The sequence below is a fragment of the Coffea arabica genome, chromosome 4e (genome assembly GCF_036785885.1).
Source record: "Coffea arabica cultivar ET-39 chromosome 4e, Coffea Arabica ET-39 HiFi, whole genome shotgun sequence".
Lineage (NCBI taxonomy): Eukaryota > Viridiplantae > Streptophyta > Magnoliopsida > Gentianales > Rubiaceae > Coffea > Coffea arabica.
Window position 1 is genome coordinate 3,651,420 of NC_092317.1, and position 64,627 is coordinate 3,716,046.

General features: G+C 37.5%; 10 protein-coding genes, 3 non-coding genes and 1 pseudogene across 21 annotated transcripts; 10 read left to right on the forward strand and 4 right to left on the reverse strand.

Moving 5' to 3' along the window:
- Window positions 1-3,642: 3,642 nt before the first annotated feature.
- Window positions 3,643-4,988, reverse strand: LOC113742896 (ethylene-responsive transcription factor ERF003-like). Its single transcript, XM_027270911.2, has 2 exons — window positions 4,465-4,988; window positions 3,643-4,342 (listed from the first exon to the last, which is right to left on the reverse strand). Exons 1-2 carry the CDS (start codon window positions 4,545-4,547, stop codon window positions 3,877-3,879), a joined length of 549 nt encoding a protein of 182 aa, XP_027126712.1. The 5' UTR covers window positions 4,548-4,988; the 3' UTR covers window positions 3,643-3,876.
- Window positions 4,989-9,478: 4,490 nt separating this feature from the next.
- Window positions 9,479-16,711, forward strand: LOC113742890 (nuclear pore complex protein NUP96-like; annotated as a pseudogene).
- Window positions 16,712-17,119: 408 nt separating this feature from the next.
- LOC113742894 (uncharacterized) lies at window positions 17,120-22,204 on the forward strand. Of its 2 annotated transcripts, none has more exons than XM_027270908.2 (10): window positions 17,120-17,487; window positions 17,838-17,917; window positions 19,291-19,375; window positions 19,816-19,890; window positions 19,969-20,005; window positions 20,396-20,479; window positions 20,607-20,667; window positions 20,758-20,864; window positions 21,233-21,298; window positions 21,535-22,204. In XM_027270908.2, the coding sequence occupies exons 2-10, from the start codon at window positions 17,905-17,907 to the stop codon at window positions 21,628-21,630; spliced, it is 624 nt and encodes a 207-aa protein (XP_027126709.1). In that variant the 5' UTR covers window positions 17,120-17,487; window positions 17,838-17,904; the 3' UTR covers window positions 21,631-22,204. The 2 variants fall into 2 exon arrangements, with proteins under 2 accessions (XP_027126709.1, XP_027126708.1); XM_027270907.2 differs by lacking the exon at window positions 17,838-17,917 and having other exon boundaries at window positions 17,122-17,487; window positions 21,535-21,631; window positions 21,711-22,204.
- Window positions 22,205-22,780: 576 nt separating this feature from the next.
- On the reverse strand, window positions 22,781-24,762 carry LOC113742895 (deSI-like protein At4g17486). The gene is made up of 3 exons (XM_027270910.2): window positions 24,349-24,762; window positions 23,699-23,986; window positions 22,781-23,247 (listed from the first exon to the last, which is right to left on the reverse strand). The coding sequence occupies exons 1-3, from the start codon at window positions 24,479-24,481 to the stop codon at window positions 23,009-23,011; spliced, it is 660 nt and encodes a 219-aa protein (XP_027126711.1). The 5' UTR covers window positions 24,482-24,762; the 3' UTR covers window positions 22,781-23,008.
- A 1,792-nt stretch (window positions 24,763-26,554) lies between these two features.
- On the forward strand, window positions 26,555-29,695 carry LOC113741674 (uncharacterized). Of its 2 annotated transcripts, none has more exons than XM_027269266.2 (4): window positions 26,555-27,174; window positions 27,971-28,020; window positions 28,106-28,158; window positions 28,897-29,695. In XM_027269266.2, the coding sequence occupies exons 1-4, from the start codon at window positions 26,912-26,914 to the stop codon at window positions 29,287-29,289; spliced, it is 759 nt and encodes a 252-aa protein (XP_027125067.1). In that variant the 5' UTR covers window positions 26,555-26,911; the 3' UTR covers window positions 29,290-29,695. The 2 variants fall into 2 exon arrangements, with proteins under 2 accessions (XP_027125067.1, XP_071903317.1); XM_072047216.1 differs by having other exon boundaries at window positions 27,041-27,174; window positions 27,265-28,020.
- A 398-nt stretch (window positions 29,696-30,093) lies between these two features.
- On the forward strand, window positions 30,094-33,839 carry LOC113741783 (uncharacterized protein At2g39795, mitochondrial-like). Of its 6 annotated transcripts, none has more exons than XR_011813454.1 (4): window positions 30,094-30,439; window positions 31,491-31,969; window positions 32,272-32,324; window positions 33,716-33,839. XR_011813454.1 is itself a non-coding variant. In XM_072047220.1 (4 exons), exons 1-4 carry the CDS (start codon window positions 30,233-30,235, stop codon window positions 33,736-33,738), a joined length of 612 nt encoding a protein of 203 aa, XP_071903321.1. In that variant the 5' UTR covers window positions 30,094-30,232; the 3' UTR covers window positions 33,739-33,839. The 6 variants fall into 6 exon arrangements, 4 of the variants coding, with proteins under 4 accessions (XP_071903321.1, XP_071903319.1, XP_071903320.1 ...); XM_072047220.1 differs by having other exon boundaries at window positions 31,491-31,819; XM_072047218.1 differs by having other exon boundaries at window positions 31,491-31,819; window positions 33,721-33,839.
- A 2,682-nt stretch (window positions 33,840-36,521) lies between these two features.
- LOC113741907 (zinc finger protein 1-like) lies at window positions 36,522-37,920 on the reverse strand. Its single transcript, XM_027269567.2, has one exon. The coding sequence runs from the start codon at window positions 37,688-37,690 to the stop codon at window positions 36,719-36,721; it is 972 nt and encodes a 323-aa protein (XP_027125368.1). The 5' UTR covers window positions 37,691-37,920; the 3' UTR covers window positions 36,522-36,718.
- A 7,240-nt stretch (window positions 37,921-45,160) lies between these two features.
- Window positions 45,161-49,258, forward strand: LOC113742700 (large ribosomal subunit protein uL30z). 2 transcript variants are annotated; one of them, XM_027270615.2, is made up of 6 exons: window positions 45,161-45,287; window positions 45,383-45,577; window positions 47,783-47,880; window positions 48,016-48,153; window positions 48,667-48,769; window positions 48,862-49,258. In XM_027270615.2, the coding sequence occupies exons 2-6, from the start codon at window positions 45,395-45,397 to the stop codon at window positions 49,075-49,077; spliced, it is 738 nt and encodes a 245-aa protein (XP_027126416.1). In that variant the 5' UTR covers window positions 45,161-45,287; window positions 45,383-45,394; the 3' UTR covers window positions 49,078-49,258. The 2 variants fall into 2 exon arrangements, with proteins under 2 accessions (XP_027126416.1, XP_027126417.1); XM_027270616.2 differs by having other exon boundaries at window positions 45,202-45,287; window positions 45,372-45,577.
- Window positions 46,127-46,252, forward strand: LOC113743068 (small nucleolar RNA snoR86). Its single transcript, XR_003460958.1, has one exon. It is a non-coding gene; the product is annotated as a small nucleolar RNA snoR86 (small nucleolar RNA).
- LOC113743069 (small nucleolar RNA snoR86) lies at window positions 46,630-46,761 on the forward strand. The gene has a single exon (XR_003460959.1). It is a non-coding gene; the product is annotated as a small nucleolar RNA snoR86 (small nucleolar RNA).
- Window positions 47,139-47,270, forward strand: LOC113743070 (small nucleolar RNA snoR86). The gene has a single exon (XR_003460960.1). It is a non-coding gene; the product is annotated as a small nucleolar RNA snoR86 (small nucleolar RNA).
- A 104-nt stretch (window positions 49,259-49,362) lies between the features above and the next one.
- Window positions 49,363-51,894, forward strand: LOC113742701 (uncharacterized). Its single transcript, XM_027270617.2, has 3 exons — window positions 49,363-50,174; window positions 50,277-50,317; window positions 51,330-51,894. The coding sequence occupies exon 1, from the start codon at window positions 49,760-49,762 to the stop codon at window positions 50,108-50,110; it is 351 nt and encodes a 116-aa protein (XP_027126418.1). The 5' UTR covers window positions 49,363-49,759; the 3' UTR covers window positions 50,111-50,174; window positions 50,277-50,317; window positions 51,330-51,894.
- A 1,192-nt stretch (window positions 51,895-53,086) lies between these two features.
- On the forward strand, window positions 53,087-55,837 carry LOC113742526 (small ribosomal subunit protein uS2y-like). Its single transcript, XM_027270362.2, has 5 exons — window positions 53,087-53,347; window positions 54,155-54,417; window positions 54,529-54,726; window positions 54,979-55,186; window positions 55,516-55,837. Exons 1-5 carry the CDS (start codon window positions 53,209-53,211, stop codon window positions 55,632-55,634), a joined length of 927 nt encoding a protein of 308 aa, XP_027126163.1. The 5' UTR covers window positions 53,087-53,208; the 3' UTR covers window positions 55,635-55,837.
- Window positions 55,838-56,960: 1,123 nt separating this feature from the next.
- On the reverse strand, window positions 56,961-59,776 carry LOC113741944 (aquaporin NIP6-1-like). Its single transcript, XM_027269618.2, has 5 exons — window positions 59,209-59,776; window positions 58,870-59,094; window positions 58,566-58,760; window positions 58,046-58,107; window positions 56,961-57,398 (listed from the first exon to the last, which is right to left on the reverse strand). Exons 1-5 carry the CDS (start codon window positions 59,431-59,433, stop codon window positions 57,194-57,196), a joined length of 912 nt encoding a protein of 303 aa, XP_027125419.1. The 5' UTR covers window positions 59,434-59,776; the 3' UTR covers window positions 56,961-57,193.
- Window positions 59,777-64,627: the final 4,851 nt, after the last annotated feature.

Below are 64,627 nucleotides of genomic sequence, written 5' to 3' on the forward strand. Positions count from 1 at the left end.
TCTATGTATATTGGAAAATTACTTAATAGAACAGAATAAACCATGTTTAGACTGCTAATCGCGAATACTACTATTCCAACTTGTTTTTCCCAATCATGTCGTAAAAAAAGGAAACAAACTGTGCTGAAAACTGGACTCCGAAATGTTAAGTTTAGGAGTAAAGGGTCATGTCCCACATTAGTTTGAGAAATAGAGAAAGAACGGTTAATATGTAAGTAAAGGTTCAAGACCTAATGGCTTAAACTTTTGGGTTAGAGTTGGGTTTCTGACTTACATATTGGACTCTTTGGTGGACTCTCTCGAGGTGTTTTTTCCTAACAAATTGGTATCAAAACTTCAGATTGTGAGATTGAATTACTCATGGGCAAGTGAATTTTTCTCGAAGTTGGACCGGTGAAAATTTTCTTCTTGATAGTAAACCGAAATGCAAAGGAGTTTGGTTGGTGTTGAACCAGGTGTGCCATAGGTTTGACAGGGGGTCCGGTTGATGTTAGACTAATGAGCCAAAGGTTGGCAGGGGGTCCAGAATACAGTTTGGATGTTGAAGAAGAGTGGGTCCATGTTTGGGAGAAGAAGTGACCTTGGTGATAAAGATGAACTTGCATTGAGTATTAAGTGGGCTCGAAAAAGGGTTTATAAATTTGGGTTTAATATGGTGGTTACTCATGAAGAAGGAGATTTGTTAGATTCTTGAGTAAAGGGTCGTGTGTCACATTGATCCAAGAGATCGAGAAAAAGCGGTTAATATGCAAGTGAGAACCCAAGACCTAATGACTTAAACTTTTGGGTCAGAGTTGGGTTCCTAACTTACATATTGGGCTCTTTGGTGGACTTTCTCGAGATGTTTCTCCCTAACACGAAATGTAGCAGCAAAAAACAAAATGCTATTGGAGCTAGTTCAACCTTAGAATAAAAACCAGGAGAGAGGTGAATCCGTTAATGCTCCGTCTTTAATATCTAGCTGCAAACTCCTAAAATGCGAGAGCTGATGCTGGACTTCAACAAAAACAAGAAACATTATTGAGTGAAAAAGTCGATGATAAGTTGTTTTCTTGCCGACAATAATAACCAAATAGAAAGTGATAACAGGACTGTGAGAGAAGAGAAGCCCACAAAACTGAAGCTGATTACTAAAAGGGAGGACCTGATAGGATAACATGGCATTTGATACCTAACAGATGGTCGGAGAAGCAAATCATGTGCCCCCTAACATGAATTTTTGGCTCTTCATTAACGTAACATGGTTGCACATGTCCATGGTTATGGCAAAGGTTCAGAGTCTATTAGTTGACGGGAGACATTGCCCGTCCAATGCCCATATACAGACGTTGTGTCCGTGCACGTGTGTGCGGGCATGAATTCTCACTTCTATCATACATACTCTCGAAATAAAACGAGGGCTGCAAGGAATTGGTGATAGTCCACAGAATTCAGTGCCATCATATGTGGTTATGGTGACATGACAAGGAATAATTTACGTGATAGAGTTTTTGATAAAATTACTTGTTTAAGTGTTTAAGTATGATGTCGTTAGATATGTGCTAAATGCATTGAATAGCGCGTGATTATAAATTTTTTTATATGTATTTAAAATATAATAATTACTCTAAAAATATCAATTTTTCACTTCTGCTAAAAAAGCATAAGTTTTACTTTGCTCTAAAAATATCAGTAGTTTTGGCGCTTCTACTAAAAAGTACTTTTGATATCATAAGTTTTACTTCTAAATTTATGAAATGATACTCGCCAAATATCTTTAAAAAAAACTTTTATCATTCAAAAGTATTATTATTATTTACCAAAAGCATCACATTCACAAAAAGGCTCTTAATCACTTGTGGATGTTTATTGCTTGTTGATGTAAGTTTAAGAAGTTGGACTTCCTGTTGCTCTTAATTACCGATTTACAGATTATCTAAGACTGGACTCTCCGGTACTCATCATCTCGCCCTAAAGTGAACAGGAATTTTTCATTGCCCAGCGTCCTCGTATAGTCAGGGATTACGTACGCTTAATTAGATTATGGATAGCACTGAAGTTTAGCTCCTCAAAAACCATCACTTTGTATTTTTTTTTTCCCCTGAAACGAACAACATCTTGTTTCATCAGACGTTGGAAGATAAATTTGTGATGTTTCCAAATCTGGTCTATTCTAATCAGTAATCTCAGAAGAAGAAGAATTATCTGGGTGGGTTCTTGATGATAGATATCCAAGAGAGAAAAATTAACTGAATCGGATGAAGATAGGATGGACCTGGGGGACCAAAAGTCGGCTTTTCATATAGGGTCCAGAAGGCCGGGTTGCCAGAGCTGAGCAGCACAAACCATACGTGCTGAATACTAGCATCATCAGAGATGTAAAAGCTGGTGAGAGGCCAATGAGAATGTTCCCCAGATATGCAAATGCATCATCATCAGCCCCAAAGCGTCAAGCTCTGTTCACATCGGACAGGGTAACTTCCAATTTTCACGAGTCACGCATGATTGTTTAGTAAAGGTTCTTGGGAAAAAGCATTCCAAGACGAGACTAACATTTGGTTCCCCCCTTGTTTTCTTTTCTTTCTATATCATTCTTCCGGCTCCGGGAGGATTTCTGGTTTACCTACTTGTACTCCCGAATTGACATCTGATCAGAACATAGAGCTAAACTTTGTCCGGTAATTTTCTTGATTCATCAATTTTATCATGTTACATTTTTACTTCATGAGAAAACTTGATCCCACCTAAGATTAGGGATATTTCTGATTACATATCGAGCTTTTTCTAGAAAGGAAGCTGCCAAATTGGTAGGGCGTTTGCAATGTCCGCTTTCTGCTTTCCACACTCCTAGAGTTAAGCAGTTGATAGAGCCTGGCGTCCAGTGCAGCATCATTCGTGAATTATTAGTAGAATACGTGTAGAAACAACTGTTAATTGATTGAACATCTGAAAATTTTGAAAAGACTAAAACTTGGACAATTGTATTTACCGGCACTAGCCTCATCATTTTGCCCTCCTATAATCAAGGGCCTGGCAGGAGGCATCCAACTGGGCAGAATGACTAGTGCATTAACGTGTAAGAACAACTCTGTTTACTGGTTGAAAAACTAAAACTTGGGTGAAAAAAAAATATATTAACCAGCAAGGGGTGATTTTTCAATGAAAGGAACGAACACACGAAGAACGAATTTCAAAAGCTTTGACCACAGAAGTTCTTCTGTAGAAAGTATCAACGCTCAAAACCTATTTTGTTTAAAATTTACGTTCAATTTTGTTTAAATTATACGTTTTCAATGAATATATTTTTTTAATTATCTTTTTTAATTTACTACGTTAAATCGTTATGGTATATATTTTTCTACCAAAATAGCAATTCAACCGAGTACGAGGAATAGGTAATCACGAATGATGAATTATAATCAGTTGGTCGCGCATATGAATTATGATCATGTTCCTCCATCCTTAGCAACCCGGGACACACACTAGATTCGATAGGTACAGGCAACGTTTGACTGGATATCACCACAGCGGTCACTGTTTACACAACAGGGCTACAACCACTTTTACCGAATTTTGACCATTGAAAGCTTTGTTCCGGAACCTGATTGATAATGGTGATTCCCCTGCCCCAAAAGCCAATTACTAACACAACAAACAACCACATCGACAAAAGTTGAATGCTCTCTTGGATTATTACTGATATAGTACAACGTTAAAGTTTTAGCTTCTTAGTTTAGACAATGCGCGTTCTTCCATTAGTGCAGGAGAAAACGAAAAACTGAAGAGGAATGCTACCTTTTGCTATAGTCAACATCAAGAGTTCCCGAATGCCTTTATCAAGGCATCTAAGTTCAACAAGGATGCTCTAATAGAATTTAATAATGCTACATACATAGACTAATTCTGCATAACACAAGAAAGCTCAACTGGGCTATAATCGAGCAACTCCTGGATCATCTGCTCTATGTGGTCATCTTCAAGTGACTTGAATTCTTGCCCACTGAGCCTCTCCCCCTGGCTTTCACAGCGATCCTGATTCAACGGCACAACAAATTGCATTTCGCCATCTCTCTGGCCAATGCCATCAAGAACCCTATTCCCACGAGAACCACATTGCTGCTCTTGATTTTCCTGAGCAAGTACAGGCCTCTTGTTGACCATCTTGAGAGAAGTCATGTGGCATCTTTGAAGTTTAGCTATTAAGGTAGCAGACAGAAACTTGGTTGAGGAGGAATCAGGATCATTGTCATTGTAAGCAAAATTTGTACGCGCTCTAGGCCCACACATGAGCCTGGCTGCTTCATCATAAGCTCTGGCCGCATCCTCTGCTGTCTCAAATGTGCCTAACCATATTCGAGTCTTCCTATAAACATTAAAACAAAATGCAATAGCCCACTTGTCAGTATATAAAGTATACTTACAATTGATCAAGAACTCAATATGGTAAGTAGTAACTAAAATGAAGAGAGAATACGTATTACATACAATAAAGGATGGCGAATTTCGGACACCCAAGAGCCCCAGTGCCGCTGCCTGACTCCACGATATCGTTGTTCTGGTCTACCCATGGCTGTAACACGAGCAAATACAAAAGGGTTTTTGATAAGAAGTTGAAAAATTGCAGGTGAAATGTGTTGAGGAAGAGAATATAGTATCACTAGAAGGAGATGCAGGGGAGGGGGTTGAAGAGCAGGGGACTACGGGTTTTTGTAAGCGCTCATTTCGGCCTTCACCCTTCAGCTGGCAATCAATATGGGACTGGGCCCGCGAGGCTTTCTATGACTTTCTTTCACTTCTTTCCGATGGTTATTATAAAATTTATAAAACTGAGAGTTTTTCATAAAGTGAGACTTGAGACACAAAAGAAGTATTTGTAGAAAAGGTTGCCTAGAAATATTTATTTCTGTTGGAATTGAATTTAGCACTTGATTTTGTCAGTGAGAGATGTATCAGGTAGCTGCATACTGAGGATTGCAGATATTCTTGTTTGACAATTGCATGAATGGCTGAGTAGTGCACTTTCTCTCTCTCTCTCTCTTTTTTTTTTGGGGTAGGACAATTGTGTGCCAGTACATAATCCGCTTTAACAAGCTATTTGATAGTTAACTCCCTGAGAAACGACAGGCAAAATTGATTCTTGCCTGTCAAAGGAACGTGTTGACATTCTACTACACCATTATTCTAAACTTGTACTCGGCTACTCGCTTATATTTGTGATGAATATGCAAAACCCGTTTGGACCAGCCTTTGTTTGGCAGACAAATTTTTTATCAAGTTTGTCTGTTACAAGTTTTTTAAAAACTTTAACTACAGTAATTTTAAAAAATTTATTAAAAATTTTAAACTATACACTTCAAAATATTAAAAAAAAACACACTTCAAATTTTTTTTTAAAAACTTTTACAGTAAGCTACAGTATAGTTTTAGACAAACACCCAAAAAATTTACTTGCCAAACGGGACTGTAGTTTTGGAGAGTTTTCGTTGAGAAATATCCAGTAGCGATGTAGTGTATGTGAGTTACAGAGATGATTGAGTGATATTTCAAGAAAATATTTTAAAATCTTTTATTAAAAAAAATAGCAATAGAAAGGAGACCTCGATATTCATAATTGAAACGCATAAAAAAAAAGTTATTTTCGTCTATCTATTATTGCTAGATATTTGTAACAGAACGACGTCTGTGAGCCATAAGGGTGATAGATGCACCAAAATGTAGGTGAAATGTACCTTTCTTCAAATTTAAGTATCCGTTCTCTATAAAACACTAGGGAATGGCTGGAGGGATTTTTTTTTTTTTTTTATGCAAATAAGAGCTAGAGGCACTATGCTTGTAATTTATTGCACGGACAAAGTTACGTGGCTCACATCACATTTACTAAACATAGGAAACCTGCCCATATGCCTGATTCTAAGGCAAAGACAAAAAAAATTGTAGATAGTGTATCTGTTCTGTTTATGTCAATTTTACATAGTACATTTTACGGGCGTGGTGTAGTGTCTGTAGCTGCTATTTTTGACCATCTTCTCTTGTGCTAGATTACGCAATCCAAGAATGCAACAAGGATGTTGACGTTGTTTTCTTTTTTGGTAAGTTGTAGTACAATTGTTTCGTCGATGACCATTAAGCCAATAAGATTGGGTCATTTCTACCTTAATGGTGACCACTTGATGCCCCTTCAAATTGCAGGCCGCCAATTGATAATAATGACTCCTCGAAACTTAATGCTTGATTAATGATCCATGTTAAGCGTCTCGGGTTGTTATGTTGCATCACTTTTTATTGGAAAATGATCAAAAACTTGAGAATTCAAACCTCACAATTGAGGAGCCTTAAGAGTTCATTCGGATTGTTATTTTCGAGAGTTTTTTTTTATATATATATTATAGCAATTTGATATATGTGAACTAAAAAAATAATTAACAGAAAATATAAAAATTTTTCTACAAAAACAACGATCCAAAAGGCCAACAACTAGTGAAGAGCATGGACAAGATTTAGTAACTCTTTCGAGTAATTGTTATTAATCTTTGTTGCAATAATGCATCTTCAAGAACAACTCCAAACTAGGGGAAGCACTATAAGTTAACGAACATCATGATATTGGAAAAAAAGAGAGAGAGAAAGCAGTAGTGCTTCAAGCCTATGTTTTCAGAACCGGACCGGATAGCGACTCGGCCGAGGTCAGGGGTCAGGGGTCAATGGGTTCGACCGGGGGTCGATAGGGGTCGAACCGGATGACGTCATAAATAAAAATTATTTTAAAATTAAAATGTTATATATATAATATCTAATAATATATTGATATTAATAAAGGCATATTCATATATATTTGATGTTTCAAATATATTTAACAAGAAAATACAAAGAAATTAGAACAATCAAGTAGCAATTTATATTATTTAATAAATATTAACAAGTTTAGAATTAAAATTATGAATTTAATTGAAAAATAACATCAAATTTTAGGACAATATTTATAAAGTATCAAATATTTGAGGTATATCAATAAGTTTTAACAATTTAGGGGGTCAAAACATAATATTAAAAAGTTTGAATTTTTTTTTTAAAAAAATACTGTTGAACCGGAAAAACCGGTTTTTTCCCGGTCAAACCCGGTCAAACCCGGTTTTTGACCGGCTTTGACCGGGTTTTAAATTTCCGGTTTTCTAATGTGACTCGGACCGGCTACCTGGCCGGTTCCCGGTTCAACCGGTTCGACCGGCCGGTCCGGTCCGAGTTTGAAAACAGAGCTTCAAGCATGATCAAGTGTCTCGTGGTTTCTTAAATAAACAGCTAATTAAACAAACTATATATGCATGATTTGAGTGGTGGTATATATGTACGTCGAGGAATAATGTGCATTTCTTACAACAAATCCAATCATGCATGCAAATGTGTGCTCTCTAATTTCATTCGCACAATAATTAACAGAAACATTAGAGAATTAACACAGCTTGGGGTGCAGTTAAAATTACAATTTACGAGCACAATAATAATAACTTTTTTTTTAAAAAAAAAAGAGGGTTGATGATGATACCTGATTTTATATACAAGCACAATGATATCGCTCATGCACAAATTTTCATGATGACTTTCATCGCACTAGAAGAAAATTTCTACTAGTTTTGTCCATCTGCGCTAGGTGTACCATGTATGCCAAATTGTCATCTAATCAAATCTTATCGTTTTCCTTTTCGTGCATGGTAGTCTATGCTTGACAGAGAATGGTCGACAAAAGAACCTGCAGGCTATTGATTTTTTCTGCAATTTTGTTTTCAGCCATCACATTCCAACTCTTCTCTTTGCATGGACTAGTTCCAACTTTATACGTACCTTTCATACTAGTTTCAAATTTTAAGTTTCTGGAAATTTGCTCGATTGTTGACAAGAGGAAAGCAACATACAAGGCAATTAAGTTTTTTGATCATTGCTCATGCATGATATATAATCTTCCATACGTCTTCAAAAAATGAGCTTTGAACTCCAAAGGATCGATCACAATTTTCAAGGGTTTTAGGATGCTAAATCAAAGCAGTCTCCTTAAACTCTGACATTTCTGATCAGGCATTATTTGCAGGAACTGCCAAAGACAGTTGCCTGCGTTATCCTCCTGAATTCAAGAAATATGAAAACATCTTTTGAAATGTTAAAGATCTCTGGAAAATGGAAGACTATGAAGCCCTATATATGCATAAAACAATCACAATCTGCTAACTAATTGAAAAAAGTAAGATTGCGCGTGCATTGAGAATCAGAGAGATAAGAAAGATCCAACCCAAAAAAAAAAATTTTTTTTTTTTAAAATTTTTTGGTTTTGCTTTGTGATGTTCCTTTCTTGACATTCACTCAATGGCTAGAGAGAGGTCACCTTTAGATTCTAGGGGGCATTATAAAACATATCACAAAGTGATTCACTTCTCTAATGCAATTCTAATGATTGTCAAAAGACAAGAAAACATTAACACCATCTAATGTGTGCCACTCAGCAACTGGGCCATGCTATAATTGGAGGATTGGAAGTAAAAGGTAAATTTAATGTGATCGAATATCCAGTTTTAATGATATGTTACCTCAAACTTTTGTTCCTTTTCTTTTTCCTCCGTAGTCCAATCCGAGCTCGAGGATTCACACCTAGGAACTTATTGTCCAAATCAACATCCCATTATTTGACTCAAAATACTCCAATCGCATAAAAAAACAATCAATACTTCTGTGGTCGGCTGTGGACTGTAAATGAAACTAAAAATGAACTTGACGTTACAAAAATGTTGAAATTGAGTTTGAACTTGTAGCTGTCTCGACGCGATTGTGCTTGAGCTTAATTTTGCAATAGTTTTTGTATGGTTGTTGAATTAATTATAAATCGAGCTAACTTTTGAGTAGAGCTTGAAAAACCTAATTTATATGTGTAATTGTGCCAAACCAAAATTCAAAATACCGTTGATACTGGTGTTCGTATTAAGAAAAAAAAAAACTTAAATACCTTCTTATAAACTTAAAAAACCCTTCCTGATGTTAACATTGAAACTAGATGAAGGCACGTTTATGATAAGTGATGCATTAGTTTCATATGTAGAAACTTTTTTAAAAAAAAAAAAGAAAGCGAGGAAATATAGTAGTTTGGATCCCTTATTTAATTTATTGATCATTATTTAATAAAGTATTTTTTTTGGTACTTTTCAGAGAACAAATTTCATAATGCTAGTTAGTTCTTATACAGCTATAAAATTTTCAGCTGCGAGAAGGTGGTAATCACATTAGAGTGTGTGCTATACATTTATTTATAGATCCACTCACCAATGGAAATAAAGAAAAAAAAAAGTAAATAAAGATAGATCCTTTAAAAAGTTAAACAATTACCCAAAAAAAAAAGAAAAAAAATCAGTTACCCAGCCCACCCAATTGTTTCAACAGATCCAAAAAGCATTGAGCAACCTCCACTGAACAAGTTAAGCCCACAAGCCCAATGCCAATACCCGCTCCGTTCGAACCCCCACGGCCACCATCTCCCCTCTCCTAACCAGCACAGCACCCGCTGCCCTGTCCTGTCCTGTCCTTCCCCCGCGATAACCTTCTGCTTGCCTAAAGCAGCTGCAGTCGCCCTCCGCCGCCTGTCACCTTCTCCTTGCTCATGGAAGCTTCGCTCGCCATTCTCATTCCCCTTTTCCTGTTTTCTACCCACTTGCTAATCTTTTAAGGGTTTTCAGCATACGAGTTTGGCCTGAGGTATGGAGCTTCGTTCATGTTGTTGGTGTATTTTGTCTACATTGAGCTCGTTCAATGGATTTTACTTATCAGTTTGTTCGGGATGCTGTTGGAGTATTTTCATTGCCTTTTGTCACTAATTTTAGTGAAGCTGAATTTGTTTAAAATTTCGTCCTGAGTTGAAACGGTTCGAATCGGACAATTCGGACTTTTTTGACGCACCACGAATCGTGACCCACCGATTGTGGAGTTGATCGTTCTCGAACGGCCAGCTAGTTCCGGTGACAACTAGTCCGATGCGGACAAGACATTGAAGCATTTCAATAGCCGTTTTTTTTTCTGTGCGAAAATTTTTGGTGGTGTCAATTGGTTTGGGCTCAATGATGTGATTTTTCGAAAATATTTTGGATGATTTTCTGGTATATAAGTCAACTACACGTCCAAAAAAAAATTGCAAAGGCACTTTTATGGTTTGCGAGCTTGCCCTCGACGCAATGTTTCTAGCGATTAGGCACAAAAAGTAGTTTTGAAGGACTAAGGGTGAACTCCATGATTGCATAGTAAATTCCTGTTAGATTCACAATTGAATTACTCCAGAGAATTCATTTTGTATTAGTCAAGTTCACTTTTTGTGGGACTTGTGATCCTGCTGCTTTCGAGGACAACTAACTCTAGTTTTAACTGGTACACTTCGTGCAAGTATAAATAAAAAATTTGTTAGTTATTCTTAGTGATGCATTCAGTCAAATGATCAAACCCAGTAGATAAAAATGACTCCATGTTGGTGGCAAAGATCGCAAACTCAATGTCTATGACATGCATTCAGTGGTAATGGTTGTGTATGATGTGGTAGCAGAGTCTCTATAAAATTTATTAAGTTTTAACAAGTAGGTTCCTTAGAGAATAGGTTCCACATTTAACCATGTATTATTGTTAATGTTGGGCTTGCTCTTTTACTTCGCCAATTGTAGGAATTTGTTTGAAATGATTGAGTTATAGTTTGATGCCCAATATTGAGGCTAAGCTATATTCATGTCCTGTTGCTGATTGCTTGTTCATGTCTTAATATGATCAATTGCCGGGGATGGCCCCATTGTCTGCTGGATTTTTGAATAATGTAAAGTGTGGAAAAGAATGAAGCCTATTCTTTTAATTAAAATTTTGTTATGCACAATGTGATGGTTCTTTTCCAATATGTATATGTAATTTTCTGTGATATTCATTTTACATGTGTTGTTTTCAGAGGCTTGTGAAAAGCAAAGTTCCATAGATTCAGCACAAGGATGGAGGTTGATTCGGGGAGTTTGGATCTTCTTTTACTAACTCCATATCAATGTAAAAGAAGAAAATTATCTCCACATGGAAAAGCTGCTTCTTTGTCATGTCAGGATCTGAGTAGGATTGAATCTTTGTTCCCAACCCTGCAATCAGCCGATTATTTCACTGAACCTAGCTTGAGTAAGCTTGTTACTCAGGAGGCCTTATATCCTGGTTATTGCAGCAGAGTTAGGGATTTTACTGTAGGAAGGTATGGTTATGGATGTGTAAAGTTTATTGGGGAGACTGATGTTAGATGGTTGGATTTGGATCAGATCATCAAGTTCAGGAGATATGAGGTGGTTGTCTATGAAGATGAAACTACCAAGCCTGCCATTGGTCAGGGCCTAAATAAAGCAGCTGAAGTAACTTTAGTACTGCAAACAAGAACTTCAAGAGATAGCTGCAAAAACCAGTCAACCAGAGTTATGGAGAAGCTGAGGCTCAGCACAGAACGACAAGGTGCAAAATTTTTGTCTTTCAATCCATCAAATGGTGAATGGAAATTCCTTGTTCAACATTTTAGCAGATTTGGTTTGAATGAAGATGATGAAGATGACATAACCATGGATGATGTGTCTACTGAAGTTCAAGCTCCTTTGGAAATGAATGGTGGAGACATTTCAGACATTGATGAAGAAACTGCTTTTGTTGATGCACCTTCACTTTCACATTCTCTTCCTGCTCATTTAGGGCTTGATCCCGCGAAGATGAAAGAAATGAAAATGTTGATGTTCCCTTCAGAGGAAGAGGATGAGGAATCCAATGGCATGATTTCATACCAGAGGGAACGACTGAATAAAGAATCTGTGAAATCTCCTTTAAGACAGTCTTCTCAGCAGATAGTGAACAAAGACAGTCCTCCTTTAGTTCGCAAGACCCCACTAGCTTTGATTGAGTATAACTCTGGAAGTTTTGGCTCAAGCTCTCCTGGATCAATTTTAATGGCCAAACAGAATAAGGGTGTCCTCCTAAGGACAACAAAAGCTGAAGGTTTCAGGCTTGATCTGAAGCAACAAACACCAATAACTGGTAACCATTCTGGGAATATCGTTGATGCTGCATTATTCATGGGCAGATCGTTTCGAGTAGGCTGGGGTCCTAATGGCGTTCTTGTTCATTCTGGTATGCCTGTTGGCAGTAGTGGCTCTCAAAGTGTTTTATCTTCAGTAATTAATTTAGAGAAGGCTGCAGTGGACAAAGTAGCACGAGATGAAAATAACAAAATTAGAGAGGAGCTTGTTGATTTTTGTTTTGAGTCTCCACTTAGTCTTCACAAGGAAATGAGTCATGAGACGAGGGATGTTGAAGTTGGATCCTTTAAACTAAAGCTTCAAAAAGTTGTCTGCAATCGATTCACACTCTCAGAGATTTGCCGTAGCTATATAGGGATTATTGAGAGGCAACTTGAAGTTACAGGGCTGTCTTCTGCTTCTCGGGTTTTACTGATGCACCAAGTAATGGTCTGGGAATTGATAAAAGTTCTTTTTTCCTCAAGGCAAATGAACGGACAATTGAAATCTGTGGAAGTGGACCATGAGGGAGACATGATGGCTGATGCTGGGGAAAGTTCTCCTGAAGTTGACTTGGATGCACTTCCATCAATCCGGAGAGCTGAGTTTAGTTACTGGCTTCAAGAGAGTGTTTGCCACCGGGTACAGGAAGATGTGAGCTCCTTAAATGAATCTAGTGATCTGGAGCACATATTCTTACTCCTAACTGGCCGCCAGTTGGATGCTGCTGTGGAGTTGGCTGCATCTAGAGGAGATGTCAGACTAGCTTGTCTTTTGAGCCAGGCTGGTGGGAACACCGTCAACCGTTCTAATATTGTCTGGTAGCTTGATATTTGGAGAAACAATGGGATGGACTTCAATTTTTTTGAGGAAAATAGGATGCGTCTTCTTGAATTGCTTGCTGGCAATATCCAAGGGGCCTTGCATGATGTTAAAATTGACTGGAAGAGGTTTCTGGGAGTGTTAATGTGGTATCAGCTTCGACCTGACACTTCTTTACCCATTGTTTTCCACACATATCAACAGCTCCTTGACAATGGAAAGGCTCCATGTCCAGTTCCGGTGTATATTGATGAGGGACCAGTAGAACAGGCAGTAAAATGGCGTGCAGGAGAACATTTTGATCTTGCTTATTATCTTATGCTTCTTCATTCTTCTCAAGAAAATAAGTTCGGCTTTCTAAAGACCATGTTCAGTACCTTTGCTTCAACAAATGACCCACTTGACTACCATATGATTTGGCATCAGCGTGCAGTTTTAGAAGCTGTGGGCACTTTCAGTTCTGATGATCTTCACATTCTTGATATGGGACTTGTTTCTCAGTTGCTCTGTTTGGGCCAGTGTCACTGGGCGATCTATGTGGTGCTTCACATACCCCATCACAAGGATTATCCTTACTTACAGGCTATGCTTATCAGGGAAATCCTCTTCCAATACTGTGAAGACTGGAGTAGTGATGACTCACAGCGACAATTTATTCAGGATTTAGGAGTTCCTTCAGCATGGATGCATGAAGCTCTAGTAAGTCGCTCTGTTTCTTTCAAGTCTGTTCATTCCTTTAGCTTGGCGTAGATTACTTGTGTTATGGTTGGGAAGCTGCAGAGATTTTTCCCAGCTCTGACAGGTTTGAGGAATTTTTATTTTGGGCTTCCTTTACAGGTGTAGTAGAAATATAATATTAAGGAGTCAAATTGACTCGTTCTGCTCCACTTCTGGTTGTCATAGTTCATTTGCTTAAAGGGGAAAAATTAAGAGCACTATATAGGGGTTCCATTCTGCTGATCTTTTTTTTTTTTTTTTCAATTTAAAATGCATGCAGGCAACGTACTTCAATTACTATGGAGACTTTTTCAACGCCCTAGAACACTTCCTTGAATGTGGGAACTGGCAAAAGGCACACTCAATCTTCATGACTTCAGTTGCTCATTCTCTGTTTTTGTCAGGTGAAAGACTCGAAGCTACATTTTCTCTTTCTTCTACCTATTACCTCACTATGTTGCTCATACTGGCTGATACAATTTTTGTTCTTTTGGAGCATGTGACAGTAGTTTCCCTCAAGAATTAGATGCTTGCCACCTTATTACCAAAGATTTTACAAGTGGTTCAGATATAGTGCCTGCAAGGAGAAACTTGGAGTTTCTTCACAGCATGCTTTTGAATTGATTTAACCATTATATATTTGTGTACATTGATTATAGCAGCGTAGGTAGAGTCACATGTCTCTGCTTTCTCTCTAGTTGTCATTAGTTTAGAACTTCGATTAGATCTCTTTTGAGAAGGGAGGCTTGGTTAATTGATTTGAGCTTATGCAAGTTTGGCACACTTGAACTCCTGGTATAGTAGCATAGAGAGGGTTGAAACAATTTTTCAACCTAGTTTTTCAAGGGGAAGCTCAGTCTGAGTTATAGGCCGTGTCTTTCAAATTTGACCAAATAAAAGTTTGATGAAGAAAACTATAAATGTTATTTTTGTGGGAGCTTGGCATTTTTTTTGTCACTATATATTCCTAGTTTACTGTCCATAAGGCTTAATTTTTTAACAATAAGTGGTAGTAAATAGTGCTAGTCCTTTTCTTTTTCTTTTTTTTTTTAAAAAAAATTAAACACTTTATAGTCTTGAAAGTGATAACACACTAATTTTTTTAGAGAGACCTTTCTAATCCATTAAATGTTGAGTTATGCTCCTACAACCGGTGCTTTTAGGCAACATTCTGTGTCAGAATGAGTCTGCTTAGATTTGCTTTTTAATTTCCTAGCTTGGTATGATCTCTTCTTCTTTTTGTTTTTTTGGTAATATATATTGTCTTCCAGTTTATATTTGCACTATTTAGGTGGTAGCAGAACATTCTTTTCCATTAAAATATTGGGCAATCATTTACATTCTGGGCCAATGGTTTACATCAAGAGATCTTCTTTGCTGCTGTTTGATGGTATTGTTTAATCTATTAAAATATCCCTACTTTTTGCAGCCAAGCACTCAGAGATATGGCAGCTCGCTACTTCCATGGAAGACCACAAGTCAGAAATTGAAGACTGGGACTTAGGAGCTGGAATGTATATTTCATTTTATTTGTTAAGGAGCTCTTTGCAGGAAGAAAGCACCACAATTAATGAACTGGTACAATAATCCTTGGAAAAGCTGCAAATGTTTGTTAGGGCATTCCATATCTCAAGATTACATGTGTCAGCTGAATGAATGATTTCAAATGTTAAAACTCAGATCTCACATGTCATGTGAAAATTTCACCACACAATTCTCCTTGACATGTTCCCTGATATATCATTCTCTGCCTTGTGTTCCCTCAGCATATGTTTGTGCTTTGTGTGAGGACTAATGAGCACGGTGATGGTTGCAGGATAACCTAGAGAACAAAAATGATGCCTGTGCAGACTTCGTTGGTCGAGTGAACAAGTCTTTGGCCGTTTGGGGTAGCAGATTGCCTACTGACTCAAGGTATTGATAGTATTTTCTTCTTCCTTTTTTTTCTTTAATCCTTTGGAATTTCTATTTGGATACGCAAATAAGGTAACTATACATTATAAATGTGTATAATTTGAACTGAAATGATCAGTTATAGGATGGATTTTGCTTATTTTCTACTTCATCTATATCCTTTTCTCTTGGAGGGATGTTGAGTTAATGGAAACATGGAAGCAAGTTGGACGCTTAGCATTGAACTTGTTCATTTACCCTGTACAAGTAAAAAAAATTTTGCATTTGGATAACTATTTTCTCCTTTTTCTGTGGAAGTTGAACTAAAGTTTTTGTTTAAAATTATGCCAATCTCCTTCTGTGCTTTCTATAACCGCTTTTCTAGTTGATGTGCTGTATAGGGCATCATCTTGCTTTTGATTTCCTGTTTTTTATGGTTCTTGCGGGTTTCTTGTTTATTGGATTGTTCCTTCATTTAATTATTTAAGCATCTTCACGACGTACTGGCGTCTCAGGGTGGTTTACTCAAAGATGGCTGAGGAGATCTGCAATCTGCTTGTGTCTGAAAGCGGTGAGGGTTCAGGCATTGAAGTTCAGTTAAGCTGCTTCACGACCATATTCAGAGCACCCCTCCCAGAAGACCTTCGCTTATGCCATTTGCAAGATGCCGTCTCATTGTTTACCAGTTACATCTCAGAGGCTGCCCCCCAGTAGTTCGCTTCGCTTCCACTTTGTTTGGCCAACCTTTTGTAGTTTTAAGTTTCGGTATTTGTATGCTAAAAATCAGTAGTATCTTTGTACAATTTTCTTGAAAGCCAGACAATTTTTGTTCTTTCCTTTGGAGGAATTTTGGCGTGTAATTAGATTTTTGAAGAGGTCGGGTGACATATACAGCATGTTAGTAGAATTGAAGTGTCAGTCTGGCTGGTTTTTTTTTTTTTTTTTTGTCAAAAGTGTCAGTCTGGCTGGTTGATAGAGCACACAGACGTATTTCAGCACCTGATGATGGCCGGAGTCGGCGAGTGTCCTGATCCTGAAACTTTTAAGGTTGGCAGCTGTTAATTACGTTGGATCCACGGCTGGACCACATGGACGTGCAGTGCAAGTGGACAAATGGCTACTTTCGTGCCATCTGAGCATTCCATGGAAGTCAAGTTCTCAAAGTTCATATATGCCAAATTAACGTAGTATATTTTATTGCTTTGCCACTTACCCTGAAAAATACACAATTTACCTATTTTTTAAAATCTATTGTGCTCAAATTTTTCTTTGGGAAAGGGGATTTTTTGTTTTTTGGGGGGGGGGGGGGGACGCGGGTTGGAAGAAGCAGCGATATAAAATTTTACAAAATAAAATAGAAAAAACTAGACCAATGAAGAAGTGAGAATTTACTTTTATACCAATTGATACCGATTCTTCTCTTCCAAAACTTGTCTAAGTTTTTGAAATTTGAGTTAAAAAATAAGAAAGTTTCAAGACAAGAGCAGGAAAATCTCGAAATTCACCACCAAAAGTGGACAATTTTAATTAGTGAAAATCAAGAAGTAAAACATTTGAATTCGGACATTCTTAAACTCTTTATTTCTTTTTTTTTTTAAGGTGTAAAGTGGGAATCTAGGAAAATAGACGGTTGAAAGTTGGGGAATGCTCAAGTACTCTTCAGAACAGATGACGTCACCAATCCTTTGTGAGGTTTTTACAACGACCGATACGCGCACCCGCTGGTGCCGTACGCCGCTCTTTGCTCTTTAAAATTAGAGTTGCAGTACAACTACAAATTGCGGATTACTAATCCAGCTCAGGAGTCCCTCTCTCTCCCTCTCTCTCGAGTCGGGGGAACAGCTTTTCGAGCGACGACTGCCTCAGCATCGTTCGCTCGAAGGGTTAAATTCCGCGTAATCGCAAATTCTCTCTCTTCTCGATAGAGTTCTCGACGAGGAGGAGCAGAAGAGGATGCCTCGCAATTCATCAAGAAAAGGTCCCTCCAATTCTGCTACCTCCACCAATTCTTCCTCGGCGGTCGATCTCTTTCGCTCTGGTGATGATCCTTTCGTTTTTTTTCCTTTTAATATATATCTGGAGTTGAATTCTTTCTTTTATAAATTGGAATTTGATCCTCTTCCCCTTCAAAATTTTTTTTTTTTTTTCTGATTGACATATCAGTAGTGTTCATGATGACTTGATGCTTAATTCTGCTTAATTGGACTGAAACTCCCGTATGGGAAGTTTTCTCTCTGTCGCGTATTACTAATATCTATGCTGACTTAAAATATTTCTCTTTGCTTTTTTTGGGTTCTTTCATTTTCGTTGTTTGCTTTTTCTTTCTGCTTTTGGAAGCTCAGTTGGTATGGATAATATTTAATTGAAGATTATAGCCATTGTTTGCAGCTTTTTTTTTTGTTATAGAATTTGTGGTGGAGCTAGATTGGCGTGTCATTCCAAGGATAAGGCTTGAATGTTGTGCTTAGGTAAGTAATTATGCAAGGAAAATTGTGATGACTACAGTAGTTCTTGGATTCTTAGATTGAAAATTTTGTAGAGACCTCATACTATAGTATTTTGAATTTCAGTTCTTTTTGATAAATTTCTTTGACTCGAATTTCGTGTTGACTTTGTGTCAAAGGACTGCTTTTGATCGTTCGCTTTGAGGAGAGTGGGAGTAATCGAAGTAGAGACTTATGATATGCTCTTATGCTTTCAAATTTGGATCACTATTAGCTTCACTAAGAAAGAAAACAAAAACACAAGGTTGAGCTTGGGAATATGCTGTCTATGTGACTTGTCCTCTTCTTTGGTGAACTTACATCCTGGATGATCTACTTTTGAGTTGGATGTCAAGCCCAGTTAATGGTTTTCAGAGCATGTCGATTTGATAATAAAGGTGTGAACTTTAGCCTAAAAAATTATCAAGGTATGATTTTGAGGTGCCAGCTAAGGACTAAGAGAGTAAAAGGACACCACATTGCATTTTCTGCTGCTTGAAGCAATTAGCATTGGAATAGCTATAGTTCAGGACGGGTTAGCAAGAGTGGCTGGGAGGTTGGGAATGTTTTGGACTGCACAGAGTCAACAAGATGAACTTTAACAGGATAACTTGTCTTCTCTAGGCTGACAACTTCATGGTCTCACTACTCTTTATATCTTTGTTCTTTTCTTTGCTTGTCAATTAACAGCGTAAACTTGTCTTCTTTAGGCTGAGAACTTCATGGTCGCTGTTCGTTTTCTCTTTGTTTTTTTCCTTTACTTGTGACCTTGTTTTTCCTTTTATTTTTCTTTTGTTGGTGATGGTTAATGGAAGAATAAGGGTTACAGCATATAGTTAAATGGTGCATATCTCCCTATTCCCCCTCCACCCTGGAAAAAAGAAAAGAAAAAGAATTCAAGAAAAGATCTAGTGTCAGAGACTCGAGAAACCCTCATATAAACCATTTGTTAGCCTTCTGCCTAGGACTTTTGATGTCAGTTAATGATTGTAAGAAAATAATGGTATTAGGACATTCGCCTGAGCTTCTTGGTGAAGTAGTGTTGTATTCTACAGCTTAAACTCAATTGAGTTGTGCATTATCTTTATTTTTCATATAAACAAAAAAATATGAACAAATTTGCTCGTTTGGCTGATTTGTTGTAAGGTACTTTATCAGTTTAATCTTTTCAAAATTATTTTCTTTTGGATAACTAGTGCCATTCTGAATTCTAAGAATCTGCAATTATTATAAATTTTTCTTGTCATTTGCATTTACTAACGGTGATATTCTTGTCATTTGATATGATCTTGTGATACAACAGAAAATTTCAGCACATTAAACTCTCTTTTTCATCAGTTGTATTTTTAATTCTTCAGCTACAGGTAAAGCTGCCAGCAAGGAGCTGGAGCGAATCGATCAGCTCTTCTTTTCATATGCAAATAATTCATCTGGATTAATTGAGTAAGTCTGCAAATTACATTTCCTATTCTGTCCGTGTCATTTGAGCAAGTCTGTGAATTACATTTTATATTCTGTCCATGTCATTTTGTGATATATTTTTCACCCTACTGATTGAATTAAATCTTATAATCTTCATCCATTATTGGGATGACACTTCTCTCAGACCATCAGTTTTCTGCTTTTGAATCAAGAATTTTTCTTGTTCATGCTGTTCATCGTGTCATTCACTTTTTGACGAATGGCTGGAAGCAAATATGAGTTCAAGCAACAATAGAAGCACATTGAACATTGAACGTTTCACTTCTTTTCACATGGTCTATAACATGTGTTAGTGATTATGCTATAAGAATTGTTGTCTAGTTGAATACAATTCTAAAATTCTCTCTTCTTAGGAGTTGGGTGATTGCATAATTGTCATTTCTGATTGTTTCCTTGACTAGCCCTGAAGGAATTGAATCTTTTTGTTCTGATTTGGAGGTGGATCATACTGATGTCCGGATATTAATGCTGGCATGGTAATTTTTCTTTTCAGTTGTGATTTTCATTCACATAGTTTCTTGTAGTTCTGAAATACTGGCGAATGTTAATCTCAGGAAAATGCAAGCTGAGAAACAAGGATACTTTACCCTGGTAAGGAAGCAAAACCGAGAGCATGAAGTATTATGATTAGAGCACTATCTGTTGTGGCTTTGGCTTCTTTTGGAATGGAATCATGTTTGACTCTTGGATTTTGATATTTTTAACTGCAACAAACCTCGTGGATAATGACAATTAATAACATTAAGATGGATGAGGAGTTGCATCTTTGTCAATAGTGACTGCAGACCAACTATTGAAAAGATGACTAGCATCTGTTTGACTATGCCTTTGGGCTTTTGGCTCCTAAATGATGCTTCATTTGTCGTAATATGCGAATGAAGAGAATTAATTTTTATCCTTTTAAATGCTATACTCTTGAATCCAAACAGAGCCCTATGATTTTCTAGATTTCTTGAGTTAATGAAGCCACTCTCTTTCTAGGATGAATGGAGAAGAGGTCTCAGAGCATTGCGAGCAGATACAATTGTTAAACTGAAAAAAGCACTTCCTGACCTTGAGAAAGAGGTTAAATTATTTTTACTCTACAACTTTGATAAGTTAATGGTATCATGTCTTGATGCTCCCTAGAAAGAGAGTGACCAAGGGAGATTTGGTTGGTTTCGCTTTAACCTTTTTCCTACGTATTTTATAGGTTAGGAGACCGTCAACATTTGAGGATTTCTACACATATGCGTTCCGATATTGTCTAACAGGTGAAATTCTGTCTGTGCAAGTGTTGTCACGTTTTTGAAATTTGTACTCCCCTTTTCTCCTTCTCACCTTCTATTCTCTGATTTTTTTAGAGGAAAAACAAAAGAGCATTGATATTGAGAGTATATGTGTTCTACTGGATCTTGTTTTGGGATCCCGATTTGGACCACAAGTTGACTATTTGGTTCAGTATCTTAAGGTGAGTAAATATTCTTCTTTCATAACACTTAAATTGAAAGTTATTCTTATTCCAAGATAGCCATATCATTCTCAGGACTTTGCGTTTAATTTTAATGAAGAAACCTTATTCACATAGTTGTCTTGCTGCCCTCTTTTTAAGAATTGAGTATTATATGATCTTAGCATGTCTGTGGTGTATGTGAACTTCTGCAACTTGCCATGATGTGGTACCACAGAGGTGACATGGTTCCTTTTTGTCGTAATTAATTATTATTGTTTGCAATTTGAGTTAATTTTACAGGAACAGCTGTGGGATTTTATTGTTTTGAGCAAGAGGTGAAATAGGTAATCTTTGCTAATACTTTTGTGGCTTTGATTTTTCTGCAGACACAGACTGATTACATGGTTATAAACATGGATCAGTGGAAGGGGTTTTATCGTTTTTGCACTGAGGTAGGTTGGTGTTGGTTCTTTCATTTTTATTCCCCAGATGTTTGTCAAATCTTCTAGTAAAGATGATCATCTCGTATTGGGATTCATGTTGATGATCCTGACACTGGTCTAGTTTGTGGGTATCCTCCGTTTTAGTTACATGAACACCCTATATGTTAAATTACATTGTTTGTAACCTCATCCCGCTGCGTGATTTTGAATTCTTGACCTTCTGAGCTTGATGGTTCTTGTGACAGATAAGCTTCCCAGACCTTAGTAACTATGACCCGGACTCTGCTTGGCCCTGGATCTTGGATAATTTTGTTGACTGGATGAGAGCGAAGCAGGGTTAAGGTTAAATTTAGATGCAAACTTAGCCTTCCTCCCCAAAATGCCATCCTCAAAGTAAGCAATCACGTTCCCTATTCCATAGATGGGGATGCTCAGCGGTCTCAAATGTGACAAGAGGCGTCATTGCACAATCTATTGGCTATGTGACTTTCACGTGTGTGCGGGACCAGATATGTTGATCCTCAAGCACGAGTTTAGCGCAGGGGCTGTTAAGAGTCTTGTCACAATATTATGCTTAGCATTGTTATGAGATGAATTCAGATCTTTTTGGGAGAATGCATTACCATTATATGACAGAATTGATATGCTTGCAGGATTCAAGCAAGACTATACACATCAAGTTGGCTGCCTTCTGCACCATCTTCTGTTTAGAAGCTTTTGCTTTTATTTTTACTGATTGATGTTCTTTCTTTCCTTTTTTTTTATTGGGTGTAGGGAACGGATAAAAAATGAAAGGTGCCTTATTCTTGCAGAACTGAATCTCTTGCTAGAACAGCTTCGCATCTAGTTGCTTCTGTGTTACATGGAAAACTTGTTACTACTATATAAAAGTTTCAATATTGTCGTCTGCTTGTATTTTGCGCTCCCTGTTCTCTATTGGCATTTTACAGCTGCTTTATACGATGCCTTGAGCAGATTTAGCGGTGGCAGGAAGATGATATGATTGAATGGTAAGCTGGTGGGGCCTGTTTCAGGTACTGCTGGGACTTTTTGCAGCTAAAACGCAGAAAGTTGGGGGACAGTGGTTGGTAAATCAAGAAAAGGAGTCCCCATAATTCAAAAAGCAGTTGAAGTAATATCTACTTTACATGCAAAATATTCTCAAGAAATCAGCCAAGCCCCCGTGACATTGGATGTGGAATACCATGAGTCGATTAGGGCCAGCAACCGCTAATGAGGAATTACATGTCTTAGTTTGGTTAACAACTACTTTTGACTGTTGGTAGATGCCCTCACCCTGGTGCTTAATTCCTTAACGAACTGGATTTGACAGGAGCAAACCAGGAACCTATATATCTATCTAACCAGCGTGAATGAATAACAGAAATGTCAAAAATCTGGGTGTGAAGCGACCCACTTTACATTTTGAGTTCCTTTAGTGTCTGTAAAATGAAAAAGAATCAGAAATGGAACGCCCAATTCACTGGATGGAACGCCAAGACGTGGTTCTAAACACGTTAGTTATTATATTATGGCACAAAAAATTTGGGTCCGACAAGTTTAATGGTACTTTTTAGGTGCATTTTCAGGTCCAAATTAATCCAAGGACTCTGAATGTACAAATATGACAAAAGTTTCTTGAGAGGGGTAAGCACTATAGATCACCCGGGATGGGGGAAAAAATTAAAAAAGGTTTTATATAAACCCACATGAAGACATCTAGGAAGAACTAGAGCCAGGAATCAATGGTGAAGATGGAGGATGAGAGGTTCTACTTGGATCCCTATTCGTTGAATCTTGTGAGGATGAAGATGACGATGAACTTGAAGGCGAATTCGATCTTTTTGAGCGGCTCCTGAGTTTCGTTTTCTCGCTATCGCAGACCTTGTCTTCGATTGTGTGATGACCAACTTTAGTTGTGTTTAAGGTCACTGGAATGATACACTTACAGAAGAAACCTGAGAGCCAAAAGAGAAGATACATGATGTTTTTAACTAAATCCGACATGAATAGACTCCCAAAAGCTTCTGCTAATTCAGGTAATAAGCATCAAATCAAATGGTTGTTCGTAATCGTTCACACACACACACACTCTCAACTCAAAATGCAGAACAACCAAAATTTATATCTTTTCGTAGACCTTGAAAGCTAGTAAAAAAATGTGATGGATTCGTGAGTTCTGGTATCCTTTTCAAACGGTAAGCAAAACTACTAGTAGTTTTTAGCCGAATGTTCTATTTGGTTTCTTCTTATAAAGAAGAAAAAAAAACTTCGAGACTCAATCAAAACCATTTAAAAGCAAATTACAGCACACAGTTCTAGGAAGATTGCACAAAAATTTGAGATAAAAAAAAAAAAAAAAAAGAAAGCACAGAGAAAGAGGGAGAAGGTTGGGATGGAGGCTTTTACCTAGCTTGGCAAGGCGATTGACCCAGCTGGGAATTGGATTCCCAGTGAGCTTAATGCAAGCATCATTGCAGAAATGGTTACAATTCTTGGTTATGAGATTGTACGCATTTCCTCTGTACTTTTCAGCAAGCTCCTCCATCACTCCCCTCACCTGCCCTGGTGTCATTTCCGTCCATCCCATCAACAGCGATTTCCTAAACGTGAATCCATCGCACTGCTTTGGTTCCCCTTCGAAAATTCCGGTCGTCGGATACTCATGAGCTCCAAATGCATACTCCACCCCGTGAACTGCCAAGTTCCATCCCACCCACATGATCATTAATCATTTTTACTCTGTTTGTAACCTTTTCCTTTCCTTTTCTATCTATGTAGTTATTCCTTTTCTCTCTTTGTCCCTCCTGTTTAAGCTTTCCTACGGTGTAACTTGTTGCAATTGAAATAATCAAAGAACACTTTTCTGCTCAATCTAATCAAATTCTATGTGGGTTTTCCTTTTCACCAACTATCAAGCCAATGTAGATCTGAATTTGCATAGATTCAGAGCCATAGATAGTAGCATAACAGTTACGCCTTTCAGTTAAATTTTTTTAAAAAAAAAAAAAAAAAAAAATTCTGCCAAGCTTGAGAGAAAAGCAAGAATGAATTCTGACCTTGAACTCCGGAATGGTAGACCCCGAGGCCGAGCCAATAAGCATACCCATTAATGGATGTAAGGTCATAAACATTCAGGTTCACTGGCACTGTTCCGCGGCCATTTTTAACTGAACTTTTTCTGCACAACATTCTTGAATTTACTCTGTAGTAAAAAAAAAATTTTGACGAATATGCAAGAATGAATATATCTATATATATATATATGCACTAAAATTTGAATCTTTATTTGATGAAGAAGAGAGAAAATTGAGTTGAGCAGCTTTCGTGAATGTTATCTGTGAGTACAAACCGGCGGCATATCAGTGCCGCAGCGTCCAATTTTGGCGGACGGGAAAGAATATATAAAATCTCGGGGAAGGAGAGAAATGGCCCTGAGCTTGAGTGGGAATTACAGCAAGGACCTGAGGTGATTGGTTGGAATCCCAGCTGTGCAAGTGTAATCTATATAATTTTTTAAAATTTTGAAAATTCTTTTTGGGAGAAAGTAACGTACACTCATTATGAGAAGTGGTGGCAGGATGTTTATTTTATTAGATTAATTAGGAGGTTAGATAGGATGGCGAAGGGGGTTTATGAGGATTTTGATTATATTAAGGTATGATTATCTGTGATTATTATTGTATACAGATTGGTGCAAAGAATTGACAGAATGTGATGATCCCTGGTGCAGAGTAAGTTGGTGGGACTGGGCCATGCAAGAATTGATTTTTGATAATTCTCCTTGTCCTCCTACATCTTCTTCAACAAGCTCTTTCTTTCTTTTCCTCCCATTGCAATTAATTTCACAATTGGTAAGTGAAAAATGCAGCATCCTGATTAAATCTCTAATAGGGTAACGGCTAATCCACAATTTAGACACCAACCTCGGAATCAAAGGTTTGAAATTCTGAAGATAATAAATATGTGTGTGTGGGTTTTTGTCGGACAAATCCTTTCATATGTCCAAGAGAAAGTCAGTAGTATATTGGTTTCTCGTCCCCTTTTTTTAGTTCTATGCCTTGATTCTGACTCATGTTAGTCACGGAGTAGCTTCATTTGTCAACAGTCAAAGCCAAATCAAGAAAGTGAATTTGTCGAGAAAGATTTGCTTAAACAATTAGCATAAGTGAAACGTGTATTCAAGATTTTTCAATATTAGCTAAGTAGATCTTGGCTTAATAGTTAAAATTGAGATTTCAAGGTTCAAAAATTTTAGATTCAAATTCATCTTTTCCATTTTCGTTTCTTAAACACCACCTTCCCCCTGTTTTTAAAAAAAAAAATTAGAAAAAAAAATCTCAAGATTAACGTCCTAACTCAACCCAAACGTAACACCCAATTTTTTTTTTTTTTTAAAGGCGTAATATTCAAATTTTTGTTGCTCTAATATTGCAAATGGACGGCAAGTGGTTTTCTAATTAAAATCGCACACAACAATCTTAACAAGAGAATGGAGCCTCTTCCACCCTAACACACTGTTTCTGGCTAACACGTTTGTTTGGATAGAGATTATTAGCCAAAATTTATTTGCTTGTATTATCAATATATTTTTCAATCATATCAAAAAAGTGTTACTGTATTTTTTTTTTAAACAAAAAATTATCCCAAATGATCTACTATTCAAACAAACTTGACGATTAGTTTTGGTCTCATCTCGCAATCGACATTAGCTTTGCTGATGTAATAAAACCTCCAAGCACCACCATAATATCTCCATAATCACCATTGTTAATAGCATGAGTGCCACCAGCCACCACTTACTACTGCTTGCTTCATCTCATAGTTTTATCTTATCCTGAGGTACTCATTTCATAACTACCATTGCACCAAATCAGGTTGGAATAGTAGGTCCATTTTATGCTAATGCTGATTGAAATTGTTTTAGTACTATTGATGGTTCGTTTGAAAAAAGTGGCAGCACATAGGAATCGAAAAACCATAATGTCGAATATCATTTTCTTTTCTTTCTTAGGAATAAAGACCTCATTGGAACTCAAATATTGCCTCAGACATCGATTGAGGCTTCAGATACAATTTCAGGAGTGGGGACGGGAGAGGTAAGGAGAAATAGGTGATGGTCGAAGTGGGTAAAAATTAAAATGACTATTGATTATCATCTCAGTACAGCTTAAAAAACAATTTGGAGAAAATCGGAATTCTTTGTGCCCAAAAGAACCTTGTTTTATCTCCATGTTTAAAAAAGAAAAAATTGTTCAATTCAATCTTTCATTCTCTAAAATTAGCACGCATACTCGGTATGCTTATGAACATATACTTCTTGCTAAAAGATAGATCATGTCCAAGCCCCGATTTGGTTGATCCTAAAAGCTACATACAAGATTTGAAGAAAAAAATAAGGGACTTATTCTGCCAAGTTCAGAGACTAATTCAGCCAAATTGGCAAAATTTCAGAACTTGATGGACCAAAGCTGCAAAATTTGGAGCTCGAATTCTGATCTTCCGGTCCATTTTCTCCGCCCAAAAGCGAATTTAGGAGTAGCACTAAACAAAATACCTATTCGGCATTCTCCACCCAAAAAACAAGCGTTGTTCCCTCTGTGAAATGCTGATGACTGAAGAATGAGAAGCAGGGGACAGATATGGGGCCTATTTTCAAAGCGATTCAGACGCTTTCAAAGCAGACCCTTTTGCACCAACAAGCCCTCCAACGCTAACAACAAGAATGGCACTAATATTATTATCAAGGAGGAGGCTAATGTTGCTGATGAGGCTTCTTCTTCATCTATAAGCCGACAAGATGCCTATAAAGAGCTGGAAAACCTCAACTTCATGACTGCTGCAAAGATTCTCTTTACCACTCCCCCCAAAAACAAGAAATTTGGGTACAGTTTGTAGGGAGTGCATTCATTTTACTTAATACGTGTTAATACGTGGCATGCTATTAATCTGTGTTTCTTGTTGATTTCTTTTAGGCATTTCACCGAACAGCTTCTGCACATGTATTTTTGAATAAATTGTTAGTTGGATCATGGCAAAGTTTCCATTTCTATGGGATTGTTGTGAGTATTCCTTTTGCGAAATTTACCTACGACTAGTCTCACAAGAATGACTAATTTATGTTCAGAAAGAGGCTTTGCTAGCATTAGCAAACTTTATGGCGAATTTTTTGTGTTGGGGACAGTCAATGCTTGAATTCGTTGAAGCTTATATATATTCTTGGTGCCTATTCCCGGCAATTGTTTTCGAGCCTTTGAAGGTAATGGCTCATTCCTCGATTGGGCAGTGCTATTACAAGTCTTCATAGCTTTTCTGTAGTTTGTCTGCATATTATGTAAAGATCAAATGGAATGCTAATTCAATAGTTATTGAACAAAAGAAGGGTTGAAGTGACAGCAGAAAAGCATAAAAGAGGGAATCAAGGGAAGGACAAATTAAACAAAATTGCATCATCTGAATCTGTTGCCTTCTCTTATGCTTGATATCTTGACCCCGTAATCATGGCCTATCGAGGGAGTTGGTAGACTCTCATATGATTTCCATACGAGACTTCTCAAAGCATTTTTATCGGTGTTCATACTATTGCAAGACGATTGGTGACCTTTTATGTTTTGCTGGAAAATGGCATTTTTGTTACCATTGCTCCCGCATTCTCCTTATGTATTTCTCATTGATGGTCAGGCTTGACTTCCATCTGGTACAACTCTTCTTTGCCTGCTTGCCATCATTGGGTACTTACAATCACAAACTCTCACTGTATAATTGTTTTGCAAGTTGATAAAGGTGTTAATATGTTTTTGCTGTTTTCCCTGGCAGCTGTATATTTGGTGGCTCAGTATGCTCGCTCAGAAATGAGAAGAATGGATGCGGTATGACAACCTTATCTTTTCACTTCAATGGCACATTGCTTTGACAGTTTTGCTTTTCAATTATAGCACAAGCTTCAGCAAATCATGACTTAGTTGATGATGTGAGATTTGATTGAACAACTTGAGACTAAAAATTGCTGTTTTGCACATTTAAGAGTCAAGCAGACATTGAACCATTTTTATCCGATACATCACGGTTTTCAACATAAGATATAATTGTTTTCTGAGGTTTTAGATTATTAATAATGTTGGCTGTTGACGAGATTGTTAATATACTCGTCATTTTTGCTTAATGTCAAATCAGCTGGAATAAAAGGGTACAAAACTTGGTTTCTGAATTGATGGTGTTTATGTTTACTGGTGTGGCTGTTAGGATTTTCTATTGCAGGCTTCCTTCATTACTAAATTCTTCAATTTAGGTTACGACTGGATTGCTGCTTTTTAATTGAAATTAAAAACGATAGAAAAGAGTAAGATGTTCAGCAACAGATTCCGGATTAACTAGAAGTACCTATTATCCTTAAGTGATATCGATCATGAAGTGATATTCCAATGAATTGATCTCTTTCGCAAATACTTCCTGTTTAAACTGGATATGATATAAAATACTTTTCAAACTTTTCTCCAAGACCTTAAACTCTTGAGCAAGCAATCCATAATCTTATTGTGTCAAGTTGTAGTTTTGCACTGTAAATTGGCTTCTTGTTGATTATGCTCCCACTGAAAGTGCAACATCAGGAACTGGAGGTGAAAAAAAAAGCTGAAGAAGAGGCAAAAGCAACAGAGAAGGCTGCCGAAGAACAAGAAATGACATCTGATCCACAGCTTTTGGCAGTAAAGGTGAGACTAGATAAGCTGGAAGAGACGGTGAAAGAAATTGTGGTGGAATCAAAGAAAAAATCAGCCGATCCCAGAGATAAGGGTCAGGTTGATGATGGTGGAAGAAAGCAACCAACAATGGTTAAACCCAACAATAGTGCAGGGGATGCCAGTTCTTCTAATGCTGCTAAGGGCAGCCCCAGCAAAGAGGCTGGCGAGGGTAGGACACCATCCACAGCACTCACTGATGCTTCGCGGGGTGATCAAAAGTCCAGCAAAAACTACGAGCCCTCTTCTGATGTAAAGAAGTGAAGAGTGATTAGATTGAATTTTGATCGGATTTGGCAAGCCTTTTATACATCGGCAAAAAACATTTTTGCAACAAGAATTGGATGGAAATTCGGAGACTTGTAAGAGCCGGAGAGGTAATGAGCATATGTGTCAATTGCTCGGATAGATTGAGAAGTAATCATGTTTGAGGGACCAATGCTGTACGATCACTGGAAGGCCAACCTAGGCGGGCTTTAGACATCTAGAATCTTAAATTTCTTGGAGGCTCTACATGGAGCAGTTTTGGTGACTTTAGCTTTTCCCAATCTTTTCAGGAGTTCATTTGGATTTCATGGCTCTACCTTATGTATAAGCGAATATGCATTTTGAAAACCATCTTCGTTACTTCACAGTGCAGTAGTAGTAGAAAATTAGAAATTTGCAAATCTATTGCTCGTCAGGTGAGATAAAGTAGAATTATGCACTTTATGAACAAATCACTAGGAATATTCTTCACAATGTGGCCGATGGTCATATGTATGTATCTTGATTATCCTCCGGCCACACTCCCATCGTAAAAAAGAAAGAATTCTCTTCAATAGCAGTTGCTGCCTTGCTGCATAGTACCTCCAACGAACACTGGTGCATGCATGCATTTGGGTTAAAAACAATTATGTTGTTACAATTTTTTTGATCCTTTTTATCGCAATCTTGGATTCTTTTAAAATAGTGCAACTGCAATATTTGGCAAGTACCCAAAAAAAAAAAAAAGGACCAACAGGACTTGGTCCAAGATATTTCAAGCCCATTAAACCCAGCAAGCAAAACGATTGCTCAACAAAATCACATTTCAATTTGCGTTACTTGTCTCTGATGTCGTTAAGGCTGGAGGGCCAGCCAGACAGGTGATAAACCCTCCTTAAACCCTCAACCCATCATCGGACTTGCCACAGACCTCACACAGTAACACACACACACAGGGATAATGGCGCATCGCTTAGTGAGACCTCTACGAGGGACCATGACAAGACTTCTTCAGCAGCTACAGTTGAAGCCCTCCAGTGCACTGAACCCGGCAAACTCAAGCAGAAATTACATATCAGAGATGCGAAAAGAAGCATTTGAGGGCAATATTCTCAGACTTCTCCGCAATGAAATCCAATACGAACTCGACCACTCTCCTCCCTCCCAGGTACTCATTTAACCTCGTATACTATTATTCGCTGTTACTGTTACTGTTTCTGTTTCTCATCAATTTCCCTTGCCAAGAACCAAAGTTCTGTTCTTTTATACCTGAATTATTCCGGGGTTACGGTTTACTCATTTCTTCTCTCTTTTTTTCTTTTTTTGGTTAATTGACCCTCTATTTTTTTCATCAACTGTCCTTGCCAATAGCTAAATTTTTGTTCTTTGTCGCTGAATCATTAGGGAGTTAGTGTTTCACTTACCAAAACCCCCTACTTATTTAATCTATCTTTCCAATCCTTATTGCTGAATTATGTGAAGCTTCGGTCTTGATCATCGACTTTAGGCTGTTTGGTCGCCTCTGGAGAAGTTTTAATTGTTAGGGATGTGGGATGCTTGCCCGATCGCCTTTCTCTTATATCCCTTGGCAAGATTTTAATTGGTGAAATAACATAACATGATGTTAAAGCAAATCAGTGATGGAACTGGACCTAACAGGAATTCTTCTGTCTGCTAAATGGGAACCGGAACACATGAAGTTCTGTACAGAGTGGTATCTTATATTCTAAAACTGGTCAGCTAACAAAATACGAGTTCATACTAAATTTTCTGGGGTTAATTAATTTCTCCCAAGAGATTTGTACAAAATATATCGCCTGTAAAATCTAGAAGGAAGAGATGATTTTCAATTTTTAGGACAAGTTCGACCATTGTGAAGTAAATGTGTGCTGCTGCTGCCTTAGTCAAGCATCATTCTCCATGCTATGCAATGACTGGTGAATTGTTGTTTTTAAATTAGTTAGAAGGTTAGTCCAGGTTACATGGCGCTTATTGTATCAAGTTTCCTTTGAGTTTGTTTCAAGCGGAGGTACCACTTATTAATCTTGTAGGACTGTGGCAGAGAACCTCTTCAAATATGTAGAAATATGAGGGGTGAATATGAGAAATGACTAAATTGTGACGTTCAAGGAAATATGTAATTGACAATCACAATTGACGAAACAAATGAAGGGATAGAAGCAACAAAGCACATTCCAACTGATAATCTCTTATTGCAGCCTATTCCAGAATTTCACCTTTTTACAGTTGATGAAAGGCCTGGAGAGCAGTGGATCAGATTGAAGAAGAAATTTGGAGAAACTGAAGAGATCAAAGTTGATGTAACAATGTTTGATGTGTCTATCCCAAAAAAGGAACCAGGTGGTGTTGTCACGGAGGATGACGTGCAGCTTCGCGTTACTATGATTGTCAATATCTGCAAGGGGGAAGGTGTTGATGTTTTGGAGTTTGTTTGCTCTGCATGGCCTGACACCATCGAGATTCGGAAAGTTTATGCTCGTGGACAAAAACAGATTACAAGTCCACCCTACATGGGCCCGGAGTTTAAGTATGTAATTGTTTTGCTTTGCTTCTTGAAGTCATCATGATTTAACCGAACATGGTCCTTGTCTCAAGTGTTATTGGTACTTGCTTTCTTAGAACATGATGTTGTATATTCAGGAAGAAGGATGTAATGCTACCATTTTTGTGAAAGCTGGTGAGAAGTAACAATCATAGCATACAGTATTTACTATTTGTATCCTGTATCTTGTTTGCCGCCTCAAGTGAAGGGAACAAAGAAATGGAAGCCAAAGAAAAAAGAAAAACCTGAAGAAATGGATTACATTTTTATTAACCTGTTGTATATGTATATATAAAATTTTCCTAATGGTACAAAACTATCTGAAAACCAGAAACCATGGTGTCCTTTTTCGTTGTTTCTCAGCAACTGAGGGTGGAGCTTTAGCCCTTCATATTATGCTTGTTCTGATTTGTATTTGTGGTTTTTTCTATATGCAGGGAATTGGATGATAAGCTGCAAGATTCGCTTTATGATTATCTGGAGATAAGGGGTATAAATGATGAACTTGCTGCATTCTTGCATAGTTACATGAAGAATAAGGATAAAACTGAATTTATTCGTTGGATGGGTACAGTCAAATCTTTTGTTGAGAAGAAACAGTAGTAGTAGTCAGGCTACACTTATCACTAGTTGCGGTATCTAGATCATTTGATTGCAGTATAGGAAGGATGAGACTTCATTACTTGTCATCATCTTTGAATTTCACCTCAAGCGTAAGATGTGTCACCTCAATTTTAACATAAGATTGGAAGTAGGCTGACTTTTTCCCGGCTTTTCTATTGGCTGTTCAATATTCTTGGATTTTCTTATTCTTGTAATGTGGAGTTGAACATTAAAAAGATTCTGTATGCTGTACAAGTCAATTTATGAAGTTCTGACACATTTCTCTGAGCAAATTTTTAGTTTGTTGCACAGCTTGATTGTTTGTTTAGATAACAGAATAATCAGTTTGATAGATAATGGAGATCATGATTTCTGACAAACCATATGAATGCAGCATCGTACTGTTTTATGTGTTTTGTTGCTTCTTATCGTCGCCCAACAAAACTCATTAATGTCAGGGTATGTTTAGATTAGAGATGATCAATCGTCAATTCTCATGCCAGTGTCACTTATTCTCTGTTGTTTCCTTTTCTTTGTTTTTTCCCTTCTTCCTGAATATCGATTGAGTATTTGGTATGATAACTGGAGAAAATAAACACGCGGTTAAAGTTGTCAATAGGGAAGAGCTTACCTGTAAATTTTGATATTACCAGCAATAGTCTTCATCAAGGATGAAGCATTTATTACCATGTTGATTGTTAATTTAGTACCTTTTAGAAACAACAAACGTGCTTGTGCACTGTGCCGACCTTTTAATTGGAGATTTGTTGATTTCGCCTTCTTTATAATAACCTCATTAAACACAAGGCCTCATTATGAGCATCTGTACATGATTCATCTTGGATTTAGCCAGTATGAAGTACCTATTCTGCTGCTGCTACTATGGAAGTATGCCTATTTGCAGGTCCTTTGCCTTCTTTTTATTCAACAATAAAGAGCGGGGCTGTCTGGTAGGTACTTTTAGTTTGTCAACATCCCAAGATTGTACCAGGAATACCTTTTTTTTCTTTCATTTTTTACTCTCACTGATTGAAAAGACTGCCTAATTTTGCTCTGAATGTCGTGCTTGCAGTTTCTAATACTTTCACAGAGTTATTCTTTGGAGGTTAAACTTAGCAGTTTCATTTTTATTCAAGATATATATATATTTTTTTTTTTTGGGTGGGGGGTTGGTTCTCTGGAAGGAGCAGCTGACCCCTCATTTTCATGGGGTCAATTTAACTGAGGCTCCAGAGGGATAATGAAAGTTACTGAAGCTATGACCACATTTTACTCCAGAACAGGAGTCTCCACTGAAGTGAATGTAATGTTTTCTCAAGCTAGCTTTACAGCAATGGGCAGGTGCTGATGACATCATGCAATGGATATACTCTCCCAGTTTCAACAGGTGCTTAATGTTTGGTATGTGTGAAAGGATGTTTGATATCATCCTAAAACACAGTGTGTTTTATGAGGATAGGACAACCAGATAATTGGCCTTTCGTTAAAGAATAGGGCCCTCACCAAACATAATTTGGAGCCGCATAATGCCTGAAGAGAAGAACCAACTTTCGTTTCCCCACCGTAGCATACGTTTGTTCGTTTCCCACCTAGCGTACACCCCTTGTTCCTGGTCTCTTGGTGTTGGACCCATGGTTCAAGTTAGTCAAAACCTACAGAATAATGAAGCAACACGCTTCTTCAGATTAGGGGGTCAAACTTCAGGCCACAAATCGATCCCTGATCAGGATTGTGTTTGTTGAGGCAAAAGGTTATTTTGATCTGAATGTATTGAATCGTTTTAGTACCACCGACTAACAAATTTTGCCCAGAGAAAGGTTGAAAAGAAGAAGAAGAATTGTTCAGAAAAAGGGATTCAGACTATGACAAAAGCTTTAAAATTGTTGACTTAATTTGGTATCTGTTATTTATCACGTCTCTAGTTGCTGCTTGGATCACATTAAGGACCCTGAAATGCATCTAGTCAGTTCTGTCGTGTACAACATTCTCAAGTATCTCAAACTCTCTTTCAAACAGAAAAATTGTACTCTTATGTTATTTCAAAAACACGAGCTACTGAAACATGAGTTTCAAAGATTTTGCATTGAAAATCTTGACACGATCAATTCCAATGCCTCTAACATGGCCCCATGCCTCCACCGAACGAGCAAGAAGTTTATTATGATGGTAGTACAATTTTTTGTTTGCCCCCTCCTCCTCCTGCTAATTAGACCACATAACTTTACAATTTACAATTTTGCACGGTACCTTAGGGGGATGCCATTCTCTCAAAAGGGCTTGCTTGCTTTCTAATAGTGCTCGACTCTGAATTAGTCGAGTCGAGGGTTTAAATATAATCACCAGACGACACTTGAAAGAAAAAATGAAAAACTTAACGAATTATTGGCCCCACATTTCTCTAAATAGATTTTGCCCAAAATTGGAGACATCAGTAGAGAGAGGCCTGTGACAAGTAGTACCAACATTGCAACATGCACATAGGGGAAATTTTTGAGTTAAACATTGTATAAAAAATGAGGGGGAGAAAAAGTTGTAAGTGAAGAATTTCTACAATTTTTATTTTTATTTTTTTTTTTGCATTCTTACCATTAGCATCACCATTCATTCATTCAATTTCTTGCACTCGTTATCGTTTGTACAACTACTACCAAGCCATTAATTTAAACAAGATTACGCATTGAAATCCTACTCGATATCAATTTAAGACTTCTACTTTACACTTATATATTTTTGGTCTGAAATTAATTAGTTTGTGCACATACACGAATGATCTTTTAATGACATCTACCAGATCTTTTATTTGTTTCAAGAGAACACTACGGTTTACAGTTTGCATCGGACAATTTAAGGTGGAAGATTGATGATTAATTTGATTCCATACACAAGATATCCTGTAATCATCTCATACCATTTAAAGACGTGATTTTAGGTAGTGGCAGAAAATTATTATGCCCCTCATCCTGCAATCTTAAATTTATCAAACAACAGAGAAGTCACATACCATGAAATGAAGCTTCTTTAATCAATTGAAAATCATTGTGGATCTTCTTTCTTGAGACACAAAATAATATAGGCTCTATTACACACACATATAAAAATCGTCCATCATTATTATTAAAGTTAAAGATGCCCCCTGTGAGTGGATTTTTGAGTTACGTTACTCTTGGATAATGACAAGATAATTTTTAAATATTTTACGTGCATCATGAGTCTGATGTGTCTCCACCATGGTACTAGCCATATAGGGTCCTGCTTAAGAGATCTCTTAGGTAACAAATCAAGGCAATGAAGATTTGCAACATTTTAATGTAGGAAAATTGATGTGATAGCATGGCTTGTGGATCATTGTAGAACTCAATTTCCACATGGCTTTACCTAACCATTGAGGAAGACCTCTGCATAGATGGTCTATTTCTTCGCCTGCAGGTGGGTCAAAAACCCTGTCGTTTAGTAGAGTCTCAGCCCTTCTAGGTTCTAACGACCACTACTACTTTCTACTACTACACTTTTTTTTTTTTTTTTTTTTGTGTTGTTGGAGCTAGTAATGTCACTTCAGAGTGGTATATTTAATCAATCATTCATTCATTTAACTGTACGGACTGATGTTTATATGCAATACTGACTGAAACCCATGATACCATTAATTAAAAATGTTTAAATCTTCAAACCATATACATAGTTGTGGTGCCCAAAAGCATAATGGGAATCCTGACAGTTTCTTCAAATATCATGGATCATGTCCCGTTTGATATTTACAAGGATGACAATTAAAGGCTCCATAAAACCACCATATATTTCCATGTTTCTGAAAATATTCTGAGGATCAAGCAACTACTTGGACTTGGAGACTTGTTTCTTTTTCAGCCAACTGTTCCTCAAACAACTCTTTCGTTTTTCTTTTGAAAATTTGCATTAACATACCGCAAAGCGTTCTGCCAAAAAAAAAAAAAAAAAAAAGCTCTATGGAAGGAACATCAACTAAAGCTTAAAGAGATTTTGGGACGAGATGTCAAAATTGAGCACATATGATAATCTAAGCAACGCAAATTGATCGCGAAAGCTATACACGATAGAATCTGCCAACTGCCAAAACGATAAAAATAACCAATTCAAGAATAGCAAATTCCTCTGCGGCTAATGAAAAAAAATAACAATTTTAACATCTACTAATTATTTTAAAAAGAAAAAAAAAACAGAATCCAATAAGAAGGAACCCTAGAAAAAAACTGTCACAAAAACAAATAAGCTGTAACTACTGGTGCCACTAGGACTACTGCTGCTCTAGAGTTTGAGGGACAAGTCGAGCTTTTTCAACTCTTCTTGACTAGTTTTCAGGTTAGGAGGAGGACCACTGTCCCATTTGTACGACCCTCCAATTCCTTCAACCACAGGAGTAGAAAATTTTTGATTAATATTGGTATCAAACCTAGCAGCCCCACCAATTGAGGAAGATCCCATGTGATAATTTTCCGGTGCAAGCCTCCCAATCGCCGGTTGCTGATCAAGAGGCTTTCTAGACCATCCAGCTTGCCCATACATAGGTGAAAAGCCAACATGATTGGATGCAAAATAAGCCGGCTTGGGAATCATGGAATGAGCCTGAATCCCAAGAGACCTGTTGTTGTTGAATGAGCCATGCAGAGGCAAAGAAGCCATGCTTGGGTAACGCTGCAACAATGAATCGTGCCCAAAAGCTGCTGCTGATGAAGATGACGCTCCCCCGGTCGAACCACCAATCCGGTTCCCTCTTTTTGCGATTGTTCTCTCACGTTTATGTGCATTTTGATGGCCTCCAAGAGCCTGAGAACTACAGAATTTTCTCTGGCAGTAGTTGCAAGAAAACACCCGTCGCTCGGGTTCTTGATTGTTACTAGCACTATTATTGTTAACCCCCAGGGGATTAATGGCATCCGTACTAGCGCTAGTACTTGAGGGATGATTAATCTGTGATGAAACCCCCATGTTGTTGTGTAGACAATCTATAAGGTTGAGTTCAGGCTTCAAATCCTTGGCGCTGGCGAGGCTTAAATCCAAAGCGAGATGAGGGGTTTTGACATCTTTATCATCATCTTCTTGCTTGTGATTTTGATGTTGCACTTCTTCTAATTTTGGGCTGTCCATTGATGGTGAGTTATTTGGGCACGCAAGAGAATTAGTATCGGAAAGTGAGGCTATGGTTGAAGAAGAAGAAGAAGAAGCAGAAGTTTCATGAGAGAGATCACATGCCTCCTTTCTTGTTGTTTTTGCCTTCATATGGAAGAATTGATGTGAGACTTTCCACCTTGCGGGTGAAGATTATTGGGATAAATACAAAGAAAGTCGTAATACTTATTGATTGAGAATAAATGCTGTGGCGCTATGTATAGAAGGAAAATATACAGTTACAGGATCTTATTACGGTAAGAATTGTGAGACAGACAATGGAGAGAGCTGTTATATCTATGCGTCAGCAAGCTTTTGTTTTGTTTTGTTTCAAATTCATGAAGGACACCAACACTTTCCACTCGTCTTTCCTTATGTTAAATTTTTTTTCTAAATTTTCTTGCCTTTTTGGTCTTGCCCATTTTGGGGACTTCGGTGGTTGTTTCATGAAAGAAGGCCTAAAGAAAAGGTGATCTTCCTTCTTAGTGTTAGCATTTTGAAATAGACCTTTCCTTGAAAATATGTGGTTTTGAGTCGAGGTACGAGTTGGAACAATGACTTCCATTTTCTTTATTCCTTATCCTTCTTGCTTGCGAACTGCAATGTCATCCAAAGTGTCAAAAACATGCATGACCGCTTGATGTGCATCAGGGTAACACTAGCTCAAAGTTGTGATTGAAAAGATCACAGCCACTATCTATCTATCTATGGGGTTTCTTTTTTTTTTTTTTTTTCCTTAATCTCGATCTTATTTCCTTCTAACAAACAGATGCTTTCCTCTATTCCTTTGGATATTTTGTTGAACTAGACTTCTTAACCCCCAAAGAAAAAATTACATGCGTTTAAAAGTAACATGGCAAGAAGTACGTACAGGTATTAAAGAAGGAATGATGTTTGCCTTAAATAATCAGCGTCAATTATGCAAAGCATTTGCATTAATTACTTCTAAATCGAGAGGGATTTTATTCTTCTTAGGTAAGTAAGTTCAAACTTGTGAAAAAAAGAGGAATTTTCGGGTATGGAATTAACATTCGTTACTGGTAATATATATCGGTGTTGTGTTCGCATTCCAAAATGATTAATTACCAACTTGCATGGCATGGATTTGAATATAGCTGATATAAAGACAAAGTTCATGCAATCTCATCAAGTTGGGAAGAAAAGAAACATTATTGATAACGAATAATGTAAGAGTGGTGCTGTTGCAGGTTAGTTTGTCACAATTTTATACTTAATTTCTAGTGCGACAGTACTCATAATTAAGCATGGAAAAAAAAAAATTACCGCTGCAATAGAGCACATAAAATTTCTTTAGAAGCTAGAAAGAAAAATTAATCTTATAATTAGTATACAAACTAACTAGCATGTCAAATTAATGGAAGTTAATTACTCGATATTTTTTTCCTTTTTCCTTTTTTGGAGGGGAAGCTATAAAGCACAAATCAGGAATATATATATTACACATCCACTTCATGTGGAAGAAATTTTTATATATGCCATCATGGTGCTTTTTATGGCAATATTCAAAGATCATGTCATCATTAAGCTTCCCAAGCAATGAATACATCAGTAATTTATTCCACTCGCTAAGAAAGAAATCATGCGATTTTCCCACTAATAGAAATGAATCCTATACATTAATTGCTTTGCACCAAACACCTTGACTGAAATTATTTCAGCAGTGAAATAAATATTGTGTGCACATATACATATAAACCATGAGCTAGCGCTCTATCATTATTTTCGAATATCAACAAAATAAGTTTAATAATATCCTCTTGAGGAAGAAATTAATGAGTCTCATTTCTTCTAGATGCTCCATTAACTAAATATAGTCATAAAATAATTACCAATATCTCACCACTGATTAATTGCTCGAAACGAAGCCAAACATGATTTCAATTTCAAAACCCTTTCTTGGCAAAGGAAAGTAACTTTCATTCCAAAGTGACAGGCACTTTTATTGGGTGGTTTTTAATTTTAATACAGTCGAATTTATGACAAGGATTTGTTAGGTACCACTCCACATTGAAGAGAGAATATTATACCCTAAAATGAAACTTGCTCCTCGAATCAGATCTTGGGAGCTGAATCATTATTATTAGTGGCCTAGGAATCTTATTTCGCTGTTGTCGATATCTCATGATCAATCTGCAAATACACAAGTAGATAAAAGAGTTCCAATAGCTCTCACAAAGTCTCTACTTTGTTTGCTTTGACAATAATTCATTCAGATGTGATTGCTTAATTTAATGGTGTATATCATACTATTACTTGTTCACGGTCACGTAATTAACTACTACATCCTTCTGTCTTTTCATTTTTGGTTCTTTCCATTTAATTTCTTTCCCCTTTACAATAAATCAAGGGACAATAACGGAAAACCTCCTCTTCTTAAGTGGAATTTATTGAGATATATTCGACCACGAGATCGATGCAGGAATACATTAATAACTTTGGCTAAGCTACAGTTCGGATCATCATCGCTATTTTTTAGAATTTCTTTTTTTTTTATATATATAAAAAAAATGTATTTTAGCGATCTGATATATATATGTGTAAAGTAAAAGAATGATTAAAAAATGCGTTCACAAAAAATGTAAAAATGTTTTCTTGAAAAACTACAACTCAAACAATTAGATTAGGGGACCATATAAACTATAAGTTGAAGTTGCAAAAAAATTAAACTGAATCCACACTTCGGTATTAAACTGTTTTTCCGTTGTTGAATTAGCTCGAGATAAATTTACTAATAAATGTTTGATGAGGAAATTAGGTAATTTGGGAGACATTTATGGTTTTATATGTATCTATGCATTCGAGCCAAACATTTTGCCCTAAAAAAATCCTCTACCTACTCTAAGTTAGACTTCATCGGTGGGATCTGTATTGCGTTATTTCATTAAACATTTTGTCAACCATGAAGAACATTTTGCGGATGCGGAATAATTCAAAGGCCTTCGTCAGTCGAAAAAGAAAATAGAAAAAAGATAACCAATAGCCCAATAGCATCAATGCCCCGTGCGCAAATAGGAGTTGTGTTTTGTCATGCAGCAGTTGGAAATGCGACGAATGGCCGACAGGTAGATGGCGGAAGCTGATGTATAAGGGCCTTAACGTGCTACCTCAGTGCCATCCGACGCTGAGATTGATCTCTTTGTAAGAATTATTATCCACAGAACACAATCATTTCCTATATATATACATATATAGCTTCTGATAAACATCGTTTTCACCGAACACTACTGTTAATTAAAGAAAAGGGAGAGACGTATTCTCATTGGAGAAGAAAGGGATCAGGAAAGAAAAGGACATTAGTTTGCAGTTTTAGTTGGAAATTATTCAGTGCACAATAACCATGCTTGGCGGTATTGTACACTAGGAGAAGATGATTGTCAATGAACACTGAAAAAACTAGCTTTGAAAACTGTAGTACCGTAAAATTAGGATGAAGCCTCACAAGACAAATAGTAGTTTCAATCCACAATCCAAGATTTTCTTTACTACTCCCCCTCCCTCCCTCCCTCCCTCTCAGATAAAGAATAATACCATGTTTGTTTGGACAGGAGATTATATATTGAAAAGAATTTTTAGAATAATCGCATAGAGCGTGCGCTTTACTTTAGGGATAATATGATATACGTAAAATAAAAGTTTATCAAAAACATAAAAAAAAATAATTAAAAAACATGTCCAAGGGCAGAGTGGCATGATAGCTGCAGCGTAGACTCGCGAGTGTGTGTGTGTAGTGTATTGCTAATTTGCTATACACATTTTTTATACGTACAAGTGTAGGTTCGTGTCACGCATTTACATGATGATGATAATGAAACTTGTGTTGACAATCCCAGCAGGATGAAAAGGGTGTGGTGGTATCCGCCCAACAGCACACGATCGATTGTGATAAACTAAAAAGGCTAAAACAAAAATAACAAATGCACATGCATGCAGTGTCTTTGGATGACATTATGGGGCAATTGTGAAATGTGGGAGAAGCCAAGGGACTTTTGCGTTGATTCCTTGTTGGGTTGAGTTTGCTTAGTCTAATCAAACAGCAAGTCTAGATAATAAAGCTGGTTAGATTTCTTTGTCTGCATATCTGATGCAATCAACATCAGAAAGAAATTTTGAAGAGGAAGCTTTTGTAGCCTTTTCTATCGCTGTCTTTCAGTTTCACATAGAAAAAGGCAGATCACGAAAGAAGAGGAATATATCAAAGTCCAAACACCACTTCAACTATGACGTCTCCCGTTCCTTTTAAATGTCACATTCAAACCCACACCATCTCCCCATTTTTCACTTTACTTCTTGTTGCTCGGTTCGTACATGAATCAGCTTAGAAGTGGATCCCTTTTTTTCCCCCAGAAAACCCCACAAAAAATAAAAAAATGTGGATCACAATTTACAATAACCGCAGAAAAAAGTGAATTAAACTAACCCCAGCACAAATTGCATTAAATCCTTCTCTGAACTGTAGGTTGGGGGTTCAAACTAACCCCACCTTCAGTAATAAAAATTTAAAAATTGTGTCAAAACATCCTTTTGATTTAATCAAATCTATATACCTGTTAACCTCTCTTACGATACTATCGTTGCCCGGCCAAAAAATGAAAAAGGTGAATCACAATTTACAATGCCCATTTTGCTAAATGAATTTGACAGCAGGCCAGGGTACTGGGCATGGTCAGCATCGCGCTGCTCCAGTGGATTTGGAAGAAAACTCTCGCCCCTTAGTCTTCTTGGCCCATTTGGCTTGCCCAATCAACAACCCGCCCAGCCACAGCAACCCCCATATTTGATACTATTAAAACCTAGAAAATCCCCAAAAAAAAAGGAAAATGGAAAAGTATATACGTATTTCTTATTTTGGCCGGCATGATACTTTCAGCTAAGTAAGGTATGCTGAAACTTGTTTTGGTTACAGACTCCCACTTTCAAGTAGGTAATATTTTCGAAAGGGTTGGGATCTTCTCCGTTCAATTTCTCTCCATTGTTTATATCTTAATTTATATAATATTATAAAATTGTGTGATTGTGCCTTTAATTTTTTTAAAATCTCTAAATCAACATACTAAAAAATGATATGTATTTTTTTGACAATATCTTGACATTCAATTTAAAATAAACATTTGAACAGTGAAATATGTATATATAGGTCAAAATTATGAAAACAATTGCAATGACTAATTAGACGGCAAAACTTGGTCAATTTCATGCAAAATTTTATGTATAACTGACACAAGTAATGAAATATATTATAAACCGTGTTGATTTTCGAATATAATTTCTAAATTAATTTTATTAAGGCGTAATCGAGAGAATTTCCCTCCAATGTAACGGAGAGGAGCCTAATCATTCTCAAAAAAACCTCATTTCAATAACAGACAAGACTCTACACAACCATGCTATAGAACTTTCTTTCTCAATAATTAAAACGCTACACAACTTTCTCAATCATTTTCAGTCAACCGATGGATATCCAAGATATAAAAGCCCAACAAATTTAAGCACGAATTTGAAGTTAACTCAATGATAATGCCATATAAAGTCCAAAAGATGACCTGGTACAACGTCTTGTTACAAACTCAGGATGATTTATTTGTTACAAACGTCTTGTTACAAAAGATGACCTGGTACAACGTCTTGTTTGAATAAGAGTTTATTTGGATGATTTATTTGAAATAATTACTGTAACACTTTTTATGATGTGATGTATGTGAGATAAAAAAGATGATAAGAAAGATAAAAAGATGATTGAAATTTGTGAAGCAAATTATTTTATTTCAAATCTTGTTTGTCCAAACACACCAGACACTAAGAACTAAGGATGAATTGTATGGACAAAGGAAAGAAATGCACAAGCAACTAGAGCTGTTAAACGAACCGAACTGTTCGGTAACTCGGTTCATTTCGAACGAATTTTTTTGTTCGATTAATAATCGAGCGAACATGAGCATGTTCGCGAGTTTTAACGAACGTTCGCGAACATGGGCATAATTATCATTTGACAAATTTTAGAATTAATTTTATGGCTAGACTTTTATGTTTGGAGGGTTTTATTTGTTATTTTTATGTTAATGTTAGTTATATAGTTAATGAATAATAGAATTTAGTCACTTAGTGCTTTAATTATTTTTTAGAATGATTAATGATTTATATGGCATATTTAAGGCTTAAAATAATTTGGATTCGAACATTTCGAGCATGTTCGCGAACGGCTTGTTTATATTAAACGAGCCGAACACGAACACGAACACGAACACGAACACGAATACGAATTCGAACTCGAACATGAACTTTGTTTAATGAATCGAACAAACACAGGTTTGGAGTTCGAAAATTAACGAACGAACATGAACGTTGTTCGAATTGCTTAACGAACAGAGGTCAAATATGAGATACTCGGTTTGATTCGACTCGTTTACAGCTTTACAAGCAACTAAATTTAGATGGAATTAATTTTTTTTTTTTAAAAAAAAGAGTAAGGATGGAACGACAGTATATCTTAATATTCAAATCTAGCATGCCGGCAATATTGACAGTCCAGATACATGCACCTTGCAATTAAAGATTACATGGAAAGTATATGTACGAGGAACTAAGATGAAAAGGTAAAAACCATGTGTACAAATTAAGCTGACCATCATGGGGAGTCAACAACATTTTGCCAGTGCTTGATCCAGGCTTGACAATGTGCATCTTAAGTTTCAATGGATGCAAAAATTTTCACAAACTCCTGTTTGAACCCAACTAAAGATCAAGGTTTCTAGCCTTGGAAAGTTACTGAAATTTTCGCATCTAGCTGAGTAGAGGACAATATCAGCAACGTTGCAATACTTGCAGAATGTACATACGAACATTTGACAAAACAAACATATATACCACACTTGTCAAATTTATTCCACTTTGTACCCCTCTAATTTATACCCATCTAGCTTAGGGAGCTAGCAACTGTGGTGAATTCCTGATTGATACCATTGCTGAATCTAAAACTTGGGCTTCCTCCTCAATTTTCTTGTAAATATCACCTCTGTAGAAATGTCTTGTCCTAAACAAAACAAATGAAACAAGACATCCAAACAATGTGGCAGCAGTTATTATCTCAAAAGATCGCCTGTAACATTTCATGCCCTGGTATGTTAAACTTTCCCGACTTTCCTAGTGAGTCCCAATGTTGCTATTTGCTTCATAGCCACCTTGTCACAGAGATAGCCCGCCATTCTCAACATTCAACATGTAACAGCCAAATAGACTAGCCCGGCACCTAAATATTGTCAAGTCGAGTGGTATCTCTGCTTCTGCTCTGATTGCTTGTAATGATATTAAACAGCTATTAATGTGTCAATAACTAAAACAACCTTTTCAATAAGTTTATGGATTTAAGTGTACGATTATTACTAGCTCAACTCCTCAAACATTTAGTACAAGAATTCCAGAAAAGGAAGAAAGAAAAAAAAAAAAAAAGAATTCGAAAAAATTGATTGCCGTGCATGGGGGCATATTGCTGCATTCTAAATGATTGGGACTGAAACACAACTATTTAAAATATGAGGGACCTTTCTAGCAATTTATCCCAAAAAGGGACGTTCTCAGCTTATTTCACTAGGGTTTAATAAGTATTGGCAGCCTTGTATATCTTCCCCGCTCTCTCTATTTGTTCTCCGCAACAGGACCGCCACTGCTTATCGCTCCGACGGGTGTTTCTCCGGTGAGCTTTTGAGAAGACGACGTTAACATTGCTTCTCTTTGTTTTATTAATTATTATTTTATTTTTTTCTTAGCTTTAATTTAGAGGTTGTGCAGAGATTTAATACTATGGCGGAAGAGGAGCCGAAGCCGTTGAATTACATACCAGAGGTGATATTGAAGAAGAGGAAAAACAATGAGGAGTGGGCGATTAGGAGAAAGCAGCAGTTGGAGCAGAGAGTTAAGAAGCTCAAGTCGGATAATTTCGTTATTAAGAAGCCTGAACAGTTCATCCGAGAATATCGCGACAGGGTAATTTTTCTCTTAATTTCTTGCTTTTAAGGTACTAAATTTTGTTAAAGTTGTTCAATTCGTAATACTACCACTATTACTTGATCTCTGTTTCCTGTGAGTACAAAGAAGTTTGTAATACCACTAATAGCTTCAGAATTGATGTTTAACACAAGACTTTCTCCTAGCTGTCCTTTGATATTTTGAGCATACCTGATTCTGTATTTGGAAAATTTGAGCTTTCGAAGATTCTTCATGTATTAGTCCCAAACGTGTGTGTTTACATGAGGTTTTCTTCGTATTTGTGATCTGTGGCAATGAAGTTATGAATGCAAAAAACCTTGGACTATGATCTTGTCCTTGGGAAGGCTGTAATAATTGAATGCCCTTCTATTATGATCTGAAATGACTTCGTCCTCCTCTGTGTTGTGTGACATATGGGATGTAATCTAGTTTACCAAATTTGAAGAACAAAAACAGCGGAAAGAGGGAAGAAAGGGGTTCTTTTTTTTAGGTTTTTTTTTTTGGGGGGGTGGCGGGGAGGGGGACAAATGAAAATGCCAATTAGCAGAGCAAGTGCATCAAATTTTATAAATGATGAATCACTTGCATTGAAGGTTGGCAACAGTATAGTGATTCTCCGTGCCTTTCAAATTCACTCAGTTTTGATTATGGCCTCGAACAAATCACTACATTTTTCAAATCTCCCCCACCCCCTGTCCATGTGCATTAGTGTTGTTAGTCATCTGACTATAGTCTGCAGTTGAGTTATGTCCTTCTGATCTAATTCCAATGAATGCTATGTCATACATGTTGGAGCCACTGAAAAGCTTTGAGTACTCATTTGGTGGACATGGCTCTCTATAGTATTTTGGGTTGTACCACTTCTTTTCCGTTGCTATCCAGCAGCAGAACGTTATTGAGTTATGACCTTAAATTTCATTGACAAACTTTTCTACTATCTGCCTATGTTCTGGATGCTTGGTTATGATTTGCTAAAATTCTTACTGTGAAATATTGGTATCCATTGAGCTGCTAATTGGAAGGGGGACAAATGAAAATGCCAATTAGCAGAGCAAGTGCATCAAATTTTATAAATGATGAATCACTTGCATTGAAGGTTGGCAACAGCACCCATATAGTGATTCTCCGTGCCTTTCAAATTCACTCAGTTTTGATTATGGCCTCGAACAAATCACTACATTTTTCAAATCTCCCCCACCCCCTGTCCATGTGCATTAGTGTTGTTAGTCATCTGACTATAGTCTGCAGTTGAGTTATGTCCTTCTGATCTAATTCCAATGAATGCTATGTCATACATGTTGGAGCCACTGCAAAGCTTTGAGTGCTCATTTGGTGGACATGGCTCTCTATAGTATTTTGGGTTGTACCACTTCTTTTCCGTTGCTATCCAGCAGCAGAACGTTATTGAGTTATGACCTTAAATTTCATTGACAAACTTTTCTACTATCTGCCTATGTTCTGGATGCTTGGTTATGATTTGCTAAAATTCTTACAGTGAAATATTGGTATCCATTGAGCTGCTAATTGGGAGGGGCACAAATGAAAATGCCAATTAGCAGAGCAAGTGCATCAAATTTTATAAATGATGAATCACTTGCATTGAAGGTTGGCAACAGCACCCATATAGTGATTCTCCGTGCCTTTCAAATTCACTCAGTTTTGATTATGGCCTCGAACAAATCACTACATTTTTCAAATCTCCCCCACCCCCTGTCCATGTGCATTAGTGTTGTTAGTCATCTGACTATAGTCTGCAGTTGAGTTATGTCCTTCTGATCTAATTCCAATGAATGCTATGTCATACATGTTGGAGACACTGCAAAGCTTTGAGTGCTCATTTGGTGGACATGGCTCTCTATAGTATTTTGGGTTGTACCACTTCTTTTCCATTGCTATCCAGCAGCAGAACGTTATTGAGTTATGACCTTAAATTTCATTGACAAACTTTTCTACTATCTGCCTATATTCTGGATGCTTGGTCATGATTTGCTAAAATTCTTACAGTGAAATATTGGTATCCATTGAGCTGCTTTCAATATTTGTATTATCCTGCCTCTCATGTCTCATATGTCGAAGCTAATTTTATTTGGAAAACTGCAGCTTCAGAAACCAGCGCTTTTTGTCATCTGCATGTACTGTTGTGTTGTCTGATATCTTTGCGTCCTGATAGGCTAATATATTTGTCATTTGCTGTTTGGCCAGGAGATGGACCTTGTCCAAATGAAAAACAGGAAGAAGCAACTTATACGGAGTGGCGTGATACCCGACTCCAAGCTTCTATTTGTCGTACGCATAGGAGGGTGGGTATCTAGACATCTTATTCACTTCCAATTAGTCAATACAATGATCTATTAGATCTTATCCTTGGACATTTATGAGTTATTTGGGGTGCCTTTAAAATTGTACATCAATTCGCCATTTTTTATTTGTTTCAGAAAGAATGATATGCATCCAAACACACGGAAGGTTTTGTATTCCTTGAGACTGAGGAGAGTGTTTAATGGTGTCTTTCTCAAGGCGAATGGAAGGATAATGGAGATTTTGAAGAAAGTGGAGCCTTACATCACTTATGGGTATGCCAAAGCTGAACCGTATTGCTGCTGATTCATATGAAGTTACAAGCTATACTTAATAGCATGTGAATTCTGTTATGTTTTTATTGAGTTGTACGTATATCTGCTCCTTTTAGAGGTCTGCTTGACATGCTGACTTGAAACAAATGATTGGCTTATCCCTGATAAAACCTTGGGACAATTGATTGACTGTACTTGCTCGCAACTGCCCACCTTGATTTGCTGCATGTCATCTCTTTTTTGAGTTCAATCTTCCTCCAGTTCTCCGTTATCGTTCTTGAAATCTAATTGCTTGACAACTCTGTGTTGTGTAACTTTGTGAGAATTTAGCTTTTTTTGCTGGCAAATACATCTGTTCTCATCTTTACACGAGGTGGTTGTCCAAATAACATGTTGCAATTCTGCAATTTCAGTAAAAGATGGTTAGCTGTACATAAGCATACTGAATACAGGTTATATTTCTGTTCTTGTTTTGCGTCCGCTGGCTTCTCAGAAATACATGTTCACTTATAGGTATCCTAATCTGAAGAGTGTGAAGGATTTGATATACAAGAAAGGCGTGGCAAAATTTGAAAAACAGAGGGTTCCTTTAACTGACAACAACATTGTTGAACAGGTATGAGAGAGAGATCACTTCTTTGTTGCTTGGGTCCTGTCTGTAGTTGCTTATTAAGATTAGCAATAACGCGTTTCAATAAATTTTTGCAGGCATTGGGCCAGTTTAACATAATATGCTTAGAAGATATTGTAAATGAGATCACAAATGTCGGCCCACACTTTCAGGAGGTCTCCAGTTTTCTTTGCCCTTTTACTCTCAACAAGCCTGTAAAGGCATTGCAGGGCAAGAGGAGACGATACAAGGACGGTGGGGATTCTGGAAATCGTGAGGATGACATCAATGAGCTGCTTCGCAAGATGAATTAACACGTTGATGGAGTTCCTTATCTAGATATTAAGTCAACGAGCTGATGTACTTTTTTTTCTTTTTTTTTTGGGAATTAACCAGTTCAAGTACTTTAAAAGCTTTGGAGCATGTAGCTGTAATTCTTTGTTCCGTTAATTAAGGAATGCGTATCATGTAGTAATATAAGGATTTTGTCTTTAATGCAGTTGCACGGTAACAGAATGGAATTTATCATTGTAGTATACTTGGTTAACAACAATACTAATCTGAAAGTAATGAATGATCGGAAAAGAAAAATGGAGTAATTAGTGGTCCAGTTACAAAATGATTGTATGAGAAGCAAAATTTTAAACATAGCCTCAGGCTACGATTGGCTATATTCTGCATTCAGAAGATGTAAACTAGCAAGTAATCAATTTTCGCATACAGGCCAAGAAGTGAAACATGCCCCGTAGCCGCGGCATGTCATTTGAAAGTGTCCGCCAAATGGAACCTTTGTGCCGAATTCGAGGACGTGGTGTACATTACGCCAGGATTCGAGGACGTCCAAGCTCTTGAAGCCGAAAGCCTGAATCATTGCGCCATTTAGATTTAGGTGTACATCATTATGTTGTTTGTTGTTGAACTTTGTCTAGACGGCATGCAAACGGTTAACCTTAATCAAAACGAATAGCAGCTTATACGAATGCTCTGGTGTTTGACATGGAACACGGTGATGACTGGTTAGCCCTAGACAAACTCTACCACGTCCTGTTCGGCTTCTGCGCCACTATCATTTTCACTCTCCTTGCTTCCCGGACCCGCTACGCTTTCATCCGCAACCGTTCAACCTGGGTTGGGTCCGTACTTTCATTGATGGCTGGCGCTTCCAAGGAGGTTGCAGACGAGATGGGCTACTTCAAATCCGCCGGTGCTTCAGCCAAAGATGCTGTCGCCGACCTCTTCGGGACTTTAATTGCTGTTTTTGCTCTTTGCTTGACTGAATCATTTAATATCCCGGTGGGACTCGGATCTGATTATTCGGATCAAGTTAAGAGGGTCGAGATGGTTTGAGATTGACCTCGTCAGGTGCAAAGAGGACATAAAGCTGTCCACTTGTGAAGGAATCATCTGTCAGGTTAGCTGGATTCATTTGATGGGTGTTTTTCGTTGCTCAGAAATTCCAAATTAATATGCAGTTTTCCTCATCTTTTTGTGATGGTTGCTTCTGTTGATGAAGGATGTGAAGTTTCAAATTCGTGGATGCACTTAGCTGTAGAGGTAATAGCTACGTGATTAATCTGTTTTCTGAATGATTTGATATTTGGCCATTTCAGATGACTTTACCTATTTATTCTCTCTTTCGAAGTCGGTAATTTGAGATGATATCCTCTGTATGCATATCTGTTCATTTGGAATTCATAGAGGGGTCAATTAGTTTTCATGAAGGGGTAAAGGTGACGACTTTGTTGATTGGTTTTCATGAATTTGCTACTTGACTAGCTGTTTGATTTTTAACCTGTCCTAGAACTGAAAGTATATATCCTGTGGTAAAAGTTAGATTATTCCACCAATAAAGTGTGTTGTGTGTCGTTTGTATAGACACTTCGGTGTCGTTTGTTTCACGAGGATCTTCGGGAATGTGCATCCCCTTCCAATAACAGGGCTGTTAAAGGTAAACTCATGGTTTGGAGTGATTTAGGAAGTGATTATTATTGTTAATTATTGTTTAAAAGTGATACAATTTGGTTGAAACTTGAAAGGACACCTAAATGATGCTGCATTGCTGTCCATCAGCGATGTTGATTTCGTGGAACTGCAATGCACTTGTTTGATTGTTACTCATCCTCCTTCGGGAGATGTAAACACACCATAAACAGGATTGACACTGATGTAAACTGTTTTTTAAGAAAATACTGTGGCTGACCTCATAACAATCAGTTGCATCTTAGAAACTCCCAATTTTTATTTATTTGTTTGTTTAGAAACTCCATGTTATTGGTCCAGGATTTGTCCATTCTTGAAAACTAGTCTCCTTAGCATTCACAGACTTGTGCTTTATTCAAACTGGTGATCGATGCACACTCGATGTGTGTGCAATCTTGGTACTTTGTTGCTATTTCTAGTCAAATCATCAGCCTTTCCTACCTATTTAGTCTGATGTAACCTGAAAATTCTGGGTGAAGTATGGTAAAACAACGAATAGGCTGAGATGAGATGTTTGGAGCAACACTTGATCTGTTGCACTGCGTTCTGGGATAAATGCTGAAGCATGTAGCTGGTCTTGTTGCAGGTGTTGTTGAGTTGCAGAAATGGTGGCTGTGACAATGGTTTGTTGGTCTCCTCATGTTTGGACAGTTACGCCATCAAGGATTGGCTGAAGCAGCATAACAATCTGAGAATCTGGTTTGGAGTTCATACGCAGGACTTAACGAATTGACATCGTATAATCCTCCGGCTATGTGCATTATCTAATTCTGGCAGCCGATTTCCAATTTGCTCAAACATCTGATACACGCATCTGCTTTGTAATGACTTCAATATCTCTACTGCTCCCGTTGAACTACATTGCCAACTGGATTGCTTTCCAGTGTTATCCTTTTCCACCCTGTCCTACAAATCTTTCAACCGTGATAGATCTTCATACCCATCGTGCAGTTCTGCAGGGAGTAATAGAGGCCATGGACTCAAAGGCTTCTGCAATAGCCTCCTCTTTGGGTGGACTCTTATGATTCTTGTACTTCGGGGTGGATCTAGATACCTTTTTTTTTTCAGTTGGTTCAATGTTTGCTAAAACGCAGAGAATATCTCATCACTTTCTTAAGAAATTTGTAAAGCAAATGCCTTAAATTCGTTTCTTTAATCGTTTAATTCCACCCTTAGCACCAAGGCTTGTTTTTGGCACGAGACAGCTGGGCCGTTCTAAAAAATCTCCCAGAGCCTGCCTCATATAGCAACAAGAAGGATGGCAAATTGGCAAGACTTGAACTGATAATTTTCATGGTATTAATTCTTACCATTTTGTCACAATGAGACAATTCATAGATACAGGCAACGATGCTAGCAAGACTCGAACTAATGATCTTACAATACAGCTCTTAAATTCTTTTCAACTAAATAAACTAGAATTGAAAATCTCACAATACAGTTATTGCTTCCTTTTCATCTAAGCTATGCATATCCTCTCAACCAAGCTATGTGCCAAAGCAAAAATACAAATTTGGAATTTTAGCCCCGTAGAATAATCATCTATTTATGAAACATTATACTAGCTAGACTATGTGATGAAAAAAAAAAAGCCAGGCTATACGATGGATGAGCTTAAACTCTAATTTTTCATTTTATAACTCTAATTTCGCTTTGATGACATTTTTTTTTGGGCGAAAGTAGTTCAACAGAAAATTAAACAAAAATAAAAGGGTGGTAAGTAGGGATGTACGCGAATAGCTTGGTCAATGGCTTGGCTTGAACTCGGTTTGACCGAGTTCGAGCTACTCGAGTACACATTTGAGTCGAGTTCAAGTCAGAATTTTGCAGCTCATCGAGCCGTATAATTTAAATAATATATATAATATAAATAATATATATGTACTATAATTATAAAATGATCATTATGGATATAACTTATACTAAATTTACAAGTAAGGTGTCGAGTCAAAAAGCTTAATTGCTCGACTGAATAAGGCTTGACTAAAGGTCGAGCCTTGTCGATTCTCATCTCGAGCTTTTAAAGATTTTCTCGAGTCAAACTCGAGTTTGAGATTTTTCGACTCAATCGAACTCGAGCTCTAAGTTATTTATAGGTTAAGTCGAGCTCGAGTATAAGCTGTATAGCAATACTCGAGCTCGACTCGGCTCGAGTATAGCAGTACTGGTAAGCTCTGTAGTGGGCCTTGGTCTTTGGACTGGTTACCTATGCTTGAAACGGGCCAAGAACAACACAACAGTCTGATCTGAAGTCTGAATAGACATAGAGAGCCCAGGGGCAATTAAGTCAAGAAAATTAACTAGGGTTTCTGATGAGGGTATAAGGGCTATATATTTATTTCAGTCATCAGTAAAGAAGCCAGCCTTCGTGTTCATTTTCCGGAAACCAGAACAACCCTAGTTTCCGCCAGTTTCCCCCGCCCGACAGGCAAAAGAGCAAAAGCGAGAGAGGGATTGACAAAACAATGGCGACTGCTACTACGCAGAAACAGCTGTCGACGAAGGAGGCCGACATCCAAATGATGTTGGCCGCCGAAGTCCACCTCGGTACCAAAAACTGCGATTTCCAGATGGAGCGCTACGTCTTCAAGCGCCGCAACGACGGTAAATTCCCATTCTATTTTATTTTGATCATATTTTAAATTTATTTTTTAAATTAATTTGTTAGTACTGTGCTATGTCGTTACTCGTCTGGTGTATGAGGATCTTATGGTATTCTAGATGTCTAATCGTTCTGGTATTATTTGCCTTGTTAGGTTCTCACATTTTCGGGCAATTATCTTTTAGTAGTCAATTCTGATGGTAGTGCAAGTCCTGACGAGTATGATGGGATCTCAATTTTGAAGTTAAATTATGGGGAATAAATTTCTGATTTTAGGTGTGAGTGACAATCTTTGAATATGTCGGGCTTTTTCTTTCGTCTCGTTTGAAGTTAAATTATGCCTAACGTTATGATCTAGCTGGAACTGAATGAAACTTGAAATGGTGCAGAATTAGGAATTTGGCTTCTGTTACTCTAAAATTAGGACACCTGACGTAGAATTTTGGACGAGCAGCTAGGTTGTAGGCTTAGCTAGTTGTAGATGGCCTTTTTTTCGGTGTGCTTGAAAGCTTTACTGAATGTGCTTGTGAGTCTTTGCCACTGGCCATTTGGTCCAGTGGTCATCACCATTAAAGGTGACGCTGGAGGTCAGGGGTTCAATCCCTGCCTTCCACAAATTTGCCACAATCTGTGGTGGTCTTAATTGACCTTCATTGATAGAGTCTGTACTCACATCGAACCCCCTCCCCTTCCCCTTAGATTATGCTAGATTAGGTTATAGGACATCTATCGTTGCGACAAAAAAAAGTGCTTGTGAGTCTTTTACTTTTGTTTTTATTGTATGTTGATTTTTATTGTTAACGGCTCAGGAATTCACATCATTAACCTTGCAAAAACATGGGAAAAGCTTCAAATGGCTGCGAGGGCTATCGTTGCGATTGAGAATCCTCAGGACATTATTGTCCAATCTGCCAGGCCATATGGTCAGAGGGCTGTCTTGAAATTCGCTCAGTACACCCATACTCATGCAATTGCTGGGCGCCACACTCCTGGTACCTTCACCAACCAGCTCCAAACCTCATTCAGTGAGCCTCGTCTCCTTATCCTTACAGATCCAAGAACTGATCATCAGGTTATCCCTCGTTCTTGTTTGAGGTTTACCAACTGGGCTTTTAAAATAAAAAATATGGACGGAATTGTCTTGCTTGTTATGATTCTCAAACTTCTTTTGAACTACCTGCAGCCTATTAAGGAAGCAGCTCTGTCAAACATCCCAACCATTGCTTTTTGCGACACTGATTCCCCTATGCGATATGTTGATATTGGTATCCCTGCTAACAACAAGGGGAAACACAGTATTGGTTGCTTGTTCTGGCTTTTAGCAAGGATGGTTCTACAGATGCGTGGTGTTATCCCACAGGGTCACAAGTGGGACGTTATGGTAAACACTACTGTGTTTTTGTTTTGATTTCACATCTATCAGTAATTTTGCTCATTCAAATGGGGAATATGCTCCAATTGATATTCCCCAATTGACTTCTGAAGTTTGATGATGTTTGAAATCTTCATAATTTCTTGTTTGGATTAACATGATGTTCTGACACACATAAACAAGTGGCAGCAAATTAGACTGAAATTTGTTTCTGTTACTTTGCATGTCTGAAATATAGTTCTTTTTTTTGCATTTTGGCAGGTGGACCTGTTTTTCTACAGGGAGCCTGAGGAGGCCAAGGAACCACAAGAAGAGGAGGCACCTGCTCCAGATTATGGTGACTTTACTTCTGCAGCTCTTGGAGTTCAGGATAGTTGGGGTACTAGCAATATTCCAGAGGGAGAATGGACAATGGCTGCCCAACCTCCCATTCCTGCAGTTCCTGCAGCTGGTTGGCCTGCAGAGCCTGGTTAGTTTCTGTCCTTTAAAACAAATAATATTATACGAAAAGTGTTTTACTGCCAAGTTTTTGTATTTAAGTGTATAATGTGAAATGGTGAATTGGCTGTCCTTATTTTGTTAGATGCTGCCACCAGTTTATGGCTTAAACTTTTTTAGTTAAAAAACAAGTGTTTTTGAGTATCTTTTAATTCTGCAACTTTTGTTATCTATCCTTGGTACATTGATGTCCCTAAGCTTACTGCTTGTGATCCATTTGTGTTGAATCGTGCATTGTTTTTATTTTGTATCCTAACCCTGTCAACTAATTGTGGAAATTTGTCTTCTGATTGTCTTCAGTCCCTGCAGTATCAACTGACGGATGGGAGGCAACTGCTGCACCACCAATGGCTCCTGGAGTTAGCCCCATGGCTCCTGGAGTTAACCCCGTGGCTCCCCCCGGTGGGGATTGGGAGTAGAAGTTTTTGTTAGGGAACATTTTGTTAATTTGTCCTCCTACCTTAAGCCATGCAATCTGCTTAGCTTGAACATCTGTTAGTTTATGGTCTGAATCCTGCCATAGTTATTTTTGTAGCGGTTGAGCTTAAAGAAAATTCTCTGATACAGTTCCAAAATGGTGTTATATGTTTGTCTCAAAACTATAGAGCTTATCTTCTGCTGATATGCTGGTGGATGTTTTTTGAAAATTTTGCATGTTGGGCATTTTCAAGTCAAAAACTAAGTTGATTATATTATGCTTTGTGCACGCAACCTAGTGTGAAGTTTGATCCCTAAGAAAAAAAATGTGTTGGTACTGGTTTGCCTTGCCAGTTGTGCAATCCCTTAAAACGGGGTAAAAGCATTTTCATCTTGAAATCGATCGCTCCTGGTAACAGCTGAATGTGGCACTTCCTATTCTTGTATTGCGCGTTCTAATGAATTCTTGTGCATTCAAGTGGATATTAGACCTGGCCTGTCACGCCAGATCTAAGCCACTGGGGTGGGTATGCTATCGGAGCGAGGCCACTCGCCACTCCAAGGGCGGTGGGAAGTCAAAAAGCTACCTATGTTTAATGCATGCGGCAGATGTGCCTTGAATCTTAAATACGCGTGTTACACTTACACGTACGAGGTGTACCCAATACGCCTTAAAGATACGGTGCTCGATGATTGGCTGGCCCGCCTAACGGTGCAAAGAAAAGAATTTGGTAAAACTTGGGAGTAAAAATCTTGCCACACATACAACAATGTAGATAACGGAAAGATTTGTAGGAATGCCGGAAGGAAGTAAATTATATCCGTCACCATGCCGAGTGAGTTGTGTGGACAGCTCAGCTTGGAACCTCAACGGACGAGATTTTGAACAGGTATTTCCAGTGTTGCAGTTCACTGGCTAAGTTGCGTGAATCCCTCTCATTTCTCTTGCATTAAATTATAGAGAAGGAAAGAGAGAAATGTTCATAAAAATCCGTTTGCGTTAATAATCAGAAAATAATCCAGGCAAATATCAAGAATAAATAAACTCGGGATGTTGTCACTTATCCATGAATTCCTCCATTAACTTTCAAGTAAAATCTTGTGCCGTGATTTTGACTGAGGACATTCTTGAGCATATCAATGGCAGGAAGATGGTAGCAAAAGAGCAAGTGGACTCGTAATAATGGCTAAGGTATTCATTCATGCCCGGAGAGAAGGTTTGATGAGATTTTGGTCTGACTATTTTGCTGTTTCCGGACTGCCTGCACCACTTTTAGGAGGTCTATTCTTTCATTTATTTATACTGATTATAAGTGGAAGCATAAATGTCGCAAAACAGTTTTGTCATCGAGATTCATTCAACGGCTTGGTTTTGCATATCCATTCAGTCTCTAAACCAACAAGCAACAGAAATTGAGAAAAAAGAAGGGGGGGAAAAAATACGAAAAAAAAAAAACACGTCCAAAGTTCGTGCCAAGCCTGTACAGTTAACTTAGAGACAACGAGCCAAATTTGTGCAATGGTTCCCCAGCTAGCGGAGTGTATCACTATCGATCATGGTTCACCTTCTGAAGCTGGGTGCTGCTGATGACATGTTTTGAGGGTTGGCATCATCATCAGGTAACTTGACAGCAGAGTAAGTACCTGCACCAGCCAGTGCCCCAAGTACGGGTGCAGTCAGGTAAATCCATATGCCTTTGAAGTTGTTTGCTGCTACAGCTGGACCCAGAGTTCTCACTGGATTCATCGACGCTCCCGTTGACTCCCTGTACCATTACACGAGTGGAAAGTTTTAGATTCATTGGTGATTTCTCAACATTTGTTAATGATGCTGGGGACTAATAATTCAGGAGGAATGACTGGTGTGCATCGTTTTGAGCCTCTCAAAGAGTTTACTTTTTTGTATTTCCCTTTCTTCTTCTTGAGCAGAGAGAAAGGAAGCATCTCGTTTTAACTTTCTGAGTTGTCAACTCACTTTCTTTTTCCCATTCCAAAAGGCAATTATACTTACATTCATCTTGGCCGCAATAATGATAGCAGCAGAAGTTTTCTTTTCCACACAAAATTTTTTAAAAAAAAAAAAAGATTTTCTTTTCTTATTCCTTTTTGCAGCATTATTATCCTTCCAGAAATCTTTATGGCCAAACCTTTTTCATTCTGAATCATCATAACAAGAAATCTATGTGGATTGTTGCCTGTTGGTCTCATTTTTGGTTTTCTAACATGAAAAGTACTTCTTGATTTCTTCGTTATGGTCACCTTCTCATGGATTGAATTCAGCCATTGACCGTGGCCCTTGTATGTTCACGTTTGAAATTTTTTCCATCACCAGTATAATTAGGAAAAGAAATTAAGGGAAAAAAAAATCAAAGAAAGAATCACTTGAGATGATTATTAAAATTTTGAAGATTACCCAGCTATGAGTATGTTGAGCATGACTGTAGCTCCCACTGCAATTCCTGCAAGCTCCCCCACCTGTGGAGTGACACAAATGACATGATCATCAATCTGAGAATTAACCATCTTCTCACAAGGTTCCACTAGTGTCCTACACATGTTAGGTTCTTGCATGATAATGCATGTGAGGAATAACATGATAATAAGTCTGAGATTTGGTCATCATGTTACATTACGATTACATACATGTGGATGGAAGTACAGAATCCAAGCAAACTTATAAGACAGAAAACCAAAACTGCAATAAGGCCAATAATTTCCATACCCTGTTTATATCATTACATTGATTTCCAGATCACTGACAGATTTGCCTGAACAAGTGTCTGTAATTTTGTAGTGGCACAACTTGATGTGGTCGTTCAAATTAATATTCATTAAAATCTGAAACTTGCAGCTGTCATCATTTAACAGATTGTAGCAACGAATTACAATAACTAAGACTATTAGTAGCATCTGAGTAGTGAGGGGTGACTTACAGCTCTGGTGTCAGTGGCCACAGCAGTAACAACAAACATGAGATTGAAGCCAATGATGAATTCTAAAGCAAAAGCCTGGCCATACTCTCCTGATGGAATAGTTACTCCCCCGCTCATAATAGGATGGAAAATTCCCTTGAGTATAAATGCAGCAGATAATGATGCCAATACTTGTGCTGCTATGTATGCTGGAACCTGACCAAAATACAAATTGCACCATCTGAGAGCATTCAAATGCTGTAATCTTATAGTTGAAAACTACTTGTCTCACTCGTTTGCAGTTTTTAAGGTTAGTTGTTTATACATGCTTCCAAGGAAAGTGCTTGAGAGCAGCAAAGGCAATGGTGACTGCTGGATTGATATGGGCTCCTGAAATATGGCCTGTGGCAAGAATCACAATCATAACAGCGAGTCCGGTGGATGCTGATAGGCCTATAAGAGTCTCTGAGCCTTGAGTCTTTTGATTTACTATGGCCGTGGCTGTCCCTGAAAAGATCAGTATCAGAGTGCCTATAAACTCAGCTCCCACCTGATTTGAACAGCAATTCAAGAACCAATAATATCACATAAAAAGTTATATATGACAGTTTATATTCAGTGCGGGATGTGGAAATTCATAACAGCTTTCGGGAGATTTGCACACCTTTCTTGCAAGTGAGACGGGAGGAGGCGGCAATGCGCAGGAGACAGAGGGTAAGGTACCTTCTTCCAAGGCCCATGCTTCAACCATGAAGCACTTGCAGCTACTAAGAAGGGATCTTCTGCCATTGCCACTCCTCTCAGGCTTGATCCCACCAAAAAGGGGAGCTCCAGGAGTCCCTGGAGTGACTGGCGTTGAAGGGGCTGAAGGGACATCTTCAGAATCCATCAATAAAGAAAAGGGATTGAGGACAAAGTAGAGTTGCAGTAAGAGAAGCTGGTACCGCGTGCTTAAGTGCTTACCCTTCCTTCGTCCTTGTGACTGAGCTGGAACATGATGCACAGATTTATACTACAGGGCATAAGAGAGTTGACCTGTGCAGTACCATGAGAAAAAGAAGGCCTGAAATGAAATTAGTGGACTGAACTCAAATGTGCTGAGCGAGTGAAAGTGGCTTTGGAAGTGGATGGCGGGACAAAATCAGAAAATTTTTTGCATTAGGAATTGAAAAGGACAAAATCAGAAGCATTGAACTTGAGACACCAGTCATGGTCTTCCCGTCCCTTCCACTACGAAATGTACGTATTTTCACTCGAGGCTGGCTTGAACTCAATTATTGTCAAGACCACTGTCTGCAGCGCCCTTAGTTGTTAAAGGAAAAGAAATATACTTGGATTTCAACTTTAGTAAATTAAGATCAGGAGACGGCCAGAGAATCATGGTAGGTGAATTGCTAGCGAGAATGCACTCCTCTTAGGAGATTATGTTGTTAAAGTAATCATATTTGGCAGCTTTCTTTTGATTAACAATAGCCAAAAAGGGACTAAAGGAGGAAAATGATGCGTCGGTTGCTAGGATCCCCTTGGGCTGTTTAGTTGTTTACAGAAGATGAATGGTTCAGTTTAGCCAACTTAAGGAGTAGTTATGGCTTCTTAACCTTTTCTTCACTTTCATGTCGCAGTGTAATGATTGAGATCATTACCTCCAATTTTAAAACTAACACAGACAAGTCGGGTACATTAGTATCATGCAGGCAGCCAGTTGAGAGCAACATCTCTGTGGATCAATTAATTTGTTGCATTTGAAGGGGTGTAGGGCTCTGAAATTGAGAATTTCTGTCATGTGACGTACCCCATTTAAACCCCGATTTCACTCGAAACAAAAACTCGAAATTGAAAAGATTTCCAACGACATCGGAAAGTGAATTAAAGCATTTTATGAGAAGGTACATATTTAATTTTTTTCTTCTGATTATATATGTTTCATAATGATCATCTTTATAGTTTGACGTACTAGTGAAACTGCTAAAGTTACGCTCAGCTAGTGAACAGATCATGGGGTATTGTCTCCAACTCAATGCTTGTATAACTTGGAAAGTGAAGTACAGATTTCTTGTCTCCAATTTGTAAGTTTGCCAAGTGACACTTTTTAATAAGTATTTGGCACCAGTTACTGATAATTGGCTGGTAAATTCCACCCATCCTTGCTCCTTCAGTACATGACAATTTTGGTCCCTTAACTTACATGACCCGTGATCCAAGATGAACATTTTGCTTTATTTATTTGGTGTGTCTTCAGAATTTAGATCAGCATCAGCTTTGATTGCTAAGCTTCAGCAGGGGTTTTGAATCTTGTTACGGAGAAGTGAAAACAACGCAAGAATAATACAAGTAGTTTTTTTTCCCCCCTTTCTTTTCTTGTTGAAGCATAAGAATAATAATAGTGAAAGTTAGCAAATGCAGAACACACAAATGATTCCTGTGTCTTGCTACGTTTACATGGCAACTTTCTTTTGATGCATTTTCCCCAATCAGCCAAGTTGGCTACGCTGTTGTCTTATCAGCTGCATATGTATATATCGAGTCCCTAGAGCTAACTCTACCGCTAGAAACAAAAGTCATTTCAAACTCTAAATTTGGTTCTATTAGACTAGTACTAGTTTGAGATGCAGAAGTAAAGGATAAAAAGTACTCCCAGTATCATAAACGAACCAAGAAAGAGATTCTTAACATAATTATTATTAGTATTTCAACGGCAGGGCATTTCTTGCGCTGACGGATGGTTGGCCAGGAAACAAAGTTCTTCCAATGTCATCTCAAAGACAAATTCTTGATGTCTAATTCAAAAGAGCCAATGATGCATTTGCATAATTATCTACTGATATGTAGAAGAACTAAATTCACTTAATGCCAACTTGCCATGCCAGGGGCATCTCTGCCTTCAGACGTATCAGATTATGGCAGCACTTTCCATCCAACTTTTGTTTATGGCTGCAACCATTTGTTGAGAAGTGGGATGCGATGATAATTATTAATGTGGTACAGAGAGCACATTAATCAAAGCAGTAAAGGTTAATAAATATAGCAGCAGTAGTAGTAGTGGGTAGTAATAAATATAACATGTGGTAAATGAATGAATCAAACTGCTGAATGATGAACAGCGTAACAGTGATAGTTTGAATGCTCGGGGGCTCTTATTGGGCATCAAAGCTGCCTAACCCAATGGACCCTCCGTCCTTGGGTTGATTCTATTCCCTCCCGATGGGACTCGGCACTGCGAGTCGGTAAAATTGTCCAGCCGTAGGGACGGCCTCCCCAATAAATAATTTAGAAACAAATATTTACCACAATAATTTTATTATTAATGTTTTTTTTAGTAACAGGAGATGAGTGAGATTTAAAGACTGAGAGAGACTGCAACTCAAAATTTCTAAGACTGGGAGACTTTTCGCTATTTGAGGATGAATTACATTTGATTCCACCAGACATTTATTGCAATTATAATGAATTTGTTGAAGGGATTGTTAATGAAATCGTCACGTGATACATGATGAACACTGTATAATTCACAGTAAATTACTTGTACAATTTCGTAACAACACGCTGCCGACCGAATATGTGCAACAATTTCGTAACAACGCGCATGGGGCTGTAATCGAACCGAATTGCTCCCGAACTGAGCAGCTCGGTCAAAAATTTGACTCGGACTCGGGTTAATCGAGTTCGAGAAACTTGATAAGCCAAACAAGTCGAGCTCGAGTATCCAGATGCAATGTTCAAAGGCATATTGAGTCTTACCGATTTTTTAAATTTTAATTTTTTAATATATTATTGTTATTATGAAATTACCCATATGCCTAAAAAAAGTGATTGAATTTATGAAATGTTTCAAATCGTATGAAAATTTTTAAAGGGCAATAATGTCTTTTAACTTAAAAATTATCAAGAAAAAGAAATTTTCTGACTCGCATTGACTCGAGCCAATGCAAGTCAAACCTGAGTTCTATGAGCAATCATCGAACTCAAGCTCGAGTTCTAATAATACTACTTGTTCGATCTCGAGTTCGAACCTCCTTCTTGCATGTCGAGTCGAGCTCGAATATGGCGATATTCGAGTTCGATTAAACTCAATTACATCCCTAAACACGCTACAAATGAGAGATAATAAAACAAGACCTCCTTTCCTAAGAAAGCCCCTTTATTTATCTTTTTCAAAAAGTTACAAAAATGCCAAACAAATATCTTTTAGAAATCTTCTTGTATCCGCTACCCATGTAAATTAGGAGTAACTTACATCCTATTGAACATGTGTTACATATCCATGATGCCAAAAACATCTGTTCAAGGAATCAATTAGGTTCATCTCTAGTCCTTGCAAGTACTCTATTCTACCAGTGACAGATCCCTGTTAGTCACAAGTTAAAAGGAAAAGAAATTTCCATCGTCTTTCCTTATTACAACCACTTGCAAGTGCCTTGAGTATACTCGACATCAAGTTGATCAAATTAAATTTGAATTTAAAAATATTAAACTTGTTAACTCGCAGCCGACTCAAGTTGGATTATATATATATATATGTTATTTAATAGTAAAATTATATATATATTTCTAATAATTTATTATTTATTAAAAAAATATAATTTTTTTATTTTTAAAATAAAATAATTATTTTTATTTTAAACTCGAGTTCAAACTCAACCTGAATTTGAGTCGAGTTCGAATTTCTTAAAACTATGTTAAGACCCGATTCAATTAGTCGATTCGATTCGTTGAGGGAAGTAAGAATTTAGTATTAACAACTCTATATTATATTCATGGTAGAATCGACTCGGCGAGGGAAGTAAGAATTTAGTATTAACAACTCTATATTATATTCATGGTAGTCTAGTACTACTTACTGCGGGCCAATTACTGCTCATCTATTTGAGAGAAACCTTGACTCTAGTAGCACAGGGTAGGGCTGTCAATGGGTCGGGTCGGGCCGAAATTCATTATTTTGGACCCGGACACGGATCCAACCCGTTTATCCGACGGGTCTTTTATTCTATGTTTCGGATTCGAATCCGACGGGTCGGGTCCGGGTCGGGTCCACCCGAACAAATTTAGCAAAATTTATAATTTCTAATAAAAATGAGAAAAAATATATTTGTAAACTAATTTATAACTAATGCAAAGAAAAAACCAAATAAGAAAAAAAATCAAATTGACTTTACTCAAATACATCACCCTAATCAAATTATATTGATAAATATATATTTTTTAAATTATTAATTTATTTATATCCGGATCCGGGTCTAATACGGGTCGGAATACTATATTCCGTATCCGACCCATTTTTTTTGTTTGACAAAACGGATCTGGATCCGGATCCGAGAAACGGAATTAAATCCCTATTCATACCCGCAATAATTTCACGAATCCGGTCCGGATCCGAATCTAGACCGACCCGTTGACAAGCCTAGCTCAGGGAGTCTTGAAGACTCAAACCAAAAGCCCCCACACTGAAAATTACAGAAAGTGAAACCCCACTTAATAAACGTGCACTTTTACCAAGGCTCGATTTCCGATTTCCCTCTCTGAAATCTGAACAGCTCATATCACTTTGCAAGTCCGGGCCCCGGTTCATTGACATATCATCGGGATTTGTGAGCATTATTATTACTCCCTCCGTCCCACTTTGATAGTCCTGTTTTTTTTTCACACAATTTAAGAAAAAATAGTTAATTTTGTTGGAAAAGTAAATTTAGATTACTATTTTCTTAAAATACCCTCACATTAAATAGAGTACAACTTTATGGGAATTTGAATTGATGGTAAAAAAAGAATCAATTCTCATTAAACGGGGTAGGTTTATAGTAACAACAACTTACATTGAATAAGGGCATTTTAGAAAAATTAAAATACAACTACATTTTTCAATTGGAAAGTGGACTACAATTTGGGACAGACGAAAAAGGAAAACAGGACTATCAAAGTGGGACGGAGGGAGTATTAATATTTTTCTTAAGTACTATGATTAGTCAATATTATATTCCCATACACGTACATTCTTTAGACGAAGGTGTACAACACAATATGTGGAAATTGGTATCACGACGAAAATTGTTGAATATTAGTAGCATGTATATTTATTAGTATGTGAG

What these genes read in the sequence shown, in the direction of transcription:
- LOC113741783 (XM_027269407.2), top strand. Translation starts at nt 30,233, where the DNA reads ATGGCGCATCGCTTAGTGAGACCTCTACGAGGGACCATGACAAGACTT. An exon ending in ACCACTCTCCTCCCTCCCAG is followed by an intron (nt 30,440 to 31,490) that starts GTACTCATTTAA and finishes CTCTTATTGCAG; the next exon opens with CCTATTCCAGAATTTCACCT. An exon ending in TACATGGGCCCGGAGTTTAA is followed by an intron (nt 31,820 to 32,271) that starts GTATGTAATTGT and finishes TTCTATATGCAG; the next exon opens with GGAATTGGATGATAAGCTGC.
- LOC113742895 (XM_027270910.2), bottom strand. Translation starts at nt 24,481, where the DNA reads ATGTTGTGCAGAAAAAGTTCAGTTAAAAATGGCCGCGGAACAGTGCCA. An exon ending in CTACCATTCCGGAGTTCAAG is followed by an intron (nt 23,987 to 24,348) that starts GTCAGAATTCAT and finishes GGAACTTGGCAG; the next exon opens with TTCACGGGGTGGAGTATGCA. An exon ending in CAATCGCCTTGCCAAGCTAG is followed by an intron (nt 23,248 to 23,698) that starts GTAAAAGCCTCC and finishes TTTGGCTCTCAG; the next exon opens with GTTTCTTCTGTAAGTGTATC.
- LOC113742700 (XM_027270615.2), top strand. Translation starts at nt 45,395, where the DNA reads ATGGCGGAAGAGGAGCCGAAGCCGTTGAATTACATACCAGAGGTGATA. An exon ending in TCCGAGAATATCGCGACAGG is followed by an intron (nt 45,578 to 47,782) that starts GTAATTTTTCTC and finishes CTGTTTGGCCAG; the next exon opens with GAGATGGACCTTGTCCAAAT. An exon ending in GAGCCTTACATCACTTATGG is followed by an intron (nt 48,154 to 48,666) that starts GTATGCCAAAGC and finishes GTTCACTTATAG; the next exon opens with GTATCCTAATCTGAAGAGTG.
- LOC113742526 (XM_027270362.2), top strand. Translation starts at nt 53,209, where the DNA reads ATGGCGACTGCTACTACGCAGAAACAGCTGTCGACGAAGGAGGCCGAC. An exon ending in GTCACAAGTGGGACGTTATG is followed by an intron (nt 54,727 to 54,978) that starts GTAAACACTACT and finishes GCATTTTGGCAG; the next exon opens with GTGGACCTGTTTTTCTACAG. An exon ending in TGGTTGGCCTGCAGAGCCTG is followed by an intron (nt 55,187 to 55,515) that starts GTTAGTTTCTGT and finishes GATTGTCTTCAG; the next exon opens with TCCCTGCAGTATCAACTGAC.
- LOC113742896 (XM_027270911.2), bottom strand. Translation starts at nt 4,547, where the DNA reads ATGGGTAGACCAGAACAACGATATCGTGGAGTCAGGCAGCGGCACTGG. An exon ending in GAAATTCGCCATCCTTTATT is followed by an intron (nt 4,343 to 4,464) that starts GTATGTAATACG and finishes TAATGTTTATAG; the next exon opens with GAAGACTCGAATATGGTTAG.
- LOC113741674 (XM_027269266.2), top strand. Translation starts at nt 26,912, where the DNA reads ATGAGAAGCAGGGGACAGATATGGGGCCTATTTTCAAAGCGATTCAGA. An exon ending in TGCCTGCTTGCCATCATTGG is followed by an intron (nt 28,021 to 28,105) that starts GTACTTACAATC and finishes TTTCCCTGGCAG; the next exon opens with CTGTATATTTGGTGGCTCAG. An exon ending in AAATGAGAAGAATGGATGCG is followed by an intron (nt 28,159 to 28,896) that starts GTATGACAACCT and finishes GTGCAACATCAG; the next exon opens with GAACTGGAGGTGAAAAAAAA.
- LOC113742894 (XM_027270907.2), top strand. Translation starts at nt 17,403, where the DNA reads ATGCCTCGCAATTCATCAAGAAAAGGTCCCTCCAATTCTGCTACCTCC. An exon ending in GTTCCGATATTGTCTAACAG is followed by an intron (nt 20,668 to 20,757) that starts GTGAAATTCTGT and finishes TGATTTTTTTAG; the next exon opens with AGGAAAAACAAAAGAGCATT. An exon ending in TTTATCGTTTTTGCACTGAG is followed by an intron (nt 21,299 to 21,534) that starts GTAGGTTGGTGT and finishes TTCTTGTGACAG; the next exon opens with ATAAGCTTCCCAGACCTTAG.
- LOC113741907 (XM_027269567.2), bottom strand. Translation starts at nt 37,690, where the DNA reads ATGAAGGCAAAAACAACAAGAAAGGAGGCATGTGATCTCTCTCATGAA.
- LOC113742701 (XM_027270617.2), top strand. Translation starts at nt 49,760, where the DNA reads ATGGAACACGGTGATGACTGGTTAGCCCTAGACAAACTCTACCACGTC.
- LOC113741944 (XM_027269618.2), bottom strand. Translation starts at nt 59,433, where the DNA reads ATGGATTCTGAAGATGTCCCTTCAGCCCCTTCAACGCCAGTCACTCCA. An exon ending in AGCACTTTCCTTGGAAGCAT is followed by an intron (nt 58,761 to 58,869) that starts GTATAAACAACT and finishes TATTTTGGTCAG; the next exon opens with GTTCCAGCATACATAGCAGC. An exon ending in CTCAACATACTCATAGCTGG is followed by an intron (nt 57,399 to 58,045) that starts GTAATCTTCAAA and finishes GTAATGGTACAG; the next exon opens with GGAGTCAACGGGAGCGTCGA.